The 71,460-nt window shown below is 34.1% G+C and overlaps 6 protein-coding genes, 3 non-coding genes and 1 pseudogene across 12 annotated transcripts in view; 5 read left to right on the top strand and 5 right to left on the bottom strand.

The window, feature by feature from the left end:
- Positions 1-4,446, top strand: part of LOC125871835 (homeobox protein LUMINIDEPENDENS-like) — a 12,039-nt gene extending 7,593 nt beyond the window's left edge. For both annotated transcript variants that reach the window (XM_049552517.1, XM_049552516.1), the window contains exons 13-14: positions 2,386-2,918; positions 3,360-4,446. In XM_049552517.1, the coding sequence (XP_049408474.1) occupies positions 2,386-2,918; positions 3,360-4,247 (1,421 nt within the window). In that variant the 3' untranslated portion in view covers positions 4,248-4,446. The remainder of the gene's footprint in view (positions 1-2,385; positions 2,919-3,359) is intronic.
- Positions 4,447-5,017: 571 nt separating this feature from the next.
- Positions 5,018-8,853, top strand: LOC125871837 (metal tolerance protein C1-like; annotated as a pseudogene).
- Positions 8,854-13,333: 4,480 nt separating this feature from the next.
- LOC125871834 (homeobox protein LUMINIDEPENDENS-like) lies at positions 13,334-26,106 on the top strand. The gene is made up of 13 exons (XM_049552515.1): positions 13,334-13,887; positions 16,014-16,041; positions 16,585-16,715; positions 17,409-17,758; positions 17,877-17,970; positions 18,063-18,156; positions 19,004-19,133; positions 19,208-19,259; positions 19,377-19,420; positions 19,492-19,577; positions 19,864-20,280; positions 23,718-24,250; positions 24,681-26,106. Exons 1-13 carry the CDS (start codon positions 13,726-13,728, stop codon positions 25,836-25,838), a joined length of 3,279 nt encoding a protein of 1,092 aa, XP_049408472.1. The 5' UTR covers positions 13,334-13,725; the 3' UTR covers positions 25,839-26,106.
- Positions 26,107-26,935: 829 nt separating this feature from the next.
- LOC125871836 (metal tolerance protein 2-like) lies at positions 26,936-35,930 on the top strand. Of its 2 annotated transcripts, XM_049552519.1 has the most exons (12): positions 26,936-27,491; positions 28,251-28,320; positions 29,086-29,183; positions 29,266-29,408; positions 29,733-29,848; positions 32,612-32,708; positions 33,400-33,484; positions 34,242-34,304; positions 34,410-34,515; positions 34,864-34,979; positions 35,194-35,285; positions 35,518-35,930. In XM_049552519.1, the coding sequence occupies exons 1-12, from the start codon at positions 27,123-27,125 to the stop codon at positions 35,672-35,674; spliced, it is 1,512 nt and encodes a 503-aa protein (XP_049408476.1). In that variant the 5' UTR covers positions 26,936-27,122; the 3' UTR covers positions 35,675-35,930. The 2 variants fall into 2 exon arrangements, with proteins under 2 accessions (XP_049408476.1, XP_049408477.1); XM_049552520.1 differs by lacking the exons at positions 35,194-35,285; positions 35,518-35,930 and adding an exon at positions 35,059-35,102.
- A 4,258-nt stretch (positions 35,931-40,188) lies between these two features.
- On the bottom strand, positions 40,189-40,269 carry LOC125871978 (small nucleolar RNA Z155). The gene has a single exon (XR_007447092.1). It is a non-coding gene; the product is annotated as a small nucleolar RNA Z155 (small nucleolar RNA).
- Positions 40,270-40,422: 153 nt separating this feature from the next.
- On the bottom strand, positions 40,423-40,503 carry LOC125871979 (small nucleolar RNA Z155). Its single transcript, XR_007447093.1, has one exon. It is a non-coding gene; the product is annotated as a small nucleolar RNA Z155 (small nucleolar RNA).
- Positions 40,504-40,589: 86 nt separating this feature from the next.
- Positions 40,590-40,686, bottom strand: LOC125871975 (small nucleolar RNA R41). The gene has a single exon (XR_007447089.1). It is a non-coding gene; the product is annotated as a small nucleolar RNA R41 (small nucleolar RNA).
- A 3,051-nt stretch (positions 40,687-43,737) lies between these two features.
- Positions 43,738-44,617, bottom strand: LOC125871127 (nuclear transcription factor Y subunit B-5-like). Its single transcript, XM_049551719.1, has one exon. The coding sequence runs from the start codon at positions 44,474-44,476 to the stop codon at positions 44,045-44,047; it is 432 nt and encodes a 143-aa protein (XP_049407676.1). The 5' UTR covers positions 44,477-44,617; the 3' UTR covers positions 43,738-44,044.
- An 11,773-nt stretch (positions 44,618-56,390) lies between these two features.
- LOC125870963 (zinc finger protein GAI-ASSOCIATED FACTOR 1-like) lies at positions 56,391-60,608 on the top strand. The gene is made up of 4 exons (XM_049551520.1): positions 56,391-56,771; positions 58,692-59,088; positions 59,531-59,808; positions 59,880-60,608. Exons 1-4 carry the CDS (start codon positions 56,591-56,593, stop codon positions 60,599-60,601), a joined length of 1,578 nt encoding a protein of 525 aa, XP_049407477.1. The 5' UTR covers positions 56,391-56,590; the 3' UTR covers positions 60,602-60,608.
- Positions 60,609-61,912: 1,304 nt separating this feature from the next.
- Positions 61,913-67,856, bottom strand: LOC125871816 (potassium transporter 5-like). 2 transcript variants are annotated; one of them, XM_049552493.1, is made up of 8 exons: positions 67,728-67,856; positions 64,579-64,804; positions 64,237-64,485; positions 64,090-64,143; positions 63,743-64,003; positions 63,491-63,658; positions 62,993-63,247; positions 61,913-62,852 (listed from the first exon to the last, which is right to left on the bottom strand). In XM_049552493.1, the coding sequence occupies exons 1-8, from the start codon at positions 67,854-67,856 to the stop codon at positions 61,915-61,917; spliced, it is 2,280 nt and encodes a 759-aa protein (XP_049408450.1). In that variant the 3' UTR covers positions 61,913-61,914. The 2 variants fall into 2 exon arrangements, with proteins under 2 accessions (XP_049408450.1, XP_049408451.1); XM_049552494.1 differs by lacking the exon at positions 67,728-67,856 and adding an exon at positions 64,882-64,941.
- Between the last annotated feature and the right edge of the window lie 3,604 nt (positions 67,857-71,460).

Here is a 71,460-nt window from a genome sequence, read left to right as displayed (position 1 = left end):
TTTTTAGGGTTCGTTTGTGTTAGTTATGTTGGGATTAGTTATGCCTCTATTAGTTATCTTGGTATAATTTCTTATTGACTGTTCAATTTTTTTGTATTACAAATAACATGCATTGCATAATTTTTAAGTTAATTGTTTACAAAAATACCCTTCAACTTATTAGTTGAAAAAGGGTTTGAGGGACCTCATGGGTATTTTTTTCCTTTTTTATCTCGGAATAACTGATTCCGGTACTGTTCCACCCTCCAGTAGGGATAATCTATTCCGGTACTAATTGCTAATTTCGGCATAACTTATCCCAAGACTAGTATCCAAACAAGGAATAAGGCACTACTAAATTTAACTCTGGACTATCTATGCTTGTTCAGTAGACTAGGCGATCCTTAGAGAATGTAATATTATTACAGGGTGTTATCATCTATCAGAATTTTAGTTTGGTCAAACACTGAAGCTAGTTTGGCACGACATGTTAATGAAGCCAAATGTGTGTTCCTATTTTAGTGTTGTTTTGGATTTGGATTTTTTTTTTGTTGATGAAAATGGTTAAGATATAGGTGTGTTTGACACTGATGGGAAAGATATTCGCAAAAAATGTTGTAGTCAAGGAAAATATTTTGTAGTGCTTAATTGCATTCAATCGTGGAAAATATCTTATGCCTAAAGGGTTTATTTTTCTTTACAAAATATTCTACCATTCAATCAACACTAAGTGTAGTTTGGTAGCTGGTTTTGAGGTGAGTTATGCACGTATAATTCTGCATAAGTAATACCATGTCCCAGCATTACTAATACACCATATTGATACTTTTCTTATTCTTAACCAAACGATCTGTCAGATATAATTTCAGTATCTAATTCTAAAAGATATCGTCAAAACACTAATAGCATACCTTGCAGTCTTGCACATCGCACGATTACTACGACTATCTATTATTATACCCACAAACATTGGAGATGATCTAAAAAATGGTGACCTGGCTTAAAGATGTTTTTCACAAAAAGTATTTTCATCTAAAACGTTTTTCTCTGTACAGAGAGCACCTTAGAAAAGAAAATGTCTTCTTTAAAGGCGGGAACAAGTAATTGCCTGCTCTTCCTATAGCTGCCTTACTGTCATCAATGACTGTTCCCTTTCATCAGCTCTTGCTGTTGAACTCTTCCTCACCTTCACCCAATCACAGAATGCATGAAGGAAAATTTTGGGTTGATGAAATTTTATGTAATTCATTGATAAGTTTCTTACCTTGTCTATCAAAAACAACTTTACCCTCCTTAGCTTTCATTTGTGGATTACATTGGGTTTGTTGTTGTACTTTTTATATACTGGTTAGATATCAAAAGATCATATTAGAGATTGGCGTGAGGGGTGGGTGGGTTCTTTGTCCAAAAAGAAAATTTGAAAGCAGGATGGATTTATGAGATTTGTTGATCTGCAGAGAATGACTAACCCCAACCACATTCCCCCGTGGGGTGGCATTCAACAGACTAATAACAATGGTTGCGGCAGATTATAAGATCTATCTTGTGGGTCTGAATTGTAGAGATAGGATATTTGCAGTGTCAGTTCCTTATCCCCCTCCCCGCGCACACCCCACAAACAATGTTAGCACATTGTAGCAAAGAAAAGGTGTAAATAAACTCATAAAAGCAACATGTAGGTGCTGCCTGTAGATGTACGTTTCTGAAGGCCAAATGCAATCTGTCTTCTGCATATGTAGGCAGCAATACTAACATCCAACAAACTTCTTCCATGCACATGATTCCAAGAGGCCAACTCCAAATTTGAAGCTTAACAAAATTGTAGTTTGATGTTGGATTGGTGTTTCTTGTTGAGCTCCAAAACTGTGGACAGGGAAAACAATCAAATGTTAATGGTGGTACGGACATGGTTATCCTTTTGATGTTGGATGTCGTGTGATTATTTTGTTTTATTATCTTTGCGGAGACAAAAATAGGGTTGACAAACAGCAGCTCTTTTATGTAGCTCAAGGGCTTGACCAGTTTACCGTGTGTTGTTGGGTCCGGTTATTCAACATTGATACTCATATAATTCTGGCCCTTCTACCGTCCCCTCCTCCTTTCAGTTCCTGGCTCGATGTGTAGAAAATCCAGGATGGAAAATTGCAGACATCATTTTTATTTTGAGGATAAAAAATAGCTGTGTAATCACCAGTTTTGTTACTTTTCAGTATGTCTTACTGTGACTGAAGTTGCAAATAACTTTTAAAAACAACATTTCTAAGTGGTAATTGTTGCCTTGTGGTTTAACAAATTTGAATAGTCCACAGCTGCTAGTATCTTGTTGGGAGATAATGTACGCATGCAAAAGTTTGAACTCTTGTCTGTCAATGGTCATCCTTATTCAACCTTTTCTGTTTGATGCAGAAATGCAGCCCAGCGATGCATGGAAGGTTTGTGCTGGGGGTGAGAGTAAAGAAGTCGACGTTCAGAATAAGAGAATCCGTCGAGAGAGGGAAATTATTTACAGGACAGTCCAGGAAATTCCATTGAATCCCAAGGAACCTTGGGACCGTGAAATGGACCCTGATGACACATTAACCACAGAACTCCCGCTTGAGCAATTACCAGATGCAGAAGGTGCTGAAACAGGTGTTTTGCCGCAGGAGGACAGAGAAACTGAAGCTGCTGCATTAGCCAGTACATCAAATGGCATTGCAACTACAGCAGAACCTGATGTAGAGTTGCTTGCTATACTGCTAAAACATCCAGAGCTGGTTTATGCTTTGACGTCTGGCCAAGGTGGAAACTTGTCCAGTGAGCAAATTGTAAAGCTGCTTGATTCGATCAAAGCCGATGGGAGGAATTCACTGAGCATTCAAACAAATTTAGCCAGAGACGCTGAGAAGAAAGTTGAAGTTTCTCTTCCATCCCCCACTCCTTCCAGTGATCCTGGAACGGTGCGTTATTTAGTCACATTTTGTACAGATTTTAACTATTATGGAATTTGGGCGGGGCTTTCTTCCTCAGTTGTCTCCTCTCCTCTCTTTCCCTTTTTTTTTTCTCCACTTCTCGTTTAGATTTTCCAGACAAATAGACGAGAAACAAATAAAACAAATAAATTTTTTTAATCATAAAAGCAAATGAAGCCTGCACTCTGAATCACGTTGGTAAATACAAGTTGTCTTCCTAGTTAGCACTGTACTTTGAGAATTTCCGCTTAGTTCGAGGTCCCCCTAACACAAACAAAGATGTTTCACATATTCATGAAAAGTAAAATAAAATACTTAACTAATATCGTGGGTTAATTGTTGTGCTATACTATCTTCTTGGCATCTTAGTACTTTTCTGAAACGGGCTCTAATTTTTTTCAACTTTTTTTTTTTGGGTCTTTCATGCAGAGTGGATTGTCGATGCAGAACTTTGCTAAAAACCCTTTCTCGCAGAGAAGTTCAATGGTGGTTCCAGAAGCAAATGGTGTACACCAACACGCTGCGTTGGTCCATTCGCAGGAAATGCTTCAAGCTAGCAGTTTGGTGCATCAGCAGGTCCCCCTTGCGCCACAGTTGGCCCAACAGTTGGCACTGCTTCAAGCAGCTGCAGGGTCTTATGGTAATGATCATCGACCATCTCCTCTAAATCCTAGTATAAACCAGACAGTCCTTACAAATCCTATGCATTCACAATTATCCGCCACCTCAGAACCAGCAGTAAATAGAAATAATTACTCTCCCTTTGGATTGATGGAATACAATCAACAGAGCGCCACTGCAACAGCAACAGCAAGAATCCAAGGTGAAACATATGGTAATATTCAATCTTCGCAAATTCCTATAGCTAATGTACAACAAAGAACTATTAGCCTACATGCACCTCAGATGACACCACAAAGGCCACAACTACAAACACAGGCGCAACTTGGATATGCACCTGAACATATGTGGGGGACTATACCGGGATCTGCTTTAAATCGGGGTTATCAAGAAAATGCCATTCCTACCCATTACAATCAACATGTTGCTGGACATGTAGAACCAGGATTACAACAGGCTGCATGGAGAGGAAACAGCAACTATTCCGAGGGAGCTGGGTTTGAATCTTGGAGTCCTGATAATAGTCCTGTTAGGCGTCAGGAACAGGTTGCAAGATGGAATTACACACAACCTCAGATGAATATGAGAGACAACTACAGACCTGATTGGTCTGCATCGCGTAATCCTGAGCATTATTCTGGTTATCGTGGTCCTGACGATGGTGGTAATAGGAGGTGGGGTGACAGGAGAAGATAACCTTCAAACGGCTGGCCATTTGATTCTTTTGACGAGTGATTCATTAGTGTTTACATTAGAGTAGAACGTTCTCAGAGGGGGTTGCATTTTTGCAACGTGAAATGGTTGTAAACTTGTAATGTCAGCATGTCACATCACTTTATTTTGTTTACCAATTGGTACCTGTCAACAGAAAAATAGAAAATAGGAATTCAGTTCACTTGGGAATTGGGATCATGCCAAGATTCTTTAGAAAAAAAAAGAAGAAATTTATCCTAGTCAAGGGATTGCTATGTCTTGGTTGTGTCCCTACTTAAAATGCTGGGAATAAGCTATTTCGAGATTAATTATTTTGGAATAAGTTATTCCATCATGTATATGGAATTACTTATGATAAATATTTTTAGGTCTGCCAAATATCTCTAATCAAGATAATCAAATCCTGCATTGTATTTGTGGGATTATTATACGTTATATATTACACGGGACGACTTTTTATGAACTTAAAATTAAAGAGTTGCTAAAAAATTAGTGTCATTCTTTTTTAAACACACTAAAAAGGAACGTATGTTAAACAAATTTTCGTATGTTAAACAAATTGAAATGTAGGCTAAAGGTAGTATTAATGCTAGTATTAATACTCATTCTGTACTAGTTTATGTGGCAAATTTATACTTTATTATTGGCGGATGAAAATGAAGTTCATGATTTTTTTAGAGTTATATTTGAATAAATTTTAGGGAACTTATTAGTTACAGTTCCTAGTATCTTCTATAGGCTATAACTGGCGAAGTATCTGATTCTCTCTTGGTCTGTTGCTCATGCTAACGACTAATTCTCAACGGCGAAAATCGGTACTTGACCAATTACAACTACTCGCCGGCGTTTCACATCATTTCTTCATCGGAAAACTTCAACAGTAGTCGGAGCAACTCTCCAATTTGATCCAGCTGAAGAATCTCTAAATATGGTAGCTAGATTCATCACAAGCAGTCTAAATCGAATACGAAAAACCTACTCAATATCACCAACTATCAGTAGGCACAATTACGATTTCACTCCTCTATATCACTATATGTATCTCCGAGTTTCTAATTCGGTGATGACGATTCAGCTACACGTGTTGTGAATCCGAGTTTCATGCTTCACAATAGATGGCAGACGGGCGATTCATATTCTCATCTTCATGTCCATCACGACGTCCGCTCCGGTATGACGGAGAGAGGATTTTCTGGCTTGGACTTGCTGCTGATATTGGCCTTGCCACCAGAAAAGCTTTTACAGATCAAGTATGTGAAAGCACCGCCATGATTGCTGATGCGGTTCATTCTATCTCCGATGTGGTATGTGTGACGTATCTATTGATGTTTATTGTTTATCTAACTTTAATCTATAAAAATGAACTCGAAATTTGTTCCGCTTGCATCTCTTGACCATTTGACAATAGAGGTTGTGAGTTTCCAGAAAATGAACAACATAAAATCTGGTTTTACTTTCTATTAAACAAGTCGAACATAAGTTTGATAGAACTTGATAAACCAGCAAAAAAGTTATTGATGAAAGCAAACTGGATACTTCATTATAAATTCTAGACTAATTAATAGAGTTCACAATCTCAACTGAAATAAATAAAAACAACTCCTAAGAATTAGGGATAAAACTGCTACACAGATTTCAGCGAACTTAGACTGTTGCAGTTTTTATGCATTTTTGTAACACTCTTTGCTTTAAGACCTGCAAACTCCAAGGTTTTGCATGAGAAGTTAAATTTGTTGCCTGGTAAAGGCTCGGTGAAGATATAAGCCTGCTGCTCCTCATTTTTACAATAGAGAAAACTCACATCACCATTTTTTCGCATTTCTCTTATGAAGAAAAGCTTGATATTGAAGTGTTTAGGTTTACCATGAAATACAGGATTGTGAGAAATTGCAATCGCAAATTGGTTGTCCACATATACTTCAGTTCCTTTTGTTTGATTCATATGCATATCAACCAATATTTTCCTCAACCACAACACTTGATTCACTGCTGCTATTGCAGCCACAAATTCTGCCTCTGTAGTGGATTGAGCCACAATGAGCTACTTCATTGATTATCATGAAAAAAATACCTAAACCACAACACTTGATTCACTGCTGCTATTGCAGCCACAAATTCTGCCTCTGTAGTGTTGAGCCACTATGAGCTACTTCTAATGCTTTGTTATGGCCTTTGCAGGTTCTGTGTGGTGTGTCATTGCTGTCCTTTCAAGCTGCAAGGGTTCCCAAGGACAAAGAACATCCATGTGGTCACTCTTAATTTGTATCTACACTTAAACTCTTTTGATCTTACATCACTTTCTGTACATGGCTTTATCTTTTGATTTTGTGCTTGTGTTTACTTGTGTAATAGGTGGATGTAATAGCTGCCAACCTAATTAGATTTAGTTAACTGAGGACTGTTCGTTCCCGTGGTTGATTTGATAAAATTAACCAATATATGATATTGTAATAGAGCAGATATGATATGAATGTTATATCATATCTTCTATATTTATCAATGAATACGAATCTTATCAACTTTACGTCTTAGTGGAAGGCAGACAGCCCTAGAAACATGTACTCTTTCCGTTTATATTTTGTTTGACACATTTGATTGGGGGCTAGGAGTTTGAAATATTGACTTATATAATATATTAGTTGTAGTAGAAGAAAACATCAAAGTGATGGTTCATAAGTTAGTTTGATAGATAAATCATTACAGCAAAGTTTATATCTATAGTAAATGAATTTCAATATTTTAAGGTTGTATAATATAATACACTTGTTAGTAAAATAGAGTCAAACAGTTTGAATTAGAAAGAATATCATATACGTTGGAAGGATGGAGTATTAATTGACGCACAAACTTCTTACATGACATAGTGGATCGTGCTTGAGTTAAAGACAGTCAAATGTAACAATTCTGCAGATCTACTGTTCAGATGCCTTTTTTCCTTTACCCTGTTGATTCTCTGTTTTCCTTACTCCTTTACCTGTGTGTTTCTTTCAAATCTAATTGCCTAGTGCTGTCCTATTGTAGCTTTGGTACCAACATCTGGATTACTTATTAAACCACTATGTTGTCTGATCAAATCATAATTCTGGTTTTGCATCTGACTTTACTTTTCATATGAACAGGTCATGGTAAATATGAGACTCTTTGAGCTCTTGGAATTTCTGGTGTGCTGTTGGCTACTGCTGGAGGCATAGGATGGCATGCTTTAGATGTTTTGCTGGTATGTATCTATGGCTAGTATTCATTATGTCTAGGAGTCTATATTCCCATTGTTTGAAATTTTTTGAGACATTTCTTGCAGGGATTGTGGTCTGCAGCCTCTGAAGTTGTTAATCAGTCAATGACTCCTCTGCACGTGCATGAGCAACATCATCATGGAATTGATATGGATCACCCTATCCTTGCTTTGAGTGTGACAATACTCTCTATAGCTGTCAAAGAAGGGTAAGATTCATTTTCACCTTCAATTTGAAAATTAAAAGAATTTGTTCCCTTTTCTTTATGTATCCATATACATATTACCTTCAAGCAATTTTATTTTTATGAAAGAGAGTTTCCTTTGTATTGATTTATTTTTTATGAAAGACAGTTTATTTGTACACCATCAACGAATTTCCATGACCATATTCCAGACACCATCAACTGTATTTTATGTTATGAAATGCAGATGCTTTATATTGATTACAAAAGCAAATAATGAAGCTGTAATACTTTCTCTCAGATGTGCGGTAGTATAGCAGCTTCATTAATGAAGCAAATAATGAATCTGTGAGTTTGTTCCTATATATATGTTCAATTTTTTTCTTGTAGATCATACTGGATAACAAAAAGAGAGGGAGAAAGGGTCGGCAGTGGGTTAATTGAAGCCAATGCCTGGCATCATCGTGCCGATGCAGTATCCTCCTTTGTTGGTCTCATAGGGGATGGTTGTTGAATATTGTTTGAGACGACGGGCACAATCGACTTCTAACAACTTGAATTTTATTATATCAAAGTAAGGACTCGCTTCGGTCTTACAATCTTGATCACACTTGTTGCTTGCTTTAGCAACACTCTTTATTTGAGCACACACATACACTTGTTTGCTCTCTTGCTTTCTTACTTACTTGCTTGCTTACTTGGTTTAATACTTACTTAGTTACAACTAAAATGGACCACCTCTATTTATAGGAGGTGATAGAAGAATCTAGAGATATACGTACTACTCTATACTAGAATATTTCTAGCTATTTTTTTCTAGAACTACCTTTTCTAGAACATTTTTAGACTATTCTCTCTAGAATACTCATTCTAGAGATCTTCCTTCAATTCTCTACAACTCCGAAATATTCTAGATTTCTTGATTTATCTTGAGTAAATAATTAAGTTGGTGATGAATTCTTAATACTCCCCCCCTAAACACCAACTTAATTTTTTCTTTGCGTTTGTTGTGAGCGGTTCCTGAAACCTTGCAAGCATCATGACGTCCATGCCCTTTGAGGATCTCCACTTTCGTCGGATTATTTTGATCCCTACTCTTTGAAGCTTCTTCAAAGGTAGTAGCCTTTTTGATGTTAACCACCTCATTAATGCTGCATCTATGTACTTGGTGTTTGGATGAGAAAATGATCAAAATGGTCCTTAATGTATGGGCTTTGATACCATTTGGTCCTTAATGTATGGACTTGATGGAAATGGTCCTTTATGTATCATAAATTGTGATCAATTTGGTCCTTAACCCTAAAATTTTAATGACAGCGATTATTTTAAAAAAAAATTAATTAAAATCGCTACACGTGGAGCGATTTCCCATTATTTTTTAAGCAGTCCTTGCCTTGAGAATTTTTAATAAAAAAAAATTAAAGCTTTTTTAAGAAAATGGTTGTTATAGCAGCTATTTCTATTTTTTATACGCTGTTGGGGCAGCATTGTAAAAAAAATAAAATCACAGCAGCGATTTTAAAGAAAAAAAGAAATTATTTTTTGAATCGGCAGCGATTTTTATGTTTTTTAAAGGAGTAACAACGTCAATTTTGTCAGAAGAAAATCGCTCCGTCAGGAGCGATTTTGCCCTTTTGGTTAAAAAAAAATTGATGTGCCATTTTGAAACTTTTGGAAACAGGGGAAGGAAAGTCTTGAACGGGCGCATCTTTTACATATTCCGTGTATTTTGACGGAAAAAAAAAAAATATTAATTTTAGGGTTAAGAACCAAATTGATCACAATTTATAATACATAAAGGACCATTTCCATCAAGTCCATACATTAAGGACCAAATGAAATNTGTATTTTGACGGAAAAAAAAATAAAATATTAATTTTAGGGTTAAGAACCAAATTGATCACAATTTATAATACATAAAGGACCATTTCCATCAAGTCCATACATTAAGGACCAAATGAAATCAAAGCCATACATTAAGGACCATTTTGATCATTTTCTCGTGTTTGGACGCTTCAGTCGAGTAGACCTCCTCAGTTGCCATTGTGACCCTTTTTGGACTTCTTCTTCTTGCAACTCGTCTGGTGTTTCACAAGCTCCAGTTTGCCATAAGCTTTTCTTTTCCTTTTGTGGAGATACCTCCTGGTTAGTTTCAATCTTGTTCCCTTGTTCTACTTCGTTGAGCTTATCTTGCAGCTTTTGCTCAAGAGCTATCGAGTCTGGCAGGGAGACTTCTTTGGACCACCAAGATGACGCTTCGTCAAATACCACATTTCTTGACACATATGTCCGATTTGTGGCAAGGTCACAACACTTCTATCCTTCTATTTGTTCGTCGTATCCAACAAAGATGCACCGAACAACTTTCTTATCAAATTTGCTGCGGAGATGATTTGGCACGAACACATAGCACACACAACCAAAAACTCAAAAGTGACTTACAATAGGGATCATTTTTTTAAGTTTTTCAAATGGTGAGATGAATCTCAATCTTTCCTGCTGCAGCCTGTTAGTGATGTGGACAATAGTTTTCATGCATTCTGTCCAAAACCTTGCTGGTACATTCATACTATGTAGCATACTTTTGCATATCTCTGCCAAATGTCTATTTTTTCTTTCAGCCACTCCATTTTGTTGTGGCGTATTTGGGCAAGTTAACTGTCGTCTTATCATCTACTTTTTAAGATAATCATTGAACTCTCGTGACGTGTATTCTCCCCCATTGTCCGTACGGAGACATTTGATTTTTCTTCCAGTATCATTCTCCACATTATATTGGAACTCTTTAAACTTCTCAAATACTTCTCATTTCTCTTTTAATTAGTAAATCCATACGTACCATGAGAAGTCATCAATGAATGCTACCATGTAACGGTAACCACTGATGGAGGACTGCTTCACTGGTCCAAACATGTCCGAGTGTACTAGCTCCAATTGCTTCTTTGCTTGATACTTCGATTCTTCATAGGGAAGTTAGGGAAGTTGATGTGCTTTCCCATATTGACATCCAACACATGTAGTGTCTCCTATAGTCTCAAGTTTGGGAAGACCTTTTAATTTTGATTGCTGCATCATGATTTTTAGTTTGTTGTAGCTCATGTGCCTAAGAAGTGTATGCCACAGATCAGTTGTTTCATTACTTCGAGTTTTCTCAACAGAAGTTGTCTCAGCTGACATGACGTAGATTGATTCTAATCTTCTTCCTTCCATGATTGGTGTGCTTGTAACTTTTAAGTTTCGATATACTTTTATGTCATTTGGCCCAAACAAGACATAATTACCAGAATCTGTTAGTTACGATACAGATAATAAGTTTTTCTTCATACCTGGAACATGGTAGATATTTTGAAGTTCCACTTGTCTCGAGCTATGATGAGACACAAACACCGTCTTGCCAATATGAGTTATTGACATTTTTGAATTATTTGCAGTTACCATTACTTAACCGTCTTTACATTCACTCATGTTAATGGGATTTTTCTCATCACCAGTCATGTGATTGGAATATCCTGAATCAACGATCCAATAATGTTCATAATCGACCAATTTCTCATTTACAATTGCAAGTGCAATCTCTTCTTCTTTGCTAGGGTGACATATGACAAGATCTTCTTGTTGATTAGTTTCTTCAACTGCATAAGAGGTCTCGAAATCCCAAATTTCTTCATCTTTCTTGTTTTGAGTAGAAGTATCTACATCACCTTCAGCTTTCCTGTACCAGCAGTCCTAGCATAGTGTCCTTTCTTTCCACAATTGTAGCATTTCTCCATTTTTCGGTTGTTGAAGCCTTTCACCTGCTTGTTTTGTCGTTGAGTTCTTTGATGTTGATTCTTTTTGTCTCTCCCTGGCCGCGGGCTTCTCTTTTTTTGATAGTCTTGCCTTTTGTTGAAAAGCGCCTTATCTTCGTCTTTTATAGTGAGACTTTAAATGGCTTCTCCAAATCTTCTTCACTTGCCAACAAATTTTCCAACTCAGATAAAGTTGGTTCTGTGGCCCATCCCCGTGTAGCTGTAATTATGCCTTTGTATTCCGGCCTTAGACTATGAACAATGATTCTCCTCATTCTTGTCTCTGTGATAGCATTCTCTGAATCTAATTTTGATATTTCATCAGATAAAGATTTTACCTTTGAGAAGTATTGACTGATCGACAAAAGTTCATTTTCAAGTCTTTGTAATCTCGCATCATTTTTCTTTGTAAAAATCGATGTCAAGGTTTCCCAATCTTTTTGGGGTGCCTTGGCATTCTTAATTTGTTGTAGGAACTCATCCTCGGTGGTTACAGTATACATGGCCTTTCCAGCTTTGACCTTCTACCTTTTTGCTGCTTTAACATCTGTTGGTGGTGTGGTGTTTGATCCACTAATGATAGCCCATAATTCCTGGCCGAGAAAGTAATATCGCATTCTCTGCTCCATGATCCGTAGTTGCTTGTGTTGAGCTTCTCAACGTTATTGAGAGTGCTTGCGAAATCTGCCATTGATAAGTGCCTCACGACTTGTAGCCTCTGACAATAGCTTCTAAGATCTTCTTTACTACCTCGCTCTTATCCACAAGGCTCTGATACCACTTGTTGAATATTGTTTGAGACGATGGGCACAATTGACTTCTCACAACTTGATTTTATTATATCAAAGTAAGGATCCACTTTAGTCTTACAATCTTGATCACACTTGTTGCTTGCTTCAACAACACTCTTTACTTGAGCACACACTTGTTTGCTCGTTTGCTTTCTTACTTACTTGCTTGCTTACTTGGTTACAACTCAAATGGACCACCTCTATTTATAGGAGGTGATGGAAGAATCTATAGAGATACATACTACTCTCTTCTAGAATATTTCTAGCTATCTTTTTCTAGAACTACCTTTTCTAAAACATTTTAAGACTATTCTCTCTAGAATACTCATTCTAGAGATCTTCCTTCCATTCTCTACAACTCCGAAATATTCTAGATTTTTCTTGATTTATCGTACTTAAATAATTAAGTTGGTGATGAATTCTTAACAATGGTAATGATCTTTATACTCAAATTTGACCTAATTATGTATCTTTTTCTTTTAGCGAACGAGTTTTCACCATTGATTTGTTTAATTGTATCATTGAGAACTAATCATAATGTGTGTACTGGTTTTACTTTAAGCATGAAATACTAATATGTACTGTGGAGTGTTGCTATTAATTTGGTCTAGAATAGTTTATGATTTTTTATATTCACAATATCATTTTTTATTAATAAAGTACATTTATGTATGTAATGTCTACAATAATTACAACATAGCCAGTGTAGTCGCACAAGTGGGGTCTGGGGAGGGTAGGATGTACGCGGACATCTTTGCAGGGCAGAGAGGTTCTTTTCAATACATCCTCAGCTCAAACGAGAAGGTAATCAAAGCAAGGTTGCAAGGAAATATGACAACAAAAATATCAGGATAGAAAGAAAGCAAATGAAGCAATAGATTGTAGAACACCTTGGAGAATAGGAAACTACGTGATTACTAGATACTACTACTAATAAGGCTATTGGGGGGGGGGGGGGNNNNGGGGATGTGGCTAGCGCTTGTCTCTCCCATCTAAAAATAGGGGACAACACTTAGCTATATACTAGCATTCTACCCTAATTCTTTTTTTTGTTTTGACAAAGATTCTACCCTAATTCTTGACTTCCACACCTTTCTATTTATGTCCTCAGTAATTTGGAATTATGTCATATCCTGTCTAATCACCTCCCCCATCCCAGATTTTCTTCAGCCTGCCTCTACCTCCTTTCTTCTCTCAATTTCTCAATTTGCCCGTCCCCTTGTCAAATCTTTTTCATCTACGGACGTCACGTCCCTCTTTGCCTTTTCATCAACAAGGTGGGGAACAAAACAATCCTCTTCTTCTTCTTCCCCCATTTACGTAGCTGCTGTGGAAACCCTAGAATTAATCCTGATGGAATTGAGCTTTCTTCCTCTTCTTCAATTGGTTGTTGAATCTGATGCGTGAATTGGTTCGATCTATTGCTTCGAGGTCGGTCAGAATTTTCGATTGGCGGAGTCTACAATGGAAAATCAATTACAATTGGCCTTGACCAGTCCTACGACGCCGTTCTTGAGCTTGTTCGACTCACAGAAGGAAATTCTCAATAGCCAGATTTATCAGCTCCAAAACATCGTTGTACAACAATGTAACCTCACTGGCGTCAATCCCCTCTCTCAAGAGATGGTTCGTTTTCTTAATCTTTGTTTTTTTCTGAAGTTTTTTTTATTTGAGTACTTGTTTCTCTTAAATTTCTGAATTTGCCTCTTGTACTTTGTTGGTAGTGATTGTTTTAGGAAATGTAGGAACTAGCATTGGTTAAGTTGATAGTTCATTAAGTTTTATGGTTAACTAGATTCACCTTTTACAGTACAGAAATGGTAATGAATTTATGTTTAAGTAAGTCATAAGTGTAACATACTATATATGTGGTTGTTCAATTGAAGGATTAAATTTTTAAAAAGAACTTTTTAAAGGCTTTCTGTCATTCTTGCTGTTATGCATAATTTCTTATTTCTTTTGTTCCATATGCTCCAAAAGAGACAAGAAAGTCCCATCTTCCATGCTTGCTCCTTTTTATTTCCAAGTGTCTCTAATTTCTAACACATGATTGCTTTCTTAGGTGTCCTTGGTTAATTAGAATACAAGATTTCACAGCTGTTAAAGCCAACCTGCATGCAACAATAAGTCGTTAGTATCTTGTCCAGATTCTTTGACATGTGCAACGCTAACTTACAAGTATCCTTGCCTCTTTCTTAAACAGTCCACACTTGAAGTAGCACCTCGTACTGGACATAAAAAGAGCAAGCTACTTTCTTCCCATCACTTAGTGGTCATAACATTTTCCACCCATCCCTCCCGTCTCCCAACCTAAAGGTCCAAATAAAAGTTTTTATCTATAAAGACCTTGCCCCTTCCTCCTTCATTTCATTTTATTTCACCCTTCCATGTATCATTACATACTCTATGAAAGAATTCCTTAACTTTCCAGTTTAATTTTTAATGGAAGAACTCCCTGACTGCATTCCTTTCCCAATCTTTAATGACCCTCCTAAAACTTATACTGATACCCTTAAAGGTCTCAGTCAAGTAATCAGTTATCAAAGTATCTTTCTCTTTACTAATCCATTTACATATGTACATGCATTCTCTATGGCTATCCCTTCAGACTATACATCCTTTCAAAACCTAACACTAGAGTCATCATTCATCCTAGAGCCAATACATCTATCCACTCAGTCCCTCACCAGAAATCATCCACCGCGTGCTCTTCTTTTTTAAGTAGATATGAAATTACCCGATACCTGTATAGACTTACTCGGTACTTGTGTTTGTGGGAGCTTGCAAGTACTAAGCTCCCCTAGACACCAGTGTCATAAAAAATTTAGAGCTTGAATGGGTTAATGGATTGAAAAGTAGCCGATAAGCATTGTGTGCTGAAATTGATTTTATAAATAAGTTGTAATGTATCATCTTTCTTCTCCTTAAAAAAGTAGTTATGTGATCGTGTAGAAGTGCTAAAATTGATAATAAGCAGTTGAAATGTTTGGTTAAAAAGTGTTGATAAATAATTTTTCCATTAAAATGACTAATATATCCTTAAAGTTATTTTCAAAATTATATATTAAAAAGTATGTACACAAGGAGAAGAACAAGCAACAGAATGTAATGGAAGCGATTTTAAGAGTCCTGTTTTGAGAGGAGAATTTTGAAAATTTAGATAGTTTTAGGCAAATTAGAAGTGCTGTTTGCCGAAAAGCGATAAGTTGGAGGTGACCAACTTGTGTCTTATGTTGATTTTGGCTTATAAGCAATTTATGTGTTTACCAAACATGTAGTTAGTAGATATAATATCTTTTGATGACACATTATCCTCTTGAGATTATCCCCATAATCATCTTCTTAGAAGTGCTGTATTGAAGGTGAATTATCTCTTTTCTCTTTTGATACAGAGAAATCCGTGTGGAGCCAACTCTTAGGACCAACCACAACTTTCGAAACTCGGGGATAATGAGCCCACACCCCTATCTCCTGATTCCTAACCTCTCTCTGTATCCTCTCTACCAAATTTCCCTTCCTTTCTTCCCTAGAAAATTTTTGATCAATTTCTCCAGTTTGTTTGCTCGTAAATACTACCACGATACATGATTTATAAGTTGGTCACAAAAATGAGATTCCTCTGCTGAATTAATTTTTCTATTCTTGGATTTGTACATACATAGGCTACAATTATCAAACCTCATCTCATTACATTGGGTGATTTGGAAACTTATTTCTGCTGATGGCTCATTCATTTTTCTTCCGTTGTGCAGGCTGCAGGATCTCTTTCAATAAAAATTGGTATGACTCCCTGGCCTAAATTAAAATCATGATGCTTGTGTAGTCGAGTAAAAAATTTAGTTGACTTGGATCCCTTCTGAGAATGAACACACAGGAGCTCATATTGACATATTCATTTGTTACTCTTCTATTATTTTTTGCACATTGATTATACTACGTGAAGCATGTTGCTTTTGTTGGGTGGTTCTTTCATTTTATTCTGTTTGATTTGCTTTTTACTTGTATATTTGTTTTTTATTTTATTTGCTTTTTACGTATCATCTTTTTAAAAAAATTATTTGCTTTAGTAGTAGGTTTTTTTTGTTGCCAAGTACAACATTGCTTTTATGTACCAGAATTACTTGTCTCGATGTTTAAGGTGAACTTGCTTAACAATCTAAGTTGCTACTGTCATCTTATTTTTACAAGCTGATGCTTTGATCCAAATTATATGTAACGCGTCTTTTAGTTATTAGCATAAATGACGCTCTTGACTTCTTCAATTTTTGTGCGAGCTACTCTGATTCCATTTGTATTCTGTTAGTTTAACATCATCTGTTGCAGGCAAAAGGCCAAGGGATCTCCTAAACCCCAAGGCAATCAAGTATATGCAATCTATTTTCTCTGTCAAAGACGCAATCAACAAGAAGGAAATGCGTGAAATTAGTGCTCTTTTTGGTGTCACAGTCACACAGGTGTGTTGCTTTTTCACAGTTTTTAGTAATTATTTTTCCATTCTATCTGGCTTGAGTTTTGTTTAAAACTTTCCTACATTAGTGAATGTCGATTATTTTAAATGTGATTGGATTCCTTGTCTAGAATTTGAGTTAAGATCATAGATCAAGAAGAGCAATTGTTTGACTGGTAAATCTCAGTATCTCTCATTTGTTTCATGAGCAATGGTTTGACTTGTAAATTTCAGTATCTCACATTTGTTTGATGCTATGAAGTGCAATAATCCTATGCTCATGAGTCGTCATTGTTCAAAAGAATTTTTCCGTGGAATGTCACTCTCAAAAACTATGAAAGGAGCATATGTTGGTGGTATTTGCATACTAGTTGCACCATCTTTCTGTAGTTCAGTTTTGCTATTTTGGATATTAGGAGCACACTAGTGCTTTCGAGAACAGGCTATTATGGAATTATGTACCTTTTTGTGTTTGATGATGTAGCTCCTTTGGTCCTTAGAAATACATTCCCCTTTCTCCTTCGCTTTTTTGGGTGGTTTAGGTATGGAAAGATTCCTTAATCCCTTCTGCATAGACATTCAGTAGCTTTCCCTGGTGCAATTTAAGCTGGAAGATGATATAAGATCTGTGCATTCTCCGATTTCATCTTCTCTGACAATTTTCACGTTGTTTGTTTGAATATCATCTTTGCATTTGCAGGTTCGGGGCTTCTTTACAGCTCAGCGCACAAGAGTTAGAAAGTTCCTAAGGTTGTCTAGAGAGAAGCCTATCATAACCAATATATCTATTGAAGGGCCTTGTCTGATCCCATTAAGTTCTGATCCTAGTTCACAAACAGAACCAGTTCCCCTAGAGAGTGCAGTTCCAACCTGTACAGAGGAGGGACCATCTTATTTGACACAAGATGAGGTCCTAACTGCCATAGAGGAGAGGGATAGGCATTTTGTTGATAATATCCTTACTTTAATGTGTAAGGAAGAAACCTTTTCTGGGAGGGTTAAGCTGATGGACTGGATCTTGGAAGTACAAAACCCCTCTGTGCTATATTGGTACGTAAGAGTTGTGGTCGTTGAATTTTCATTGTATTCTAGTTTACTCCTTTGTTTTCTTAATTGTTTTCTAGTTTAATTGCGAATATAATTTGTTTTTTTAATGACATATTTGTAGGTTTTTAACTAAAGGGGGTGTAATGATCTTATCTGCATGGTTGAGTGAAGCAGCTGGAGAAGAGCAAACCAGCGTTCTTCATCTCATCCTGAAGGTCCATATTGATCCTTTAATTTTAGATCATTGGCCCATAATGTCATTTTTTCTGCTAGAATATTGTTGTTCTAATTGTTACTTGGTTATCAGGTACTCTGCCATCTTCCTTTACACAAAGCATTTCCTGGACATATGTCTGCTATACTGCAGAGTGTTAACAGTCTGCGATTTTATCGGACTCCAGGTGTGTTGTCCTCGCATTCAACAACTCCTTATTTTATCTTTAGGTATCTTTCTGTTAAAAAGATATTAAAAAACTTAATGTGCTCATCTCCATGGCTTATACATTTCTGGTAGCTTGTCTGAAGCTCGAGTATTATTGATATTATGCCGCATTACAGAATTTCCTGAAACTTAGTTGGATATTTAGGAAACATGTCAATCAAAGTAAGCACAGCTTTTTATACTAGCAGTGGCATCTCTACTGAACTATTTACTCAGTGAATCACACATTACATAGTGCTGCTCTTAATAATTATGCGTATATGGCATGTCATATTAGGACATTACTTTCAGAAATCACTGTATTGGCAATGCAATCATTTTCAGTATTTCGTTATCTCAGACGATCTGTTGTGTTTTTGCTGTCAAATAGGACAGTGTTCTTGGAAACTATTTCACTGGCAATACATTCAACTATATCTTTCTTAACTTCAGATGAATTTTTGGACTTTCAATCTGTAAATTTTTTAATGATCCTGATTTGATACTTCAACTGATCATATTCTGAGAGACAATGGAAAGCATCATCGAATAAATATGTTTATTTCTAGACTGCATCAGTAATATAAAATTTGTTAGATAAGAAGACACTACTAAAATAGATGATGTTGCGTTTTCTTTTATTTATATCAGCCGGTCAGAGTAATTTGCTATTTCTGGGTGGTTTATACTGTATTTTCATGATAGCTGGCTTCTGTACTGCACTATATTTGTATTTTTTGGGATGGGGAGGGGGTGATGGGTGGTTGAGAAACCCTTCGTTAGCTCCATCAGTATTTTGGATCTCATTCATCTCATTTGAAGATCAGCTATCTCAGACAGGGCAAGTATTTTGCTTGCAAGATGGAGCAACATATTTGCAAAGAGCCAGGCTATGAAGAAACGTAATGGGGTTAAATCTGCTAGTGATATGCATGATGAGTTGTTATTGCAGCAGAGGTAAGCTTAGGTCGTGCCTCAAAAATACCTTTATGGCTTTTCTCAGTTATCAACACATTTGTTGCTGTTTGCAGCATTAGCGAAGTTGTGGGTAATGAAGTTTGGAACTCAAAAATTGAGGACGTTGTAAGTTTATTGCGAACTTAAATGTATTTGGTTTAGAAGATGCTGGTTTTTTTGAATAAAAAAGAAGAGCGGATTTTTATTCTTACTTGATCATTTTCCTTCTGTTTGGTATTCTAGGAAGAAGCTCGTGCAAACCTCTGTGGGACTTCAGAGAATTCAAGGTCTGGTGTGTTCTTACTACCTTGCTTTTTGTAATTGTTGATGAATTTCTAAGCACACACCTCTCTTTCAGGAATTTGGATTCTACACAGCCAGTTAAATTGCTTATGGCATCTTCAGATGACTCTAACAAGATGCTTAAAGGAGCTTTGGTGACTAGTATCCTTGTATTCCCCTATGGTTAATTCAATTTGTCAATAACTTGCAGTGTAAGGTCTTCATTTATCTCGATTGAATGATGGCTCCTCGTTCCGTGGACAATAAACTGTCGTTGGAAGAAATTTTGATTTCTCATTTGTTTCCATGCTTTGGAATCATTGGTATTCAGAAGTTTCCATATGACATACTCATCAAATAGATTTGAGCATGGTAGGGTAAATCGCTATGGTTTTTCCTCTCCTTTTCTGATTTCTTACACTTGCATAGAATGCCTTAACTACTTCAGAAACTCGAGAGCGCAGAAAAGTTCAGCTAATGGAACAACCAAGCCAAAGAACAACGGGAAGGAGCCTAGGAAGACCAGCACCTGCAACTCAAGGCCGCCCACTCTCAGCAGATGATATCCAAAAAGCAAAAATGCGTGAACAGTTTATGCAGAGTAAATATGGGAAAACTAATAATGATGACAGTTCTTGGGTGAAGCCTCGAGCTCCAAATGGAATTACCTCTTCACCAAATGGTATCTTGCTTGGAGCTCCAAAATTGCAAGATCGGCCTAAAGTTGAGGAATGTGAAAAGCTCAATAGTGTTGCCTCTGAAGGGCCCAGTCAGCTTGAAAATCATCTCAAGTTGAGTTTTGATGTAGAGGAACCTCCATCGAAAAGGTGCAAGAAAATGCAGATCCCTTGGCGGAAACCACCAGGTAAATTTGCTGTTGTTGTTGCTGAAAGACCGTTCTTGTTAATCTGTAGATTTCAGAAAAGGAAGAACATTAGTTTTTTTAATAGGTTGGAAAGGCAATCTCACCCATCTTGTCTAATATTATTGTTCAATTTTTTCTCCACAATTCCCTTCATTATTCTTTTTGCTTTCTCTGTCCCAATTTATGTGACACACTTTCCCTTTTAGTCTGTTTAAAAAAGAATGTTACCTTTCTATAATTAGAAACTATTTAACTTTAAAATTCCCCTTTTACCCTTTTGACATGATTTATAGCCACACAAATGGTCAAGGTTTAGACCACACATTTCAGAAGTTTTTGTTTCTTTCTTAAACTTTGTGCCAAGTGAAATGGTGCCACATAAATTGGGACGGGAGTGAGTAATACACAAGATTCAACTGTGAGAATTGTCTCTAGTAAAGTAGTTGGCAACTCAACCTTGGTCTCTAACTTGCCATAAAATATGGTTAGCATGGTCTTCAACTTGTCAGAAAAAAGAAAAGAAAAGGAAAATGATCTTTTTGAGCTTTCCTCTCTAATTTTATTTTCATGGTAGTCGAGTTAAAGACGATCAGGTTTCTGTTGTCTTCCATAAATTCATTATTCTAGGAACTATTTACTGGGGAAATATAGATGTTGCTTAGTAAAACTACTAGCTCAACTCTCGAACTATCTCTGAATTTAACAGTTAGTTTTTATTGTTAAACTATCAATTGAGCATCTTAGGAGTGAGGTCTTGATCTTTTAGTCAAAATAAGTAACTGTTTCCATTTGGTTTTTGATGTTGTATTTTAAAAATCTCTTGGAAATTATGGGTTTTCTGTGGAGCAGTTGATTGCCAAGTGTGCCTTCTCATTGTGAAGGAAATTCTACTTGCAAGTAAAGGGAAAATTTTCGCCTCACTTGGATGAAAACGTCCACATTTTGCCTAAAATCAATCAGACTGGAATAATCAGAAAAAGAATCTGTGAAGTAAAGGTTAATGCCTGTCTTGGGACGATATCAATCTATATTTTGGGAAGATATCAATCTATTTTTTAAGTTAACTGCTTATAGTGGGCTTACATAGATGATCAGTATGACAGGCCAGAACACGATAAATTAGGTTGGAATATACTGTACCTCATAGTCTTTTATACTTTTGACTCTTCGTAGCCATATGCTTTTTACGAAAGGAGTTCAGTAATTTCAGTAATTATTCAACAGTATGAAGTTCAGTAATTTTTTGTTTTCTCTGTTTTTGGTCTTTGGTTGTTTTTAAATTTGTGGACAATGGCTTACACTAAAAGGATAAAAACATGTCATTTTCTGCTGTGATACTCTTTCTATCATAAGAATTTTACTCTCTTCTAGTTTCACATCTACACACTATTATCATCCCTTACCATAGCTACCAGTTGTCCTGCAAAATTTTTAGGGGTCGTTTGTGTTAGTTACGTTGGGGTTAGTTATGCCTCTATTAGTTATCCTAGTATAATTTCTTTTTGACTGTTCATTTTTCTTGAATTAAATATTGTAACATGCATCGCAATATTGCATAATTTTTAAGTTAATTGTTTACAAAAATACCCTTCAACTTATTTAGTTGTAAAAGGGTTCGAGGGACCTCATGGGTATTTTTGTCATTTTCATTGTTTATCCCGGAATAACTAATTCCAGTACTATTCCACCCTCCAGTAGGGATAATCTATTTCTGTACTAATTACTAATTTTTGCATAACTTATCGTTGATTATTACCCAAACAAGGAATAAGGCACTATCTATGCTTGTTCAGTAGACTAGGCGATCCTTAGAGAATGTAATATTATTACAGGGTGTTATTATCTAGCAGAATTTTAGTTTGGTCAAACACTGAAGCTAGTTTGGGACGACATGTTGATGAAGCCAAATGTATGTTCCTATTTTCCCATTGTTTGGTGTTTGGATTTTATTTTTGTTTTTGACAAAAATGGCTAAGATATTGGTGTGTTTGGCCCTGATGGGAAAGATATTCGCAAAAAATGTTGTAGTCAAGGAAAATATTTTGTAGTGATCAGTTTATTTTTCTTTACAAATCTTCCACCCATTCAATCAACACTAAGGGTAGTTTGGTAGCTTATTTGAAGGCGAGTTATGCATGTATTAAAATTCTACATAAGTAATACCACCCAGCATTACTAATACACCATATTCAGTACTTTTCTTATAAAGACCAAACGATCCCTCAGATAATATTTCAGTATCTAATTCTAAAAGATATCGTCAAAACACTAATAGCATACCTTGCAGTCTTGCACATAGCACGTATCTATTTTTAACCCACAAAATTTGGAGATGATCTAAAAAATGGTGACCTGACCTGACTTAAAGACGCTTTTCACAAAAAGTATTTTCATCTAAAACGTTTTTCTCTGTACAAAGAGTACCTTAGAAAAGAAAATGTCTTCTTTAAATGCGTGAACAAGTAATTGCCTGCTCTTCCTATAGCTGACTAACCCAACCCACTTTGCCCAGTGGGGTGGCATTTTTTTTTTTTTTTGATAACCGAGAAATCCGTCTGTGACCCACCCTTTGGACCAATCACAGCCTTCTAAACTCGGTGGATAATGGGCCCGCCCCTCTACCCTTCTCCACTTAAATACCAGGCTTCGCTTTGCATGGTGTGGGGCTTGAACCTGCGACTAAGCCACAAATCCTCCACCTTTTGCCACTCAAGCTAGGGCTTGGGGGCCAGTGGGGTGGCATTTATCAGACTAAACAAGAGGAAACAACGGTTCCAAGAGGCCAACTCCAAATTTGAAGCTTAACACACTAAAAAAGTTGGTCAATTTGTAGTTTGATATGGGATTGGTTGATTCTTGTTGAGCTCCAACTCTGTGGACTGGGAAAACAAGCAAGTGTTTCAAATGTTAATGGTGGTACAGACATGGTTATCCTTTTGAAGTTGGACTGTCATGTGATTATTTTGTTTTATTCTCTTGGCGGAGACGAAAGTAGGGGTGACAAACAGCACTTTTTTTATGTAGCTCAAGGTCTTGATCTGTTTACGTGTGTTGTTGGATCCAATTATTCAATTTTGAAACTCATATAATTCTGGTCCTTCTACCCTCCCCCTCCTTCACGGCTCGATGTGTAGAAAATCCAGGATGTGGAAGTTGTAGACTCATCCTCTTCATATCAAGAATAAAAAATAGCCGATTCTGATCACCAAGTTGTTACTTTTCAGTATGTCTTACTGTGTCCGAAGTTGCAAATAACTTTTTAAAACAGCATTTCTAAGTGGTATATGTTGACTTCCGGTTTAACAAATTTGAATCATCCACAGCTGGTAGTATCTTGTTGGGAGATAATGTACGCATGCAAAAGTTGGAACTCTTGTCTGTTAATGGTCATCCTTATTATGCAGTTATCCTTTTTTAACCTCTCCTGTTTGATGCAGGGTTGCAGCTCAGCTATGCATGGAAGGTTTGTGCAGGGGGTGAGAGTAAAGAAGTCGACGTTCAGAATAGGAGAGTCCATCGAGAGACGGAAGCCATTTACAGGACAGTCCAGGAAATCCCATTGAACCCCAAGGAGCCTTGGGATCCTGAAATAGAGCCTGATGACACATTAACCACCGAACTCCCGCTTGTGCAATTACCAGATGCGGAAGATGCTGAAACAGGTGTTTCGCCGCAGGAGGACAGAAAAACTGAAGCTGCTGCATTGGCTAGTACGTCAAATGGCATTGCAACTACAGCAAAACCTGATTTAGAGTTGCTTGCTATACTGCTAAAACATCCAGGGATGGTTTATGATTTGACGTCTGGCCAAGGTGGAAACTTGCCCAGTGAGCAAATTGTAAAGCTGCTTGATTCGATCAAAGCCAATGAGAGGAATTCACTGAGCATTCAAACAAATTTAGCCAGAGACGCTGAGAAGAAAGTTGAAGTTCCTCTTCCATCCCTCACTCTTTCCAGTGATCCTGGAACGGTGCGTTATTTAGTCACATTTTGTACAGATTTTAACTATTATGGAATTTGGGCGGTGCTTTTGTTTCCTCAGTTGTCTCCTCTCCTCTCTCTTTCCCATTTTTTTCTCCACTTCTTCTCGTTTAGTTTTTCCAGACAAGTAAACTAGAAACAACTAAATAAAATAATCATAAAGCAAATGAAGCCTGCACTCTGAATCACGTTGGTAAATACAAGTTGTCTTCCTAGTTAGCACTGTACTTTGAGAATCTCCGCTTAGTTCGAGGTCCCCCTAATTCAAACAAGGATGTTTCACTTATTCATGAAAAATAAAACAAGATACTTAACTAATATCCTGGGTATATTGTTGTGCTATACTGTCTTCTTGACATCTTAGTTCTTTTCTGAAATGGGCTCTAATTCTTTTTTAACTTTTTTTGACTTTCATGCAGAGTGGATTGTCAATGCAGAACTTTGTTAAAAATCCTTTCTCACAGAGAAGTTCAATGGTGGTTCCAGAAGCAAATGATGTGCCCCAACACGCGGTGTTGGTCCATTCACAGGAAACTCATCAAGCTAGCAGTTTGGTGCATCAGCAGATGCCCCTTGTGCCACAATTGGCCCAACAGTTGGCACTGCTTCAAGCAGCTGCAGGGGCTTATGGTGTGCCCCAACACGCCCCGTTGGTCCATTCACAGGAAATTCATCAAGCTAGCAGTTTTGTGCATCAGCAGACGCCCCTTGTGCCACAACTGGCCCAACAGTCTGCACTGCTTCAGGAAGCTGCAGGGTCTTATGGTGTGCCCCAACACGCCCCGTTGGTCCATTCACAGGAAATTCATCAAGCTAGCAGTTTTGTGCATCAGCAGATGCCCCTTGCGCTACAATTGGCCCAACAGTCTGCACTGCTTCAGGAAGCTGCAGGGTCTTATGGAAATGATCATCGACCATCTCCACTAAATCCTAGTATAAACCAGACAGTCCTTGCAAATCCTATGCATTCACAATTATCCGCCGCCTCAGAACCAGCAGTAAATAGAAATAATTACTCCTTCTCTGGATTGACGGAATACAATCAACAGAGTGCCACTGCAGCAGCAAGAATCCAAGTTGTAACATATGGTAATATTCGATCTTTGCAAATGCCTATACCTAATATACAACAAAGAACTATCAGCCTACATGCACCTCAGATGTCACCACAAAGGCCACAACTACAAACACAGAGGCAACCTGGATATGCACCTGAACATATGTGGGGGACTATACCGGGATCTACTTTAAATCGGGGTTATCCAGAAAATGCCATTCCTAACCATTACAATCCACATGTTGCCGGGCATGTTCAACCAGGATTACAACAGGCTGCATGGAGAGGAAACAACAACTATGGCGAAGGAGCTGGGTTTGAATCTTGGAGTCTTGATAATAGACCTGTTAGGCGTCAGGAACAGGTAGCAAGATGGAACTACGCAGAACCCCAGATGAATATGAGAGACCGCTACAGACCTGATTGGTCTGCATCGCGTGATCCTGGGCATTATTCTGGTTATCGTGGTCGTGCCGATGGTGTGAGTAGGAGGCGGGGTGACAGGAGAAGGAGAAGATAACCGTCAAACGCCTGGCCATTTGATTCTTTTGACGAGAGATTCGTTAGTGTTTACATCAGAGTAGAACGTTCTCAGAGAGGGGGTTGCATTTTGCAACATGAAATGGTTGTGAACTTGTATTGTCAGCATGTCACATTACTTTATTTTGTTTCTCAATTGATACCTGTCAACAGCAAAATAGAAAATGGGAACTCAGTTCACTTGGGATCATGCCAAGAATCTTTTAGAAAAAAAAGAAGAAATTTATCCTAGTCAAGGGTTTACTATGTCTTGATTGAGTCCCTACTTGAAATGATGTGCAGCTTTCATTAGAATTCAGGGGTCGTTTGGTTGGAAATAAGTTATTTTGAGATCAATTATCTTGGGATAAATTATTCCACCATATATGGGATAACTTATTCCATTACTAAGGTATAAATTCTTAGGACTGTCTAATATCTCCCGTCAAACGCAGGATAAAATAACCTTTTATTTTATTCATGGGATTAGTAAACGTTATATCTCATATAAAATGACTTCTCTTAAAGATAATTAGTTACTTTCATGTTTCAATTTATTTGACCTATTTTAATTTGAAATGGAGTTTAAAAAACTAAAAAAGATTCTTATATGTCAAATATATCAAAATGACATTAATCTTGTGGTTTATTAAACACGTTACGTGAAAATTTGAAATTAAACTAAAAAATAAAAGAGTCATTCTTTTATAAATGCACGCTCCTAAATAGAAAATATGTCAAACAAATTGATATAGAGGGTGGAGGGAATATTACACTAGTATTAATATTTAATACTCCTTATGTATCAATTTATATGACGAATTTGAAATTTTGAATATCAAATTTTTTATATATAAGTTGAGACAGACAAAGTAATTATTATTGGCAGAAGAAAATGAAGTTCATGATCTCAGTTAGACTTAAAACCATTTGAATTAGCTGAATTTATGTACTTCGTCCGTTTCAAGTTTTGTGTCACATTGGGACCGACCGAGGAAGTAGTTTTTAAGCTAAAAGTAATACTTTTTCAAGCGCCAAAGCTTAATATATATATATATTGAATAAATTTTCTGAAACTTATCAGTTACAGGTTGTAGTACCTTTTATTTATAGGCGAGCTGGCGAAGTATCTGATTCTCTCTTGCACATACTAACGACTAACGGCGAAAATCGGTACTGAACCAATTACGACTCCTCGCCGGCGTTTAACATCATTTCTTCATCGGAAAACTTCAACAGTAGTCGGAGCGACTCTCCAATTTGATCCAGCTGAAGAATCTCTAACATGGTAGCTAGATTCATCACAAGCAATCTCAATCGAATACGAAAAGCCTACTCAGCATCAACAACTCTCAGTAGGCACAACTACGATTTCACTTCTCTATGTTCTTCTCCGTATTTGCAATTGGATGATGACGATTCAGCTACACGTGTTGTGAATCCGAGTTTCATGCTGCAGAAGAGATGGCATACGGGCGATTCACATTCTCATCATCATGATCATCACGATCTCCGCTCCGGTAAGGACGGCGAGAGGATTTTTCGGCTTGGACTTGCTGCTGACATTGGCCTCGCCGCTAGTAAAGCTTTTACAGGTTATGTATGTGGAAGCACCGCCATTATTGCTGATGCGGCTCATTCTATCTCCGATGTGGTATGTGTGATGTATCTAGTCATGTATATTGTTTAGCTAGATTTATTGTATAAAATGAACTCTCAGTTTGTTCTGCTTCTATCTGTTGACCATTTGACAATAGAGATTGTGAGTTTCCAGAAAATGAAGAACATAAAATCTGGTTTTACTTGCTATTAAACAAGCCGAACATAAGTTTGATAGAACTTGATAAACGAGCAAAAAAGCTATTGATGAAAGCAAACTGCATACTTCATTATAAATTGCAGACTAATTTATAGAGTTCACAATCTCAACTGAAATAAATAAAAAAAAAAAAAAAAAACTCCTAAGAATTAGGGATAAAACTGCTACACAGATTACAGCGAACTTAGACTGTTGCAGTTTTTATGCATTTTTGGAACACTCCTTGCCTTAAGAGCTGCAAACTTCAAGTTTTTGCCCAAGATGTTGAAATTTGTTGCTTGGTAAAGGCTTGGTGAAGATATCAGCTAGATGCTCCTCAGTCACATCACCTTTTTTTGCATTTCTCTCAAGAACAAAAGCTTGATGTTGAAGTGTTTAGTTTTACCATGAAATACAGGATTGTGAGAAATTATTATCACAAATTGGTTGTCCACGAATACTTCAGTTCCTTTTGTTTGATTCATATGCATATCAACAATATTTTCCTCAACCACAACACTTGATTCATTGCTGCTATTGCAGCCACAAATTCTGCCTCTGTAGTGGATTGAGCCACAGTGAACTACTTCTAATGCTTTGTTATGGCCTTTGCAGGTTCTGAGTGGTGTATCATTGCTGTCCTTTCAAGCTGCAAGGGTTCCCAAGGACAAAGAACATCCTTATGGTCACTCTTGATTTGTATTTACACTTTTAACTCTTTTGATCTTACATCACTTTGTCTACATGGCTTTACCTTTTGATTTTGTGCTTGTGTTTACTTGTGTAATAGGTGGACGTAATAGCTGCCAACCTAATTAGATTTAGTTAACTGAGGATTGTTCGTTCCCGTGGTTGATTTGATAAAATTAACCAATATATGATATTGTAAAAGAGCTGACATGATATGAAACTTATATCATATCTTCTATATTTATCAATGAATATGAATCTTATCACTGTCGGCTCCTTGAACTTTACAACTTAGTGGAAGGTAGTCAGCCCTAGAGACATGTACTCCTTCCGTTTATTATATTTTGTTTGACACAGTTGATTGGGGGAAAGGAGTTTGAAATGTTGACTTGTATATTATATTAGTTGTAGTAGAAAAAAAACGTCAAAGTAATGGTTCATAAGTTAGCAAAATAGAGTCTAACACTTTGAACACTTCCCCACCCCCAAATAGAAAGAAGACAGTGGATCTTGCTTGAGATAAAGACAGTCCAATGTAACATTTCTGCAGATATACTGTTCAGATGCCTTTTATCCTCTACCCTGTTGATTCTCTGTTTTCCTTACTCCTTTACCTGTGTGTCTCTTCCAAATATAATTGCCCAGTGCTGTCCTATGGTAGCTTTGGTACCAATATCTAGATTACTTATTAAAACCACTATGTTGTCTGATCAAATCATGCTTCTGGTTTTGCATCTGATTTTACTTTTTACATGAACAGGACATGGTAAATTTGAGACTCTTGGAGCTCTTGGAATTTCTGGTGTGCTATTGGCTACTGCTGGTGGCATAGGATGGCATGCTTTAGATGTTTTGCTGGTATGTATCTATCGCTGGTATTCATTATATCTAGGAGTCTATATTCCCTATTGTTTGAATTTTTTTGAAACATTTCTTGCAGGGATTGTGGTCTGCAGCGCCTGAAGTTTTTAATCAGTCAATGACTCATCAGCACGTGCATGAGCAACATCACCATGGAATTGATATGGATCACCCTATCCTTGCTTTGAGTGTGACGATACTCTCTATAGCTGTTAAAGAAGGGTAAGTCATTTTCACCTTCAATCAGAAAAATAGAAGAATTTGTTACCTTTTCTATATGTATCCGTATACATATTACCTTCAAGCCCGTTTTATTTTTAAGAAAGACAGTTTCTTTGTATTGATTTTACTTTTAATGAAAGACAGTTTCATTGTATTGATTTTGTTGTTATGAAATACAGTTGCTTTATATTGATTACAAAAGCAAACAATGAAGCTGTTATACTTTCTGTCAGATGCGCATGTAGTATAGCAGCTTCATTAATGAAGCCAATAATGAAAGCTGTGAGTTTGTTCCTATATTTATGTTCAACTTTTTTCTTGTAGATTATACTGGATAACAAAACGAGAGGGAGAAAGGGTTGGCAGTGGGCTAATGAAAGCCAATGCCTGGCATCATCGTGCCGATGCAGTATCTTCTTTTGTTGCTCTCATAGGGGTTGGTAATGATCTTTATACTCAAATTTGACCTAAATATGTCTCTTTTATTTTAGCAAACGAGTTTTCACCATTGATTTGTCTAATTGTATCATTGAGAACTAAACAAAATGTGTGTACTGGTTTTACTTTAAGCATGAAATGCTAATATGTACTGTGGAGTATTACTATTAGTTTGGTCTAGAATAGTTTATGATGTTTTATATTCACAATTTCATTTTTTTAATAAAGTACATTTATGTATGTAATGTCTACAATAGTAACAACATATCCAGTATAGTCCCACAAGTGGGGACTAGGGAGGTTAGGATGTACACATACCTTACTCCTACCTTTGCGGGGTAGAGAGGTTGTTTCTAATACATCCTCTGCTCGAACGAGAAGGTAATCGAAGCAGAGTTGCAAGGAAATATGACAACAAAAATATCAAGATAGAAAGAAAGCAAATGAAGCAATAGATTGTAGAACACCTTGGAGCATAGGAAACTACGTGATTACTAGATACTACTACTAATAAGGCTAGGGGGGGTGGGTGGGATGTGGCTTGCCCCTGTCTCTCCCATCAAATGAGTGACAACACTTGGCTATCTACTAACATTCTACCCTAATCCTCGATCTCCACACCTTTCTATCTATGGTCATGTACTCAGTAATTTGGAGTTATGTCATATGCTATCTAATCACCTCCCCCATCCCAGTTCTTCTCCGGTCTACCTCTACTTCCCCTAACTCCTGTTATAGCTAATCTCTCACACTTCCTTACTGGCGCATCTGCGTACCTTTTCTTCATATGGCCGAACCATCTCATTTTCGCTTCTCTCATCTTGTCAGCTTCAGGAGCCACTCCCACCATGCCCGTATAACTTCGTTCCTAATCACATCTCTCTTTCTAGTATGCTCACACATCCACCTAAGCATCTTCATCTCTGCAACACTCATCTTTTAAATGTGGGCATTCTTGATGGGCCAACACTCCACCCCATACAACAAGGTTGGTCTAACCATCACTCTGTGGAACTTACCCTTAAGCATTGGCAACACATTCTTATCGAACAGTACTTCGTATGTGAGCCTCCATTTCATCCACCTTGCTCCAATAAGATGAGTGACATCATCATCAATCTCCCAGTTTCCTTTGAATTATAGACTCAAGATATTTGACGCTTCTTCTTTTATTTTAGGTATGACTTGTGCATCGATATCTTTAGACTCAAGGGTCAGCCTCCAAACTTCCAACCTACCGTTAACTCCACCACGCGTCTCGTCATCAACACTATGTCATGTGCAAATAACATACACAACAGTACCTCCCCTTGAATATGTCGTGCCAATTCATCCATCACTAAGACAATCAAGAATGGGCTGAGGGTTGAGCCCTGGTGCAACCCCATCATGATAGGAAAGTGTTTCGATTCACCTCTCACTATTTTTAGGGTCTTGGCTCCATCGTACATGTCCTTAATTGCCTCAATGTAAAACATAGACACACCTCTAGCCTCCTAACACCTCCAGATGACCTCCCTAGACACTTCATCATGGGCCTTCGATGTTTGAGATATCTATCTTTAGTTGTTAGGGCATAAATATTATTTTCCTGTCGTACCTTTGAAATGCAATAATATAAAATCCTTCAGACTAAAAAGTATGTATAGTGATTACTATTATTTTGGTTAATCTAGAACAGATTATACTTTCATTGCTAGTATGATTGACAGATTGAACTTTAAGCTGGTGGTAAATTTTTCCCTTTTGTTCGGTGCCATTATGTTCATTTGTAGGAGGAATCTAGATCATGAACTTGGTCTACCGATTCATCTCATTAACCTTGTTGGCAATTTTTGCCCTTGTTAGTTCTTAATCTAAAAGTTTTGGTCTTGGGGAGGGGTGCAATGCTATTTTAAACTCTAACAATGGTACTTGTACCCAAATGTCAAGATATTGTATGTACAGTGTTGCTAGGCCTAGTTATCTTGATAAGATGTACTTGTGGGCAGTGGACAGGCGTCCAGTTGATTAGTCAAGGTACGGGCAAGCTTACCGTGCACCACCCATATTTAAAAATAATAAGAGATTATTATGTCCTCTGGATTTTACAAGGATCTAGTATGAATAAAAATTAGAGGATCATGATGGATGTCCTTTGTTGTATACTTTTAGTAATCCAGAGCTTCATATAATACCAACATATCTCTCTAGATTCTGCTTGCTTAAGGTGCTGACTGAGAAGATCACAAAAGGGGTTAAGAGCAAACTAACAATTGTACATAACCTGTGTCATTCGTCCTCAATTTAAGAGATATATGTCGAGACCTCTGTAGTTTACATACTAATCTAGAGAGAGTTCTGAGATCTTTCCAGAGCTCTCTTATAAGCGAACCAAGTACCTGTGTCTTACCCTTTCAAGGAAGGGGGAAAATGACATTATATATATAACATATTTAAATAGAACATAAAACGATAAAGGATCTCTCAGGACATAAGGGATAAAAGAAGCTTTAGTGTTTAGTCTATGCCTGAAAAGGGAAGAGAAGACCTCCATAACCTAAAGCTCAAGTGTAGTCAACGATATTTTATGAGCAGTTGAGTAAGATATTTCTTAAAATCGAATCCAAGTCAGTTGTTCAAAGTCAATTTATCTAAAAGTTCGTAGAAGTCAAACAAGCCTTTGAATTGAAATAAATCGGTATTAGCTTATGAACTCAATGAACTTTGGATATTGTTGATTAGAAGATGCATCACTTCTTAAGTTGAATTCTTCATGAAATTAGGTGGTTCTATCCTTGGAGTGAGGATCCTGGATCCACTTGCTGGGCTGGCTGTTGCAGGCATGATCATGAAGGCTGGACTTGAAACTGGATATCAGAGGCATGTCTTCCAATTGCTTAGCTATTTTGAATTTGCCTTCCTGGTCATCATCTTCTTTTGATAAACTTGTATAGAACTTAGCCTATGTTTGGGGACGGAAATGGATGGTAAACTGAATCCTTCATCTCCTCATTGTTGGTTGGGCACTTGAACAAAGAAGAATGAATCATTCATTCTTTACCCCTTTTGTTGGAGTAGTGTCTAAGGCTAAGGGTTGTTGTTGGGTGAGTGTGTGTAATGTGTCAAGTCTCTGGATCTGCTCTCAGTGAAAAGCATGTGTTTTCTTAAAAGAAAGTAGGATCAATCTCCTCTTGCACTTCAGTGGGCACTAAATTGTGGAAGTGGTTGTCCTTGAGTCGAGGATAAATTTGCACGTAATATTGGTTTTAGATGTCCCAGACCCCACTTGTGAGGCTACACTGGGTATTTATTGATATTCTAGATTTACTAGTTGTTTATCTTTTGGTCAGCTGGTCTTAATTTATTATGTACTAGACACTCTAGAAAGATTTTCAACTCACCATTTGCAAGTTTATGGATATCCTTAGTAAGTGGTCGATTAGTCGCCAATTGGTAAAATAGTGTTTCAAAGATTAATGTTAACCCATCTGCTTTATTTGGAGGTTACCGGTCTTTAACTTGACCATTGTCTCAATCCTTTTTTCATATTTTACTCATTTCTAAATTATAGTGTCTTGGAATTGGTTGATGCTGCTATTCCTTCGCATATCCTAGAGCCTTTCAAGCACACAATTCTACAAGTTGACGGAGTTGAGGCAAGTTATTCTTCCTGCCAGGAAGTCGATGTTATTTCTGTTCCTCGACTTTCATTCATGTAATACTTTATCAACTTAGTTTTGTGTCTTTTGATGTTGATACTGCTGTCAGCAATTCCTTTCTTGCATCTATTTGTCATCCTGTGCTACTTATTTACCCCTTAATAGTTTCTACCTCAATTATGGCATTCCGGTGCACAAAGCATCCCGCGTTCGTGAGGATGACATAGAAATATGTTAAACAATAGAGTTTTCAGGGTCAAATCAACCAATATGAGATTAATAAAGCCCTTATCTAAGTGCACCAAATTGTGTATTCCTAGTAGAAAAAAAATACTGTTCATTGTAGTTTCTTTTGTGAGCAAGCAACATTTTACCTGATTGATACTTATGTGAATTTATATTGTTATTAGAAAGAAACAATATTTGATTACAAGAACCTAATCATGTGTGCTTATGAGATATTTTAGAAATATTTGTTGAAGGTTTAGGTGGAATACTCCACTTCAATCCTTCACACACTGTTCCACAGTATGCAATTGACTAAATTTGTCATCTCCTCTATCACAATATTTCATGTGATTTACTCTTCTTTCTTGTACTCTATTAACGTTTGGGAAACTTAATATTTAACACAACATCTTATTGATTTTGTGCACTATGCACATGTTCCTCCGGCATATTTCTTTGTTGGTCAATGTTTTCTGTATATCTGAGAATGATATCAATGAATAAACATATTGTTTGACCTCTGCAGGGTTGTAGTCACCTGAGAGGAAGGAGGGCTGGTTCATATCTCTATCTTGATGTCATAGTTGAGGTAGTATGTATGTCATGTTAAGTAGTTCATCATAGGGATATTTCCCTATCAAATTATTTATTTGTGAGGATGTCAGGCAGATTTAAATGCACCTCCTATATGCAGGTTGATCCCTTTTCTAGTGTAAGTGCTGCGCATGAGATCGGGGAAAACGTCAGCCGCGAAATCCAGCGATTGCATCCCGAAATAGCTGAAGTCTTCATTCACATAGGTACTGTTGAGTCTACACACATCTACACATGTTAATGTAGGCTTAGAATTGCTTGTAGTAGTGTTACGAAATGCTAAACAAATGACAGCCTTAAAATAGAAAACAGAAAACGTTATTAAAACCCGGAATGCTGAACATGGTTGGTTTTTCCACTTCTTCTGGATGTTCAGTGGGGTAGTTGAGGAACCTGAAGATCAAGTTGTCAGCGTAGTTTACCATTATCTCGTGATCCACGGGCATATGCAATCTTGTCATTACGAAAAGATTTTGACAGCAATTTGCAGGGTCAACTTTTTCGTTATTGTTGATGCTTCCTTGCTAGCTAACATTGTTCATTCCAACTTGTAGAACCATCAACTATACACATTCCACCCGCTGTTGTGTCTCAACAGAGAACTGCTAACACAATGGATGCAGACATTGAAAATATAGTTCGCCACATTTTATCTACAAACTTTTCTCAGGTATCTATCTCTTTGTAGATTTTCTTTTTGTTCCTTTTCCCAAATAGAAGGTTTAGCATTTTCAATTTTGATAATATAGTGTGCACGTAGTTTCTCTTGGATCCCTTGATGCACTTCAGTTGTTGTAAGTCGCCTTCTTTTGTTACATATACAGTTTAGTGAGTTTCCATTCCGTCCTGCTTGTTGACATGAGGCACTTTTTATTGGTTTTCAGAAGATGATTGTTGAGCGTGTGACTCCACATCTACTGCAAGGACAGGTTTTACTTCAAGTGGAAGTTTCTATGCCTCCCGATCTCTTGATTAGGTAGAACCACTCAAAACCTAAGTAGCTCGGACTCTCTAAAAATGTTGCCGCACCCGTGTCGGATCCTTAAATAATACACTGTTTTTGGAGGATCCGACACACACCCGTCGACATTTTTGAAGAGTCCGAGCAACATAAGCTCAAAACACTTCACTTAATAGCAGTACACTTAACATGAAGTATCAGATGTCTGTGTCATTGATTTTACTTGGGCTACTTCTTAATTTTCTAGGGATGCGATAAAAGTTGCAGAAGAAGCAGAAAAATTAATCATAGAGGCAGCACCAAATATTGTTCATGTGTGTATCCAGCTGCGCCTAGGGCGATCCATGCCAGAGTCGTACCACAAATTGGTGGAGAGCACAAGTCGGGGACTTGTATACACTTAAAATGTGCATGTATACATCCACATTCTGTATAATCAATAAAGAAATTCCGACTCAAGAATAAATCAAAGCTACACAGAGTGTCCATTCTCTATTTTACTCTCCAAATATAGAAAATGAATAGTAAAATAGAGGTAGGTGGGTTGCCGAAGATAATGATTTTATAAGTATTTGAAATAATATATTTATGTTATAAAATATTATGGTGTGGATATCTACTATACCAAAAAGTTACTCTCACCAATTATCTCTCTTACTTCCCTCCACCTTTATGACCATCATTCTTGGAACTTTACACCTCTATAATCTCCTCATTTATATTCATGGTTAATGTCATGTTTATGTCAAACATTTTGTATGCCTCTATGTAACACTATAAATAGAGGCCTAAGACTTCATATTGGATACACTTGAATACTTGGAAGAATAAAAAAAGCTCGCAACTCTCGTCTCTTTATTTCTATTACTTTTATCTTCTATATTTCTTGTCTTATTTTTCTTTAGTTTTAAAATACGTTATCAACACGATTCTCCAATTTTTCAAATTTAGTTTCAACTTGATTTTTTCCACTCGTGATAGGTATGTAATTATATTGAAATTTTTCATGATGACTTTGGTAAGTGTACTCTACATTTTTTTGGTATATAGCACTCCAAAAAGTTGAATTCAGTTTCATTTCTCCTCCTGAAAAGTAAAGGTAAGGTAAGTAATTTTTCCAAATTAGTTGCTTACTCGAAAAAGATAAGGTATTGAGTTATGTGGCATATACATATTGATTGGATCATCATTATTGGTTACTTTTGTACCTCTTTATTTTTCATTATCTTAACATTTACTTGTTGAGTTATTAATATATTATTTGTACTGACAAAGTTTGTATTATGGTTATTTTAAAATGATTAGTAAATTATGTTAATCTTCGTAACAATATTGAGAAGGATTTTTTTTTTTGGAAATTAGTAATGTTGTATTCCTCAGCATTAAGGATATGTTGGTGACCTCCAAAAATTCGTACATAGAGGGGCTAGGAAGGCTAATTACAAAGATCCTAACATATCTACTAGTTGCTCTACCTCCTCTATACATTCCTATTTACACCACAAATACAAATATGCAATGTAATTTTCTTTGACTTTCTGTATGGAGTTTGATTTGTTCTCATAGCATCTTCCATTTCTTTCCTTTCATACTGACCACCATGCAAGCTGGAATAATTCTCCATCACTTTTTTTTTGCTTTTACTGTCTCCTCTCTTGATCCAACAACTCAACAGGTCAGCAGTATGTTCTGGCATCGTCCAGCTGTTACCAGTGAGCCTAAAAAACAGAGACCATAGTTGACCTGTGACTCTACAGTGTAGAAAAAGATGGTTGTTGGTCTCATTTGTCTCATTGTAGAAAAAGGTTTTAATTTATTTTAACTTGGGATTTTTATATGGTTCCAGCATGTTGTTCTAATTAATATTTTTTTTTCATTTTTCTTATGTTTTAAGTTTCAGATTATATTTATGATTTTTTATATATGTTTTTTTAGTAACACAATTGATTTATTAAGACATTGATTGAGGGTAAGACGGCGAATTCAAATATCACTGCATCAAGTGCGTAAGACATCGAGTTAAAGTCTTGGAGCGTCATGATAATAATATGTTGGGTTCAAGTCCCATTGATTTATGAGCTAAGGCTTCTTTATACAGATAAGACGTTGGGTTTAAGTCCTATTGCACCATAGTGATGATATGATGATGTGAAGGCAAAAAAATATATTTTTGACTAAAAGTCATGAAATCTACCCAATTGATTTGCTCTATTCTCTTATGTGAATATGGTAGCTAGCATAATATGTCTAAAAAATAACAAGTGGTTGAATGTATGAATATTAATGTGGTAAAATGTTAATGGTCATCATCGTGGTAATTAAAAGAAAGAACATTATGAGTTCTTAAGATGGTCCTTCAAATGTGAAGGTAATTTTTGGTCATTAAAGTGGTATGAGATGTTACTGGGCACATTGTTATTGGTGCAATCCAATTTGAAAAGTTTTATAAATCCTCCATCAAAATAAAAGAGTACAAAGTGGTAGTACATTTGACATTTTAAAGTGATGTTGAGGTGGTCACATAAATTTGATAATGCCAAAGCATGACAATAAGTTTCTAATAAAAACTTATGGAGCATTTGTACCACTTCTTAAAGAAAATATGACTTGTATTCGTATGGATAAGGACATGTTCATGTATGGTTGGATAAATGTCAATCTCATCTCTACGGGAGGTTTGAGAGGTTGAAATTTTTTTTTTTGACATAAATGATAATTTGGTCATATACTTTAATGGCTATACAAATATTGTGATATATTTTACTATGAACTATTGAAGGACAAAAGAAAGAAATAATTCTTTTCTATATAGTTTATGGTCATGATCAAAATAAATATTGTTGTGTGACAATACTAATTTGTCATTGGTTGTCAAAAAATAAGTCTTGCATGTAATAATTTAACCATGACAAGAATAATAGTTTTCTCCTTGAAGAAGATGGTCACCATAAGAATGGTGTTGTGAAATTTGTGGTAGTACAAAAATGAATTGAGAATTTCAAAAGGGCTAATTTGTTACTATCTAGATGAATTAAATTGTTCATAATATTGGGGTTGTAATAAGTCTCAAAAGAAACTTTTTTAAGTTAGGTGAGAAATTGAAAAGAATTTTTTTTTTATATTGAGACTATAAATTATGATTTAATATTTTCAATTACTACAATCAAAGTGGTTATAAATATTTATGTATAAGATTATCCATTTTTCCTCTTATTTGTTGTATACAAATATGAGCATGAGTGATGGAATCATATGCAAAAGTAAACTAGAAGTTTACTAGATATCCATTGGCATTTTGATTCAAATATTATGCGATAGAATTGAGAATTCATGTGGCTTATGTTGAAGATATGAAAAATTCTTTAAGAATTCTCTTTGTGTTGCTTGTTTTCATGATAAAATGATCATTATATCAGCTAAGGATTTGAATTGTATCCCCTGAAATTAATTGGAACTTATAAAAAGGTGAATATGAACTTATTCACCTACCATGTAGATCGCTTACTATTATGATTTAATAGATGACACTTATTATCAACTTACAAATTATTTTTTGTATGATTGTTTGAATTGTTAAATTAAGAACACAATTTCAAATCATAAAATTATATTGATAATGCTGGTTGGTTTAACAGAAATTCTATGTCTCCAATTATAATTAGTTCATTGATTATGAAAAAGAAAACTCTCAAATAAAATTTAGTATGAGATAAATTTATTTAAATGTACACATAGCTAACAAGGTTTTTCCATCACAATTGATTCAGTGTTAAGGAATCAAATAATTTTAATCTAAAAACTTGATGTGTGCATATATAATTTTATTGCTCTACTACACACAAAAACAAATCCCCAAATGAGATTGAAGGTAAATGTTAAATGTCCTAACTTTAAGGAGGTATGGCTATTAACTAAAAATTACATGTGGGTGAATTATCTAATCTAGATTCTCGTTAAAAAATGTGACATGAATTTTGTACCTCAAGGCATAAACACGGTTTCACAGAAGTCTGTGACATTATTAAATAAAAATATATTCTCAGGATGCAATGAGACCTACTTCATTCAGACAATAAATAAAATACTTAAATATATAAAATGAATGATTATTATATCTAACTGAAAAGCTTAAGTTTTATAAAAATCTTTAATAAATTTAAGGAAAATTCTTTTGGTCAGAAAAGATGGTCAAAATTTGATCAGAATAATATTTTACTTATGATATCTTACCTTTTTGAATATTTTTATTTTTTTAACTTTAATACTTTTTAATTAAAAAATAAAAAAATCAACTTATTTAAAAATAAAATAAATATTATACACTTTTAAAATTTTCTAATTATTTAATATTATCCTAAATTTAAAAGGTCTTGAAGCAATTTCATTGTGTACTGCAAAGAATCTTTCCAATTTCATGAAAATGAATAAAAGTATTAGTACAATTGATGCACGTATTAGTACAATTGATGCACTTACATATTATTGATTATATAAATGTAAGAAGATTATTTAATCTATATAAATAAGTAACGTGAAGAAATTGTCATATTATCATTTCATTGATTTCAGCTTAAAATTTGAATCATAGAATTTTATTAACATTTGATTTTATATAGCCTGATGTCTATTTTCCTATATCAAAATTAGATACAATTGTTATAGTTTTCAAACTATTAACATTGATTAGCAAAAACTTATTAGTCCTGTTATGACTTTGAACAAAAACTAAATTTTGGTTTTTCACATTCCTATAATTTAACTTGCATCTGCAAGTTGAACCATATTTGATATCTACTTTCATTCCAAAATTGTTGCATATCATGGTATATCAAAGAGAAAAAATGCAGTAATAATTAATATTATTATTTTCTTGAAATCATAATAAAAGAAACAAACAAAGTTACAAAATAAGGTGAACCATTGATCAGATAATTGTAGTCTGAATGATTTTTTGGGTCGACATATAAACTTTCCTGAATCGGATATCATCCCTTCAATGATTCATAACATAAACAAGAAATTTTAACAAAAATATTCAACATTTTTTACCTAAATTAAGTCCTTTATCAGAAAAAATAATAAAATTTCATCAAATCTTAGATCTAAAACATGTAAAATGAATTATAAAAAAAAAATAAAAAATGAACTGAACCATTGATCAGATAATTGTAGTCTGAATGATTTTTTAGGTCGACATATAAACTTTCCTGAATCGGATTTCATCACTTCAATGGTTCAGAACAACCATCCAACCTTAAAAATAAACTTTGAAAAAACTAGAAATCGATAAAAGAAACCAAATAATTTCGAAAAAATATGAGTAGGCTCAGAAGGATCCATTGGTTAAATGTATAATCACAGACGGAGAAAATCTCCTTTCAGCAAATAGGTAGATTTTGAGCATCATAGCCTACTCATTCATAAACAGAAAAAAAATCAAAGGAATCTAAAGAAAAAATCAACCAAAAATCACAAGCAACTCAGCATAAACACAATTGGAGAAGAGAATGAAGATGATGAAGTTATTGAAAGGTATATATAAGTGTTTGCCTCAACAATTAGGGTTAGGGTTTAAGGCCCTGTTCCTAATTCGCTAAAGCCCTCTGGGCTTAGGGTAGAAACGGCTCGTTTTTAGTTAGATAATGGGCTTAGATGATTAGGCCTATCTGGAGTTTGGGCCACTTTTCTCTTTAAATAAGAAGCCCAAATGACAATCAATTTTGAGTTTTGGGCTAAAATTAGGAGGAATTTTCGCAAATAGTCATTACAATAAACTTAATTATGATCTATAGCTATAGTTTGCATATTTACAGGTTGGAGCTACGATTTAAGTTGTTTCATTTGTATAATTCACGAGTTTGTATAATTCGTGGGTGAGTTTGTATAATTTGCGGGTATGTTTGTATAATTGAGTTATTTTTGTATAAACTCGAAATAACGAATTTATATAACACAAACATCTGAACTTTCAACAGTTATACAAATTACTTTATACAAAATTAAACAAATTATTTTATACAGATTCTGAATTATACTAACTCGAAATTCCAGCCCACGTAATCATCACTAAATGTTAGTTACGAATGGTAGTTAACTAAAACTATAGTTAGGATAACTAATTAACTGATATATACTTACTTAACCACGTAATTTTCTCCTTTCTAATCCCCTTTAACTTTGCTAAAGTGAAACACTTTAGACTATCAGAAGTCATATTCCTGATATTTGACATTTGCATTTCAAGGTTTATTTGCTAAGATTCTCACCTTGAATTGCTATCATGAGAAATCACTATATTTAAGGCAAGAGGAGGAGTAAGGTTGGATATAAAATATCGAAAATTGAATTATCGAATCAAATTGAATTTTTTAATAATTTGATATTTGGTAATTCGATATTTAATATGATATTTGGGAGTAATATTTTAGAATTATGGTATTTCGGTTTGGGTTTGGATGAGACATTAGAATCATTTGGTATTCGATATTTTTCGAATACCGAATTATTTACTTAATAAAGGTCATATATCAATATGTTCATAACTAATTAGTATAAGTTCAAAGAGAAAGTTAAATGCTAAACATAAACAACCTAAATATATGTCTTTTAGTTGTGTCAATTTATTTTTCTTTATTCTTCTTAGTTTCTGATCTTCTATTATATCGTGAATCTACATAGAAAAATAAAAATAATTGGAGCAATAATATTAACTTTGTAATACAATCGGCTACAAATTCAATATGATATTACCAAATACCATACCAAATCGAAGTTTGATTCACTGATTATCGAATTATCGAATCAAAATTTAAAAATTTAATATTTGATATCAACTTTTGACTATTAATTACCGAATTATTAAATTCAAAATTTAGAAATCTCAAACCAAATATCAGACACCCACCCCTAAGCATGAGGGTTCTTTGAGGTCAATTTTTTTGGTCCATGGTTGTTTTTTAAGGTTGTATTGTCGCACCTTAATACCATTTTGTTACTGTTTTTAAGGAAATATATTTACTATTTTTGAGTGGGGCATATTGTTGTGTTTTAAAGTAATATATGATATAAATTGCTAGTAAGGCAAGGAGAAATAAATTCATGTTCATCAATCAAAGAAAGAGATAGGACTGTCAGTTGAAATTCGCAACGTTGGAAAATAAAATAATTGAATTAAATTGAACTAATTTAATTTTTCAATTTTTTAGTTCTGTTTTGATAAAAAAAAATTTAAAAAGTTTGAGTTTTTAATTTGGTGTTTAGTGTAAGAGGGTCTCAGAATTTTGGTGCATCGCAGAATCAAATTTTTATTTTAAAAAAGTCAACAAACAATTCAACTATTTATGAACAAATCAAAGTAGCAACAAATTTACAATTCAGACAATTAATTTCAATATTAATTCACCAGAAAGGAGTCCAAATGTATTTTTGTCAATATTCGTCATGTAAAGAAACCTATCTTCATCCTTGTTTTTCTTGAACAATAGTTGGAGACACAATGTTCTTGACAAAGATAAAAATAGTCTTTTCAGCACAATAAGTATTGTTTCACGGTGAGATATACCTCATCACTTAACATGATTTTAAGTGTCTTAGATTTTGTCCTCAATTTATTTTTCATTTGCATCGAAAAAACCGTTTTAAAAATATCAAACCAAATCGAATCGAAGTTGAACAAACCAAACCAAACCAAATTGAATTATTTCTATTTGATATTTGATGCACACTTTTTCAAAACCAAAAATAAAAAAAGTTGAACGCCGACCACTACTAATCAATGATTTATTTCTAATAAAATAGACTTATTTTAAAAGAGAATCAAGCAACTTTTAGAGTTCATCACGAAACAATTTTTTTTAAGAAAAGAAATTAAATTACAATTTTAACTATATTATCCAGCACACACAGTATAGACTATACGTGGTAGGGGTCTATGCCAAACCCTCCGCCACTTAGGGAGCTCATATGGTGGGAGTTGGAAAGAAAATACAGTATTATAAACTATAAGGCATTTCAGTACCATTTCCAAGTATTAATACGAATGTATTAAAATTATAACATTAATTAGTTACTTACATCAATCAAAATATTGTTTAGTTGCCAATAAATGACAGATTTGGCTCCTCTCCGTTACCCTCCTTCCCTCTATTTCGTCAAGTACACGTCTAGATAAGAGACATGTGTTTTAAAATTTTAAAAGTCAAGATTATATCATATTAACAATATCACAACCATAGTTAAAACAACCAATTTTAGAAAACTAATCTTCCAATTTGGTAAGAACAAGAAATACCCTACAAATTCTGATATTCATTAATATCATTAATTTCACGTGCAAATGAAGAAAGAAATGGTAATTAGGGAAGGAATTTGTGCTAACCTCCATTAGAGTCTCTAATTAGTATTGGAGTAAATTATTATTGTTCAACACTGAACCAAGAACCATGCCAATCTAGCCAAATGAGAACATAATCACAAAGTTAATTAATTTTTCAAAACCATATCCCACAAATTAATTACCTTACAAATTATTTAGAAGATACAATATGATCACTAGTACGAAAGCACGATTTATTTTTTTCTTCATAAAATGAAAACAAGAGTAGAAAGAATTTGAAAATCAAAGCTTATTACGTATAGAGGTGGACATAGTTTGGGTCAACCTAAAAACCAAATTGAAATTCGAACTTTTTGGATTTTTGGATTATGAATTGAACTGTCTGAACGGTCACCCCTACTTGATTAAAAAAAAGTTGTCATTTATGCTCCGGACTTTCTTAAGGACCATACAATCTTCTAAGGAGAAACTCATTTTTCTCCCTTTCTTCATTCTTGTTGCCAATATCAACCTTATTTTGGTTAGCTTTTTCACCTTCTAACTCTCTATATCTATGCAAATACCTCTTCAATGGCTCAACATAATCATCAAACCCTAAATTTCCCAAAGCCCAACAAACATCATCTCCGTTCAACGTCTTCCTCTTCTCCTTGTGACATTTCTCCGATGCTTCTCCAGTAACAAAGCTTATGAACTCAGACACACATTCTTGCATTGTTTCTTTCCCCTCTTTTGAAATCTTCGCGTTTTGAGGAAGAATATGCTTCATTATTCGTCCCACGTTAGCTATTGGCAACAACCTATCGTGCTCCTTAAACCCTCCTTCTTCACTTGAGTCAAATGATCCTAATATATTGTTGCTATCAACCATTTTGGGAAACCTAAAAACTCGATCCTGATGATCTCTCAACCATTATTTGCAGCCTCTTTATTATAAGCAGAAGTTCGTCTGTATTACGCTAACTTATAATTAATCAAGTGTTAATATTCTATCGTGATATCGTCAGAGATTCTACAATATATATAAAAGTATTCAGTATTAGTGTGGAGACATAATGTCAAACAAAATTTGTATATAGATGGTACAAAGTTAGGTCATATTTTATTAAAAGCACTTTGCTTTAATGAATTATGGATCAAATGGTCCCCTTCCATCTCCCTTGCTACTTGTTAATGTTTAATCCTTTTCACAAGCTTTAGTTACCACATGTCTTAAACAATGTTCCATTTGCTCTTTATAATTATGGACTATTACTAGTCCAACCAAGTGTAATCAATTGTTGAGGGCATAAAAAGATCATCCAACTAGTGTGATATTATATTAAAAAATATGTCTTAAACAATGCTTGAAAGTTGAAATATTGAAATTTGTGGACTAACTAACTATATATATCTACATATAATGTACCTATTTTTTTGTTTACCATAAAGCTTACTACAAGACAACACCTAAAAAGAGCCGTTTGAACATAAATATGAGTCCTAGTTGTTGGAGATAATGTTAATTCAGTCTTTAATTCTATGTTTTAATATAGTAAAATTATCATTTTATTTACTACCCCTAAAGCAATACTGGATAAGTAAAAATGAACGGAAAGAGTAGTACATATTATAGGTAACTTCAAAGTTGCTTATTTGTCGAAATCACCCATATTATACATTTGTGTTTTCCTTGTCCCTTTTACAAGTAATAAGGCATCTCATATATATCTGCATATATATTAGACAATTTTCTATTTCCTTGATGAATCTAGCTCCAAAAAGGCGCAATGACCGATCACCGAGTCCGGCATCAATACGGATATTTTTTAAACTCGAAACACTAAAATGGACCCTCTCTACACCGAAACTTATAGTTCGCCCATAATTAACAACACTTAACCCCACCATCCCTGTTAACTCCCAATTCAACACCAACTTTAAATTCAGTTCACCCACAAATGGGCGAACTACAATTCCTTTTATTTCTTTCTCGTGTGAATTTATATCTCTTTCTTCCTCATGTGAACTATATCTCTTTCTTCGTCACGTGAACTATATCTCTTTCTTCCTCACGTGAACTATATCTCTTTCTTTCTCACATAAATTTATATTTCTTTCTTCTTCACGTAAATTTATATTTCTTTCTTCTTCACGTAAATTTATATTTCTTTCTTCCTCACGTGAACTATATCTCTTTCTTCAATAATAAATATGAGTTATTCACACCCTAAACCTCATGATTTCGAAAGTGAATAGTGATAATGCTATATATGCTTTGGTGGGATGACTGGTCAAGCCTCGTCCCTCTAGTCCTATTACATTAGATTTTTGTGTATGATTAATATTCAAATCAAATCAAATCGAAACATATAACAATAAAATCGATAAATCAATACAAGTATAATCCAATCAGGGTTGATGTTTTTTCTTGGAAAAAGTAGTCAATCAAGAACCATGACCAATTAACCGAAAGGTGAAACCAATGTACAATTCACAATGAGGGTAGTCCACGAGACACCTTAATTTAATTTGATTCCTTTACCTGTAATTAACATAAATCTGGACCAATAATTTGTGTCTTATTTTCATTAATTTATACAACATTTTTGCCTGCCACATACATCAACTTTGTCGTACACTTCCACTAAATTTATTTATTTATATTTTTGTTAGCTGCCTAAAATAAAGCAAGATTCATATCCTCGTATGTAGTGTCCCTGAGTTTGTGGAATATTGGACAACGACAATTCTCCACTAAAAAATAGTTTGATGTTTAATTTAGGAAAAACGTTTGAAATATATTCGAATTTTAATCGAAATTGTTGTAACAATCACAAACTTTGGGCAGAATCTATTACCGCACTATTTAATCGTGTATTTTAAAGATATATAAGTGTCCAATTGGACAAGTTACTTATTTATAATGATGCAATATTTGTGATATCCACATGGGTACCTATATATCTTTAAAATATACTATTAAATAGTATAGGAATAACCAAAATTTGAGATTGTTACAATAATTCGATCAAAGTTAAGATATATTTCGAACCTTTTTCCCTTTAATTTATGAAATAGTACTTTTATTTATATAACAAAAAATATGACCTATAGCTAGTTTTGTACCACCTATACAAATTTGCCAAATTTGCCTAATTGTCATTGTGTTTTCACAATTATTCTGAATACCTTTATATATATATATATATATATCGTAGAATTTTTGGTGATATCACACTATATTATGAACTCGTAATTACCATAAGTTAGTGTAATACATACACATTTATGCTTATTAAGGAGCAAGATAGGGATTAGTAGGTCCTTATCCAACAATTTAGGGTTTCAACTTTCAACTCATGGGTTATTATTTTCCAATTCAACTTTCAACTAATTGTGGATAGGATTAAACATTAACGAGTAGGAAGGGAGAGGGAGAGGGGACCATTTGATCCATAATCCATCAAAGCAAAGTGCTTTAAATAAAGGCTAATATATACTTTTATAAAACAAAAAAAAATGACCTAACTTTGTACTATCAATAAAATTTTGCCTAATGACATTATGTCTCCACACTAATACAAAATACTTTTATATATATCATAGAATCTCTGACGATATATCAAAAAATAATATTAACACTTGTTTAATTATAAGTTAGCTTAATACAGATAAATTTGTGCTTATAATAAAGAAGCAAATAATGGTTGAGAGATCAGGTTCGAGTTTTAGGGTTTCCCAAAATGGTTGATAATAATAACATCAACATATTAGATAGAGAAGGCCCTAACTCAAGTAAAGAAATGGAGAAAGATGAACTCCCAAAATTAGTCCGACAATAATTTTCCAGCTTGGTACGTACTTGATTAATAAGCTTGGATTTTCATCGACTTCTTTTAATTTTGAAGAAAAAATTCTAGTTTAATTTGCTAATAATTAAGAATTATTCTAGTATGTGAGAATGTTCACTGTGTTGGTGATTATTGTATCTTTGATTAGAAGTATTATTTTTTAAATGCAACTACCTCTTAAAGAAAAGGCAAATTAAATAACACTAATTTCACTAGTTTAAAGCTTAATTACATGTTTTTACTTTAGTTTTCGAAATTATCTTTCTTACCACATTTACTTCGCCAAATATTAGATACATTAGATACATGCGAATCATATTATGTGTAATTTGTTCAAGATACACTGTATCTAATGATTCACATGTATCTGAGATCATTAACTCTCTCACCTCTCTCTTATTTCTCTCCCCTCTCTCACTTTCTCACGTGTCTCTCTCCTTATGTATCTATATTTTAGAATGTATATATTTGATATAAAAGATATATGTATTTAACTTAAAATGTGGTATATAATTATTAATTAGTAAGTATGTAATTATTTCAAACTATAAAATAAATTAATATATATGTTTAGAATCGTGATTAGCTTCTCTATTAAGAGTGTTGAATCTTGCATTTGCCCTGTTCAATTAGTAATTTATTGGTCTCTTGTAAGTTGTATCGTGTCATACATCTGCCACTTTCCCACTAACATATTCAAAACCAAAAGAGAGACATCACTTTCCAGTTAATGATAGTCTTACCTTGGAATAGAACTTAAATAAGGGGTGTATTTAAGTTCAGTTAGTCAAGTGAAGAGGTATTTTTAAGACTGTTAATAGTTCGGAAATGAAATTTATTTCACACCAAATTCAAAGGGGTATTTTTAACACTTTCTCTTCATGGGACGTTTCTCTTTCAAGATCCACCACATGAGGAATAACCCCCATATCATCATATCATGTATGATATGAGCAAAAGATGTTCATGTAGTGCTTTATTTGTTTTTGTATTTTACTATTTTGCTGTCTATTTTCTTATAATCCTATATTGGATACCTTTCTTTTGAGTTACGGTTTATTCAAAACACCTTCTCTACCTTATAAATATAGGAATAAGATATACATACATCAGATCCTTTCCAGACCCACTTATGGAGTATGTTCTTGTTTTGTTATAAGTGTCTCCGCTAGTGAATTTCTGATCAACTGGTTACTCTAAGTTAATGAAACGATGAAATTAAATAACTTTGCTTTATTTTATTTTATATTAATAAAGTCACTCAATTTAACTATTTTTGAATTGCGAAGTAAGATTTGCCGAATTGTTTTCATTGACATTTTAAATTTTAATTTATATTCCATAGTTTACATTAAAATTGTCAATTATTGTGGTAGATATTTTTTGTTGAGAAATATACAAACAAATATCATATAGTCTATAGAATCGTGTATACCCCATTATCACCAATGTTGTCCGTTTTATCAAATCATTCAAAGACTATATTAATACAAAACAAAGCAAAATAACTTTGTTTCGTAATTTCTTTAACTTGAGTGATCATTTAATAAAAAAAATATTCAATAATTCATGTAACTCGATCTGCGTTTAATTAAAATGTATTAGAACTTTCTTTTTAGGGAATACATACACCATTTTTGAGGATTAAATGATCCATTAAGTATCTAATTAGAAAAAAATAGCAGTTTTATCATCTCAAAAGGGAAAAAAAAATATAGAAATAATTCATGAGGGGGCAATGTAAATTACAACATATAAGGATACATATAGGATTGCAGGTCTGCACAATTATGGGAAAATTACGCGTATAAGCAAATATATACTAGTTAATTAGTTAACATAACTATAATTTGTCTTAATTACAATTCGCGACCCACTTTTAGTTATAATTACGTGACTCAGCTTTTTGGTTTTGTATAATTCACACGTTTGTATAATTCAGAATTTGTATAATATAATTTGTATAACTTTTGTAATATTCGGAAGTTGTATAATATAATTTGTATAATTGTTTACATTTCTGATGTTTGTAATTGTATAAATTCGTTATTTCGAGTTTATACAAAAATAACTGAATTATACAAATGTACCCGCGAGTTATACAAACCTGCGAATTATACAAATGAAGCAGCTTAAACTATAGCTACAACTCGTAAATATGCAAACTATAACTATGAAGCATAATTAAGTTTATTATAGCGGCTATTTGCGAAAGTTCCCAATTATGATTTTGGATCTATGGCCCAACTCTTGCATGCAGGCCTTAAGTGAAAGGCTTGTGCTAGGTTCTAGTGGGCCGAAGTATACACTCTATTTTGAGATCACAATTTAAGTCGTATTCATAGTAGGTAAAAATGTACAAATCTATTTATTTTGAAATAACTTCTAATATGAATGTCTGAAGCTAAGTAATTGACAAAGCACAATTTCAGACATCACAGGTCTAACGTTGCTCCAAAGTGGATAGACAAGGAAATTTTTTTACAAGACGGGTACAAGTTAAATGATAGTGTCCAAATAAAGGGCCTCATGAAATGTAATACAGTTCTAATGGTTACAAAATTAGTTCATAAAAATATGATCTGCTATTATCCCGAGTATGATTGAATTAATGACACGATCATTTTAATGACTCAATTCATTTTAACTAGTTCAAATTCATGAGTTCATCTAAGAGTTGAACTTATTTGATCTACTATGTAATCCAAATTAATTTATCCATGAAAAAACTTTTATTATATGATATATATTTATAATTACAACAATTTTTTTTTGTTTAATAATCAAACAAATTATAAGAAAATATATAAAAAAGAAGCAGAATTGGATGAGTTATACTATACCCATCTTTGCATCAATAGTCCAATTACTCGGCCTGGTCCTTACATAAATTTTGTGAGGGAACTTACATAAATCTTACTAGGAGCTAATTACGTATCTTATTAAATTTTGGTGTCTCTAAATATGTCTAAATACATGTATTTCGGATACATTGGGTCAAATTTAGGTGTAATTTGTTCTAGATATGTATTGTATCCAAGTAGATCTACATGTATGTGAGATACATAACAAATCTCGCTCGCCTCCCTAGGTGAGATCCCATCTCGCTCGCCACTATCCTATCTATATGGTATCCCAGATACATGCAAATCACTCCATATACATATAGATACATGTATCTAGTATATATCTAGTATGATTTACATGTATCTACGATATATACGAATCTCGCTCGCCATACTCCTTGTTTTGTGTATATGGTAACAAAAATGCATGTATCTAAGTGTAAGATACGTAGACAATTCTTAATTAGTTGTAAGATACATAATATTTTGAAAGTATAAGTAATAATAGTATATATGGTAATGAAGTATGTCTAATTATGTAGTTTTTTCATATTTTTTTTGGAAAACCCCTGGAAACCCATAATCTTTGCCACAGTCTGCCTTCGGGTGAGCACTTTGTGGTAAACCTGGTCACTGTGCAATAGCTCGCAAATCACACAGGAAATGTAAGCCACATTAGGTAAGCTATACAACGAGCTCAGGACTAAGTAGCAGATAGAGGCTAGATTTAATCTCAGGTCTCCCACATAGGTGACCCACCTCCCAACCACTCAACCATGCCCTTGCGGTCCTGTCCTTACATATTTTCTAAACTCACATACTAGTTTTTTTTAGTATTTGAGAAATTGGGATGTTTGCCAAGTAATGACAAGTTGCAGAGTCAAACACTATTTCTCAAATTGTTTTCCAAATATATTTAAGAATATTTGTGGCCAAACGGCAACCAACCATTAATTTCAGCCCAACATATTTACAACTCTAACTCTAATATTTCATATTTGAACATTAATGATATAGGAGTGCGGAAGCTAAATAACAAAAATACAAATTATAGGACACAAGAGATAAGATATTTAATAGAGAACTAGTAATTACCAATTGAAAGAACATCTAATTTGAATCAAGCACACATATCATATCAATTTTAAACTCAATATTTGATCCAAAACTATAGGAACAACCCTCAAGGGAATGTAATTTCTCAAAAATTCACTTTAACAAATTTAAAACACTTTTACTTATCATTATCATGTAATGATAAACAACTCATTTCATTGTAGTCTTCTCATAAACTCAAAAAAATCTTCTATTGCTCCACTTTCGCAGGGGCATATAACTCATCTTGTCTCGACTGCGCTAGCAATAGCTTTGAAGAAGTCGAAATAGGAGAACACTCATCTCAGGACGGAAAAGTCAAATTACAAGCCTCAATTGGAAGCTTTGCAAGAATTGTCAATATTTGCAATCATATAACTCCAATGGACCTTGATCCTTGACCTCTTGTTACTCTTTAATGCCTAAATTTTTCTTATAAATGAATCACACATTGTGTCCTAGATCGTGATGTATCAATTAATAAGGTCAACTTATTCAATTTATGACTTAAAACAAATATAACAAACCGCATTTGTTGACAAAACCTATAGTTTCAAATGTAAAAACAGAAAATAGTGTCTTTTTTCTTGGTGATCCGTTTGTTTTTATTAAAATTAAAATGTCTAAATTCCAATATTATGATTTGTGTGAATATTTGTTATTTTCTCAAGAGTTTTTTTTTTTTTTTTACCCTTCCTAGGAGCTCCCACCCCTTTTGCTCTCTTGGTGACTCGAACTCGCAATCTTCGGGTTGGAAGTGAGGGGTGCTTACCATCCGAGCAACTCCCTCTCGTCAATTATAAAGAGTTGAGAATCAAACTTCCAAATAATAATAAAAAAATTCTTTTTTCTTTAAACCAACAAAAATAAAGAGTGTCGTATTAAATGAAACATATAGAGTAGCTCTTTAGGATTTATCTGAATAAAATTCGGAGAGAATCAAAATTCCACCTTAAATACTTCTTGTAATGTGAAAAGAAGGTAATTAATACGTCGAAATGGTCTAAAGAATCATTTTTAGTTAAGTAATTATATACCGGGAACGTCTTAATCAAACTAGATTGATTTAACGTTTACAATTACACATAATTAAACATAACTAATTATGCTAATCCAAAACCTCATTTTCACAATTGGGTCCATATTTATTAAATTTATATAATGTGAAAGAATACAAAGTTGGGGTTGGCCGTCGTTTTGGATGATTCTATCAAAATGTTGCTTTCTTTATGTCTATAAGCTATTGGCTTGACTTCATTTTTGAAATATATGAGCTAATTAATTATTAATTAATTATTTTCTAATCAAATAAAATTATAGAAACTAATTAATTAACAGAATGTGTCTGTCATTACTTCTATGTTCTTGTACTAATTAGTTTCCTAAAAAACATCGATATTGTTCATCGATGAAATCCAAGTTAATGTTTTGTCCATTGACAAGAGCACTTTTAGTAGAGGCAAATAATAGGATTTTAATTTTGGGATTACTAAGTAATACAAAAATTTACTTTCGTTTTATTTCCTGCGTCTCATAAATATTATTTGATCACTGACTAAATCATGATATAATTAATTAATTTTTTTTCATTTTATCTCTAGGATTAATATGGTTTTAAAAGTTTAAGTAAATTTTGAAGATCCAATAATTTCTTTTTCAAAGGGCTAATTGATATGAGAAAAGGGCAAAATAGTAAAGCTGATCTCTATTAATGATTTTTAATCATCAACTCACCGTGTAATGTAGAGGGACTTCTTGTTTACAATGGACTTTGCACCTCCTTTGAGAAATAATAGATATAGTATTTTTTACTATAATACGCATGACTATTTACATTTTAAAAAATCTTGAAAAATGATTTTGGGAATTAATAGTAAATGTTAAAGGTAAAACATGTAAAAAAAAAAGAAGACCATTTTTATCTTGGTATGTTAAAGTGAGCAAGTAATCGTGAATTTGTTTTAATATAATGGACAAATAAAAATAAATGGAGGGAGTATTTCATTGCAAATTTGCAATTTTCTTGACCAAGAAATTTATAAGAAATTAGGACAACTGCTTTTAATCCTAATTTGTGTCCTCTAGTTGCTTCAATTTTTCAGCCGAACTACTTGTTTCATATTTAGTAAAAATCAACAGAAGTATTTTAATTTGTACCCTCAAAAATGGCATTAGCATTTAACTTGATTCTTGGATTATATATTATATTATATTATAGGGAAAAGGATCAAATATGCCCTTAAACTATGTGAAAATGTCTAGATATACCCTCCGTTTGAAGTTTGGCTCATTTGTGCCCTCGCCGTCCAACTTTTCACCCATATATGCCCTCGTAGACGTTAGTTGCTTTGCTGGAAATAACCAACTCTTTTCTTTTCTGTAAATAACAAATGAAATTGCCACAACCCCTTTTAATTACCACATGTCATTTATTTATATTAAAAAATGAATACACCTCTTTTAAATAGAATATCTGACCTGTAAATCGTATCTGACCCAAATTTCTTTGGTGGATATTTCACATAAGCCGATAAATCATATTTGACCCAAATCACTTTGGTTGGAGAAACGCCATCTCCATCTCCAACCAAACCCATCGCTTTCTCCTAAAAGAAAAACGCCATTAAAGGTGAGCTTCGAGCTCTAACCATGAACAAACAATAGAGCTCTAATGAGCTCATTGATTCGCACAACCTCGGACAAACAACCACCAAATAGCTCCGACCACCACGAGCTCCAGAACACCACCCCCAAGGTAGTGGACAAAACACCAACCCACACACCTCACTGGTCTGGCAAGACATCTAGCAAACGACCCCAAAATAGTTGTATTTCAGATGTCAAATGTTATCTCATTTTAGATCTGGTTGGAGGAATTGAAACTCCGGTCACCTTAGGTCGAATATGATTTACGGGTCGAATATCCTATTTAAAAGAGGTATATTCATTTTTTAAATATAAATAAATGTCACGTGGTAATTAAAAGAGGATGTGACAATTCCATTTGTTATTTAAAGAAAAGAAAAATGAGTTGGTTATTTCCAGCAAAGCAACTAACGTCTACAAGGACATATATGGGCGAAAAGTTGGACGACGAGGGCACAGATGAGCCAAACTTCAAACGGAGGGTATATCTAGATATTTTCACATAGTTTAGGGGCATTTTTTACCCTTTTCCCTATATTATATAAAAAACAATAAGATTGCGAGTTGCGACAAAGAAGGAAGCTCGAAACTAACTTGTTTGATTAAGTTTTTGGAAAGTTAAAAGTGTTTATTTTCTTTTAAAAAATATATTTATTTTTAAAAAATTAAAGTGTTAAGCCAAACTTGTAGAAGAAATATGTGATTTTGGGAATTAGCCGAAACTGTTTTTTCAGAACTTAAAATGTAGATTTCTCCTAAAAATACTAGTTTAAAAAGTACTTTTAGAAGAAAAAAAATTTAGAAGCAATTTTAAGAGTTTAGTCAAATATAACTCGAAAATGCTTTTTAATTTGATTAGCTGAATACAAATTGAATTTCCACCAATAGTACTTCAATTTACATTAGGATTTTTATAATCTTTCGAACATTTTAATCTTATAAGGTTTATCTTTTAACTAAAAATCTTAAAAATCAAATTCATAAATTTTAAATATAAAGAAAAATATCGAACATCATGTTTTAATGATTTCGAGTGAAAATTAGGAAAGAAGTGGCACATTATGTTTTAATTGTTTTAAATTCAATAATTGTGATATTTTGTCATATTATTGGCAGGGTCACATCAAGAGGAACTGGCCCCTAATAGGATAATAATTTATTTTGATTATTTGTTCTAGTGTGTGTTTCACATTACGAACTGATCCAATTTTTTGTTTTTACTTTTATGTACTATTTTTGGTGTTTTCTTCTAAACCTTTTTTTCCCTCTTTGCCTTATTCTTTCTATACTAGACACAGGTGCCTCTGTTAGCACGGATTCAATATTTAAATATTTTTATTTTAATTTATGTAATATAGATAGAATTTAGAAAGTTGATTAAATTTTAATACGATTTTTAGATATTTAAGTTTTTAATTACTTTTTATTTGCGCAAATTTATTAGGAAGAGGTCCAGTAAGATGTCCATAATCAAAGTATTTTTCGTCATCGATCGTTAATTTTTTACTCAAAGTAGTTACAAGATATAAGCAAATATTACCTACATTCAAAATAATAAAGCAATAACTAAAGAGTATTAATTTAAAACTAAAAGTCATAACTAAAATGGAGTCCATAATTTTGAAAAAATTATACACTACTTAAATTAAAGTAGACCAAAAAAAATTCCAAAATACGTTGAAGTAGGCATGTCGACGAAGACGTGTCTGCTTCAGCGCGAACTCTCTCTTATATAATAAGAGAATATGTGTGTAAATAATCAAGTTTTTCTTGTTCTTTTGCACCAACTATTAGAATCCTTACATGGAATAACTAATCTCGAAATGATTAATTTAAGAAAACCTTGTTGTCTTGTTCCCAACCAAATAAGCCATTAGTAAATATAAACTTCATTTTTTTTTGTTGAACCCCATATGATAGCAAACTGAATATATGAGTTATTACACTATGTGAATCTGAATTAAACGACTAGTAAAACTAAGATACCAAATAGTTATATAAAAAAAAAGGCTAATGAATAATAGGTGTAGTAAAACGAAATTGTACAAAGTTAGGGGCCTTTCCACATGAATTATTGCCTATATATCCCTACTTTATGGGGTCGTTTGGTTGGTAAGATAAGATAGACAAAGATATCTCATGAAATTATTTTATTTCATTTTTCGTATAAGATAACTTATCCCACGATTTATACTAAAAATGTGTGATAAAATAATCATAGGACTAAATAATACTCATTACCAAACGCATGATTAAATAATTTCATATAAAATATCTCAAGATTATTATCCTTATCCCATCAGCCAAAACGACCACTATATATATATTAGTATAAGCCAAATAAGGAAGGCCACAATTCCAAAGTTATTAATGTGCCATCAAGAGAGGGAATAGAGGAGAGAGTTCCCTGCTTGTTTTGTCTTCCTCTACTCATAGCATATTCCTAGTTTTAAGTAAATATCCAATTCAACCCTTTTTGCACAAACAAAAAGTGGTAAACAACAAATTGCAAAGTTTCTAAAATCTTATACTATAACTATTTCACCCCTTTATTATCAAAAAAATATGTCAAATATTTCTGGTGAAGAAGGGAGTTTTTCTTCAGGAGAAGAAGCTCATTTGCACACTTCAAATAATAATATTTCTTCTATTACTACTAGCAATGGTTCCACCTCACAATCCCAACAACAACAGAATAAGCAACAACCACTTGCTAAGAAGAAAAGAAATCTTCCTGGAAATCCTGGTAAAACACTATTCTATTTATATCTAATATATATATTCTTTTTGAATTTCGTGATAAGAGTTTATAAGTTTCATACATCGTCAGTGTAAGCAGTTTCATAGGTCATCCAAAGGATATCTACAATTTGGAATTTGAAATCTTGAAAAAAAAGTCATACGTTACTAAAAATAAAGATGATATGATAGTGTAAAAATTATTTATACTGATGATGTATATTACTTAAACAATTCATGACGATATCATATGTTAAAATCGGAAATTGTACTAGTGATCATATTATTGCTCTAGCTTAATTATATAGTTCAATTTGAATAGTTGTGTGTTTAATTTAACATGAAGTGTGTTTTGATTCTTGATGATATTATTGCTTTAGCTTATTACATAATTGTATTATTGGTTTTATTTGATCTAATGTGAACGTATTTCTATTTTATAGAAGAGTCGTAATCAAGGGCGAAAAAGTAATTTTATTTCTTTATAAAAAAATTATGTTTATGAGGATATAATTTAGGTAGGAGGTTATAAAGGATACATTGTAACAACTTGTTTCTGTCGTTATAGAAAAGCCAACGGAGGAAAATTGGGGGCGGAAAAACTTTTTCATAGTATTTGGATTTTCCTAATCTTATCCAGATTTGGACGAAATCAGAGTCTTTGAGGTGTAGGGAAATCTGGTAACAATCGGGTGAAGTATTTGTGATTTTGATTACATGAGTGGTTAGATAACTCGTTAAAGAATCTGTACAACTTTACGGAATTGAATTTGGGTGAGTAGAACTCCCGAAATCGATCTTGGCTTAAGGGGTATTTTTTGAGCGTCGTTGGGTAGAGGTATGTTGTGAAATGAGAATTTTGAAATTCTTGAATTAGCTCTCTGTCTTGCGAAACCCGCACTGGCGCCGCTTTTTGCCGCTTTGGCGGGGCCGCTACAGCGGGGTGACGGCCGCTGTGGCGGGCTCGACACGAATTAAAGTCGTTAATAAACCCTCAAATGACCTCATTATGCACTTTTCGACTTTTAGAGCTAAGGAACGAACCCCAGGCGACTCCTACTCGTATAAGTAGAAACGTCACATGTTTATTACTACAATGGAAAATTTAGCATGTTTTATGTTCTATGATGGTGGAATCTTTGACTTTAACCTTTTCAAAAGGGTCAATAATTGCTTGCAATTGTGATGAAATACACTTTTTTCATTTTCCTTTTTCGTGACCCACACACCACTTTTATGTCTATGAATAGTACATGACTTCTAATCACTCGAGAAATTTACTCCGCATGGAATGTTCGTGAATATTTGAATTGATTGTTTTCCGTTTAGAAATTTTAGAATTCAGTATTTTATTATCGTGAATATCTAAGCTAGTTGTTTGGTGTTTGAAGTTACTAGAATCTAATATTATTTGGTCGTGTATATTTGAATTGGTCATTTGATATTAAAAAAGTTGTTTAATTTAGAACTTTTTAATCTTAAATATCTAAGCTATTTTTTTAATGTTCGAAGTTTGTAGAATCTTAAACTTTGTGATCGTGAATATCTGAACTGATCATTTGTTGTTCAAGAATTGTTGAATTTAGAATTTTTTGATTGTGAATATCTAAGCTAGTTGTTTGAAGTTTCTAGAATCTATGTAATACTTTTTGATTGTGAATATCTTAACCAATTATTTGATGTTTGAAGTTTCTAGAATCTACGTAATACTTTTTGATCGTGAATATCTGAACTGGTCATTAACTATTCAAGAATTGTTGAATTTAGAACTTCTTGATAGTGAATATCTAAGCTGGTTGGTTTGCTATTCAAACTTCCTCAACTCTAGTACTTTTTGATAGTGAATCCCTAATAGTTTGTTGTTCAAATTTTTTTATTTATCGCGTGTTTGATTGATCGATTGATTCTCTTCTCGAAATTGGTGTAGATCCCAATGCAGAAGTCGTTGCCCTATCACCAACCACCCTCATGGCAACGAATCGATTCGTGTGTGAGATTTGCAACAAGGGATTTCAAAGGGACCAAAATTTGCAGTTACATAGGAGGGGACACAATCTTCCTTGGAAGCTTAGGCAAAGAACAACAACGGAAGTGAGAAAGCGCGTTTATATATGTCCAGAGCCAACTTGCGTGCACCACAATCGTGCTCGTGCATTAGGTGATCTTACGGGTATTAAAAAACATTATAGTCGTAAACATGGAGAAAAAAAATGGAAATGTGATAAATGTTCAAAAAAATATGCTGTGCAATCTGATTGGAAGGCTCACCAAAAGACTTGTGGAACAAGAGAATACAAATGTGACTGTGGTACCATTTTCTCTAGGTTAGTTTTTTTTCCCTCATAATTCTTTTAATCATTTTTAAAAAATTATAAAGATTGTACGCATGCAAAATAAAAGAGTTTGACTCTTGAAATTCAAGCTATATCATATAAAGAAGAATACATTTATTCATGTATATATATTATATTAAAAAAAGAATTGCTTAATGATCTTAAGATCTTATATAATAATTTCAAAAGCATTAGATTTGAAAGTTCAATAATGGAAAAGTTTTTTTATACTATTATATCACTTTATGATAGTTGTTTCTTTAATTTGTTTATTGTAGGGCATAAGTGGGACCTAGTTACCTGAAATATAAGACAAACAATTTAACATAACATATTAAATTAAAATGACAATGTATAATACTATTATTTTTGGTTATTAGTATTGTCAGTATATAAAAGTTAAATTCTCATATGAAAATTGATGTGCATGCAGGAGGGACAGCTTTATCACACATAGAGCTTTTTGTGATGCATTGGCTGAAGAAAACAACAAAGTGAACCAAGGTTTAATGAACAACAGTATGGAACACAATATGCATAGTGGCCAAATGCATGAACTCATGTCATCCAATGCCTCTTTAGGTTTATCTGAATTCAATAACTTTGATCCCAAAAATTCACTAAAATCACTCCCTCAAGAACTTCTCCCCATTCCATTCAAGTCCATGACCAATAATATGGCTCCAGGTGGCATGTTCTCGACCACTTCAGGTAATTGAACTATCTGATTGTCTCATTCAAAATCTTAACTAGTCAGAACGTTAATTATATTTTCAACACAGGTAACCTATTTGGTAATAGTCCAAGAAGTGTAGCTTCATCATCTTCCGGACTTCAACTTAGCTCGAATATCCCATCGAATTTCAATTATCTACAAGATAACGGTAAAAATGGGGTGGCTCAAGGGCAAGGCCAATTATCATCAGTTCCAATGTCAGCTACCGCGCTTCTGCAAAAAGCGGCCCAAATGGGGGCCACGGCTAGTAGTAGCATAAATTCCCCAATGATGCAAAAGAGTTTTGTAACAAGTGCTATGGCTGGTCCTGATATTACCATAACAAGGCCATCACCTAATTATGAGAATTTCCAAATGCAACAAGACAACAATCATCAGAATCAGAATCAGAATCATCAGTCGAATTTAGCAGCAGTGATGAATGACATGGGAATTTATAGCGGGATACTAATGAGTAATGATCAAAACAACGATGCTGGATACATCAAAAACGTTACAGAAGTACTTGATCGCGATAATCATAATCATAGTACAAATGACGGAGTTAGGAACCAGACTATGTTGGTGCAAAACGGATCAAATGACATGTTGACAGTTGATTTTTTAGGTATTGGAGGAGCTTCAAGGACACCAATTAGTAATTTGCAGGAACAACGAAGATTCGAAGCAGCTATAAATCAACAGAGGTTGCAAACTACTTCTTTGTTTCATCATCAACAAAATATTAATAATAATTCGGGTATGGAAAAGCCCATATGGGATGTTTGATGGATACTCATCATTCATCAACAATGGAAAAAACTTCCTGGGATATGGTGTTAGCATCAAATCAATGATCTCAAGATACGCTTTATATATCATTTAACCATAAGGTTAAATTATACGTAAAGTTAGGTATAAATACGGAGTGGGGATAAGTTTTTAATTTCCATAGGTTAATTTGTCCGTGTATTTTTCTTATCATGACTAATTAAAGAACTTGTATGCATGGTAGAATTTAAACAAAACCTTATGGGTTCGACACTCTATTTTTAAATCACTTTATTACTTGTACGACTATATATCATTTGTGTGTGACCCTCTTATTGATATATACACTATATATATGGTGACATATGGAAAGAAATGATATTTTAGATACACTAGTAAACCTTACAATTCTTTTTTTTTTTAAATATTATTTTTGAATTTAATTTTTATTCACATGTATATTATTCATGGTCAATGGATGGACCTCGTTGGTGCTAAACATTAATGGACTTTGACCAACCTATATTCTATATAACGGGTCGGTGCCTATCTTCCTTATTGATTTTGATTGCTTGACAAACATGTATCGTATGAAAAAAATTATCGCTTAATTATTCGTAGTGGCGGAATCAGAAATTTTATTAAGGGTGTCCAAGAATAGTGGTGTGTGACTGTTAAAATAAAACAATTTGATATTCATAGTGGCGGAATTAGAAATTTTATCAAGAGTGTCCAAGAATAATGGTGTGTGACTTTCAAAATATACAAAAGAATAATGTGCTACAGTAAAACCTCTCTAAATTAATATAGGCGGAACCATGAAATATTATTATTTTGTAGAGGTATTATTTAATCGATAAATTAATATTTATTAATTTAAAGTGAGTCGACACCGAAAAATTGTTCAGGGATAAAATCTCAAAGAATTTAAAAGAATCCATTTGTGAAAACATCATTTATGAACTTGAGGTCATGATTAATGATTACTGATGTTGACTTCAATAAACAAGAATCCAGGACCGCAAATTCAGTATTCTAAAATTGCTTGTGTATATATTCATGAGAAAGATTTCACAGCAAGAAAATTTTGTTGAAGAGATAATCTGTCATAAAAAATGTGACAAATGTTTAAGACAGTGTACAAATTAGAACAAAATGTTCTGTTTCTTGCTAGCTAAAAAGCTATATATTACTTAATAAGTTTAGGTTGCTGGAACTCTTTAAAAATGTTAATAGGCGCGTGACCGTCCTTCAAAACTAATGTAGTTTTGGAGAACACAACACGAATGTGATAATATTTTTAGAGAATTCGAACAAAGTAACTACTATTGCTAAAGCTCATATATCATTCCTACTTTTAACATACGTTTGTGTGGTATGTCAAATACTTTGCTACTTTGCCTCAAATTTCTCTTCAAGAAATTATAAACATAATTTATCACAACTCTCTTTGCAATACCAGACCCTTTGCCTGCAATCACATCTTGTTCACCTACAAAATGAACAACCCCAACACTATAAGCTCTCTCCACCACTTCTATATCTCTCTCCCTCGAAAACATAACGTCTTCTTGTATATCACAATCAATCTCCAATTCCATGTTGCTACTTCGTTCTGTTGATACTCTGTTACTCTTTGCTGCATTCATCGAAAGCATGGAATCGTATCGTATATATTCCTTCAGCCTCTCAGCCAATAATCTCTCGAACGACTCTTCCTCGTTGTGCACATCATTGTATCCATATCTCACCACACATCGAAACACGTAGAGATCACATGGCTTCACTCTCCGGAAGAGGAACCGTTCTTCTACAGGAACTTTGCTTATAGGAAGTGATTTAACAGAAACAAACACGAGGACTGAGTGTAACGCGGGCACATTCTCCACGTAATGCTTGAAGATTGGTGGAATTCCATGGACAAGTTCAGAATAGAAAATTGCAAGGCCAGGTAGGCGATGATAATTTGTTTCATCCACTGCTTCTTTAACTTTCAAGGGAGAGATCTTGTGTTCTAGCTCGAAATGGTACTTCTTTCGATACACATAGTTCCATACGTACATGATAAACATTAGGAACATAGAGAAAGCCAGTGGAAGGTAACCACCTTGATCGAACTTGTAAAGAACTGAACTTAGGTAGATGAGTTCAACCGTGCCAATGATTAGAACATAGATGATTACAAAAAGAATGCTTGTTTTCCAAATCATGATCATAACGAGCACGAGGAAGCATGATGTTAGTACCATCACAAACACCACAGCTATTCCTGTAAGCAAATGATTTTGTCGCGTGTTAGACATCTGCTTCACATTGACACTAAAAAAGATTCCAGTTATATACACATACATGTAAGAATATCAACTTTATATATATATGAGAAGAGAGGGAACTCTTGGAAATCCTTACCATACGCGTTGCTAATCTTTTCAGTAGTCCTGAATGTAAGAGTGACAATGACACAAGACAACATGAGAAGGTTATTGATTTCAGGAATGTAGACTTGTCCGTGATGTTTGGTTGATGTATGCACAACTTTAACACGAGGAAAGCATCCTAACGCCAGAGATTGCTGGATTATAGAGAAAGTTCCCGAAATCAAGGCTTGACTTGCAATGATGGCAGCTAACACTGCCACGATAAATACTGGCCAATATAAACTATCTGCACTTGTCAAGGAGAAAACATAACATGAGTTTTTTTGTTAAACCGCGAAAAATTACCACAGACAAAGCATCATTTACACCTAAAGAGCATTCTAAGAGATCTAAACAACCTTCTCTTACGAGGTATTATAGAGAAGTTACTAAATACAGATTATAGAGATTTGCCATTACTTCGATTTGGATATAGTTTTTAAATCATCAATGCATAGAACTTAAACTCGGGAACAAATGTTTTACTTACGAGGTATGGACTTGTAGAAAGTATCAGCAACATCATCAATGTTCTTCATTAAAAAGGCAGCCTGACCGAGATAGGCTAATATGAGGGCTGGGTATGTCACACAACACATACTTATCTGTATAGATAGAACACTAAAATGACCAACATCTGCAAATAGTGCTTCGCCTCCTGCAATTAATTATTCAATTATTTTACCCCTAGTAATTATAAGTTTCTCGGTACATTTAAAAGTTGTTGTAAGGAAATGAATACCTGTTATGGACATAACTACGCCGCCAAGAGAAATCCAAGCATTCTTTTTGTTTCTCTTGAAGTAATCTATGATGTATTTAGGATTAAGAGCTCTTATAATAGTTGGATCGTACTTCACGATGTTGTAAATGCCAATACCAGCAATGAAAATGAACCACAAACTAAGTACAGACGCAAAAGTGTTGCCAACATTTTCAGTTCCAAATCTTTGAAACATAAACAACAATATCAAGATGGCTACTGCAATCCAAATAAGTCTTTCTGCATCCAACATTTTAGGCATGTTACTTCCTGTGGAAAAGCAACATGAAAATTTAAGAAAAATAAAATAAAATGCAAGAATTTACCTTCGGTCAAGACGGAGGGAGCTGCTGCTTTGAGTCCTCCAACAGCAGACAAAACTGACCAAATTAAATGAAAAAATCAAATTAGTATCATACTCCCTTTGTTTCAAAATAAGTGGATATTTTCTCGAATTAAGCTAGGCGACGTGCCTGCAATGCAGGGAGTGAGGATGCCATCCCCAATAACCATGGAAGTACCAAGCATTGTGGCAATTAGCATAAAGAACTTTGCAAAATTGCTGCTTTCTAGCTTTGACTTAAGCTTTGAAGCTCGACGTGTACGTCTATCTGGCAAATCAAGTTTAAAAGTCGACACATCTTTGTCTTCAGGTTGTTGACTCGGAATTAATCCCACCTTAGAATAACGACATATCAATGAATATAAAGCAAATGTACCTCCTGCAATAAAAATTACTATGTTTTAAAAGGACTACTTTCAATATTCTATCAAAGATAAAAGACATTTTTATCATTTTCCCTAAATAAAGTTACCATCTCCGTTGTCATTAGCTCGAAGAACAATGAAGACATATTTGATGAGAGGGATCAAGGTGATAGTGTAAAAGATAAGGGATAATGCTCCAAGTATATCTTCTTCCAATTTTACACCATTTGGGAAAACGGTTGCAAACACGAACAATGGTGACGTTCCAATATCTCCATACACCACCCCTATGCTCTGAAACGCCAATTTCAGTATCACTGACCACTCTAATGCCTGGTCAAAAGAAAAAGTAAATTAATTGTATATTGTCAATTTTTCAAAAATAGAAATTCATCCACCCAAGCATTCACCTTCCATGATGGTGGGAGGTTTGACATCGACCCCTACCTTGTATATTATTTGGCAAAAGAATAATTAAGATCACGGGGACAACAAAAGGAGATCAAAGGGGCAAAAAAGGCGGTGTCGAGTACAGACATTGGCAAAAGCCAAAGCTAAGAATTGTACTAAGTACATGAAAGGAGGATATTGGATCAGCTAAATCTAATATCCTATAATATGCTAAGACTTACGGGAAGATCATAGTTCCATCACGTATGTTTCTTTGCTTTCCTCCTAAAGTTTGGGAGTTGAAGTTAGTTCATCTTTACGGGGTGTCTTTCCTCCGTTGGGAGACCTCTTTCTCTGAAAAAACATTTTTTGTCCGTGAATGTTAGTGTCATATTCAGCAAGAGCATCCGCTACTTCATTTAATTTCTTCTCTGAAGCAATGGTTGACAATGATCACGTTTCTCTCTCTTCGATGCTACATATCATGTTTTCATGTTTCCAAGTTGGTTTGATCATCTTCACCTCAAGGCCTTGAAAATTTTGATCACAACACCAGTTGATGCCAATGAGAACAATTTGGACTTCACGAAATTGTTAGTGTAGAATTGGGAATTATGGGTAAAAGTCATTATCAAATCTCCATTTCTATTCCTTCCTATCCATGACCATTACTCTAGGACGAATGATCCTAAGGGGAAGATATTGTAACACCTCATATTCCAGGCTATCTTCAAAGTCAGAGTATAAGCCATGCAAGTTGACTTGGATCAAGTTTGAGGGTACATGATCATTGCTGAGAAGATGATGACATTTTATAGTAGTTTGTTGCCTGCTCGTAGATATTATATCGCACTCCATGTTGTCTCACCAAAAAGATCAAATCTTGTTGTGTGAGTTAGAAACTACATGTTCATATCCATGAATTCTTTTGAAAGTATCAATATAAGAGTTGTCCAAAAATGGTTCCTCGAGAGCCACAAACTCAATGTTATGAAGTTCGAGTAGTTGAATTAGTCTTTCTAAAAGTCCTTTCGATCCCATCCCCCTAATATTCCATATAATGAACTTAATCGATAAAATCTCGTATCACTTGAATCTTCTAGATGTTCACCCTCATTAATCGTTATCCCAAATTCTTGTTACTGATTCATCAATATTTTGTTAGCCTAAATCAGGATTCAGGATCATGTTTCACCTGCATAATAAGTAGTAGAGTTCCCAAATCCAGAACCAATTCAACTCCCTTGAAATCCCTACAAGCTGTGTTAGCCGTGGCCAGTTTGTTGGATGCTATTCTTCGAGCTTTTTCATTTCTTCGTTGTTTGGTGTTGACTATATTCTCTACCTCTTGAATATTGCAAGAAAGTTCTTTCTCCTCCTCAATGCGAATTTTGCCAAGGGCCTTATCTTTGATCCCAGGTCGCGGAGCTTATACCAGCGGACCAAGCACACTTCTATGCCCTTTATGGGTGCACTTTTACTTATACTTCAATTTCTGTTAGTTTTTCAAGATATACATACTTATATATACACATGATTTTTTCCAAAGTTAATGACTGTGCACCCCACCTATACATGTGTGTCCGTCTCTAATTGTCAATGACATGTTTGTCGGATCATATAGTGGCATGCTCTTGTAGCAAAGGGCGGAGGCACATGCAAGTCAAGGTGTCCAATTCTTTGTCGGAAAAAAATATCATATATACAAGTAAAATGATACACAAAGTGATTAAATAACATATTTTGGACACTCTTGATATACAAATTGTTGTAGCCCAGTGATTTCAGATGTCTTTAATGGGTTTCAAACACCTTGAATGAGCCAGTGCTTGCGTGTCAGCTTGCCAGTCTTGAAAAAAGCCGGGATCCCTCATACTCGAGCTTTCATTCATACCCTTTAAAACCAGGTCCCAAACCTTAATTCCAACCCAACCCATACAGATTTCAGCAAAGGTTTAGACAAATCGACTTCTACCCTTAATTTTTCCATATTAAGTCTAGATTTTCCAATGGTAGATACATCCAATTTGTTTGAGATACTGCCAATTAAAGAGATGGAATTTGAGTTCAAAGAGAAGAACCCACATGGGTGGCAAATGTTCTCATTTGTGTTGCTTAAACATTCGCATAATCAATCCAAAAATACCCATAAATCTCTTGAAATAGACAGAAATTAAAATCAACTATGTAAGTAAAATCAATAAATACTTGCTTGTAGTCGAAAGCCCCAATATTGACCTTGCCCTGTAATGGAGTCTGCTCCATAAAATTCGATATGATTTCTTTAATACCAGGTCTTTCGTAAATGAATTTTCCAACTAAAATTAATTTGCACTCATCCGCCATCACCCCGTAGTAGTTTCACAGGCAGACTGATGGAAGCAGCAATACTGAGGTCTGCGAGTGAAACCACAAAACCTCAAATCCCGCAAACGCTACAAGCCAAGTGGCCTTCATCTCCCATTGTAGTCGCCATCTTCATATGACAAGCAGGGATAGCACTATCCGTGCTTGCCATATGCACTATATTGTCTGACCGAATTTGATGTTTCAAAGAAGTCAGTAGAGACGGGTGGGGTTCAGTTGGCCCCCAAAAGGTCACAAATGACGGTTATTTTCAGAGAGGGAAATATTTTTTGAATGGAGCGGTTTTTCGCGGACTTATTTCATTTCATCATCAATATCAAATAACATAAAATTTTCATTACTAGAGGTTGTGATGGGGTGTAAGTACCCGAAAATGAAGTCATAAATATTGACAGTGTTTAATCCGTCAATATGAAACTTTTAGGTATAAATCCGGATTAGTTTGGTTCAAAGACGTAAAAATAGAATATATAATTCTGATAATGGGCTAAGTTATTACCTTTTTGGCCACGGGGACCTTGCTAGATTCCAACTCTAAAGAGTCATGTCGTTTTAACGTTTTACCAGAAAGTTTCTTTCCTTTGATTTGGTGTTGAAGAATGTCTTGATTTTGCTCATTGCCTGACATATCTTTAATCTATAAAAAATAAATTATATTAATTTCCCTTTCTTTTGGAGAAAGTTGATTATTTTTTTTTTACAATTTGAGTAATCAAAAGTGGGAATTTCCTCAACATTTTGTATGGAAGAAAATGATGTTCCTTCAATAATCTCACACGTAAATGGTTACATAGATATATTAACAACAAACATGTCAATAGACTGCCGCAACTCACGCTTCTATGTGTATCTCGATGATCCATTTAGTTAAATTTGGAAATATATACATTATTTCTATTAATGGAGTAAAAAATAGATGATCCATTTAGTTAAATTTGGAAATAAATAGATTATTTCTATTAATGGAATAAAAAATAGATTGAATTATTTTTGCATTTAGTAAACAAATGTAGTTTTATGTGGAAATAAAGGCGGATTCAAGATTAGGAGCGTGGCATGGGGTTCTAAATTTTAGGATAGAAGAGAAAAATATTGCAAAATATGCTCTTAAACTTTTGTTGATATAGTGGGGTTCAAACCCATAACACTAGCGTGGAAAGCATTTCACAACCCCTTTCTTACGAAAAGTATAGGACCCATAATTTTTTATTGAGCAACTTTCACATATAACAAACATATAAATCATATTTGTATGTTATAGTTATAGTTTGCATAATTGCGATCCAAAATTTGTTATGGAGCTTTTGATTTGTATAATTCGTTAGATACATCCAATTTTATAAAAATTATTCAGTTTTGTATAAATTCATTTATACATTGTAATTTGTATAATAAGATCTGTATTTGTATAATTATAAGTGTATATAGGACGAAAATATATGTATTTGTATTTGTATATACATTTTTCTCTCGTTTTATACAAACACAAACGTATTTTATACATTTTATACATTTGTATAGCGAATGAGTAATTGTATACCAAAAATGGCTAATTGTATATCGAATCAGATGGCAAAAAAATGGGATGTTTGCTGCGAATCACAAATAAAATAAACTATGGCTATAACATTTAGTTTGAATTAATAATTTGCTATTTCATACAATTTTCCCTTTTTTATTCATAAAATTAAGACACGAGAGAGAAACAACAATATTGAATAGGAAAGGTGGGACCTACACATTTTTTTATTCAAAAATAATCTCTCACATACCAAGTCATACTTCGCATCTCCCAGCGGAAAAAATTTCTACACATATAAGTTCACATGAATTTTGTTGGCAGTAGTAGAGGTTTGAGTCTTTTGACTCCATTAAGATTCGTAAGGTCAGGTCTAATCTCCCTTATTTATATTTATATTTTTATATTAATAAAATTGTCATTCGGATAAATATTCGCTTAAGAAATCTCCCTTATTTATATTTATATTTTTTATATTAATAAAATTATCATTCGGATAAATACTTGAATGGCTCAATATTCGCTTAAGAAAATAACAGGGTAAAAATAAATAAATAAATAAATAGAGAGAATGTATTAAGAAATAGGTCACTCTTATCTAGATACTAATTTGGGCTTTAGAAAATATTGGATATCAATTTAAGTACTATTTATATGAGGATTATTCGAAATGTTATACTATCATCTCTATTATAAATAAAAAAGTTTACAATATATGCTATTAACTTTTTAAGAAAGTAATCTCATAACTACAACTAAACAAAATCCAGACGATAACTCTCTACATATTCCTAAGACATTAATACTGAAATTGTTCATGAGACATTAATACTGAAGCAAAAATAAACACGAAATGGAGAAAGCAAAGATAAGAATGGAAAAATTTGGACAAAAATATTATATTGGTTTAGTACTCATCTGTGTATAAATATGTTCCTAATATTAATTTTTGTGCTATTTGTAGAATTATGTGATAATTTTTGCATGGTTATAAGTATCACTTAATGTGTTCAGTCATCCTCCATATTAGGGCAATTCCACCTCCCTTCACCGTCTCTACCTCCTTTCACCACTTTCGGTCAATCAAAAGGCCATTTCCGGTCAATAAGAAGAAATCCATCATTTAAAAGTAGATAAGTTTGTAAATGGGCAACTCCACCTCCCTTCACCGTCTCCACCTCCTTTCACCACTTTCGGTCAATCAAAAGGCCACTTCCGGTCAATAAGAAGAATTCCATCATTTAAAAGTAGATAAGTTTGTATTTACAGCTGATATGTGGTATTCAATTGTGAAATCGAGGTTGAAATTTGGTAGGCTATTCTTAGCTACCGAAAAGGCTTTAGTTGATGAAAGGGATAGACTTGAAATTAGGTTAAAGTCCGATGTTGAAATTCACCATATACAAACAGAAGTCGAAAAAAAATATTATTTTAGAATTCACCGAGTATTATTAATTTGTTATATTTTTAGTGAAGACTTTTATAAGGCAAAATATTACTATTTTATTTTAGGATTTTCTATAACTTATAAATAATTAGAATTTTAGTTGATTTCAAAGTCCTAAATATTATAAAAGTAATTAAATAATAATTTGAGAATAATAATAATGACATTTTTGTCTATTGTGGAGCGTCTTAATGAAGGAGAAAAAGTTAAATCAATATTTTTAATGGAGTATTTAACGAAGGAGAAAAAGTTCAATCAATATTTTTAAGGAAAAAACTTACCTACATTAGGTGTATACACCAAATTAATGCAATTTTTAGTATTATATGATTTAATGAAGTAAAACACATGTTAATTAATTAAGGTTAAGTAAAATGAACTATAAATTTAAACACATGGCATGCATGTATTGAATTGGTGTATAAATCTGGTGCGGGTAAGTTTTACCCATATTTTAATCCTTGTATGTAGTCCGAGGTTTGTGAAGTGGCCAATTTTGCTCTTCATACTAACCGGTTTATGGAGTCGGTTTAGTCTGGAACCTACGTGTCTATGACTTTGTTTCTTAGGAAATTCTACAGCGAAAGATCCCGAATTTGAGACTTTCTATACCAAAAGTACTCTTCTAAATAAAGGTATTCACGCTTGGATGGCGGCTCAATATAAGCCTCATGAAAATCTTATATTCCCTGAAATGGTTTTACCACGTGGAAAGGCTCTTTAATGAACTTTAGCCATAGTTCATACATTGACAATGTTAAATTTTTAATAATGTTTGCAAAAGACAATTTTGCACTTCATACACTCATATTGTGGTAATAAGCAAGCTTTATGGTACAAGCACAAGTGCATTATATATAGTTTATTTTAATCTTTCAAGCATTGTTTAAAGACATGTGGTTGCTAAAGCTTGTGGAAGGCGATTAAACATTTACAAGTAGCAAGGGAGAGGGGAGGGAACCATTTGATCCATATATGTAACATCCGGAAATTTGAAATAACTATGAAAATGCTTGGAAATTGGAAATAATCATTTTTGGAAAAATTCAAAATCTGGAAAATTTGGCTAAGTGTGGAAATCAGTGAGTTTTGGCCAACTTTGAGCAGTCGTAACTCCTAGCTCAGGATGATTTAGGAGTATTTACAGTTATGGTTGTGAAGCTTGTGGAATGATCTTTCCAACGCCACCGAGTTTGATCGATTCCGAGTTCGTATGAGCGAGTTATGCCCTTTGAAAGTTGGGCAGTTGGCAGGGAGTCCGTCCGG

This window comes from Solanum stenotomum, chromosome 7 (genome assembly GCF_019186545.1).
Source record: "Solanum stenotomum isolate F172 chromosome 7, ASM1918654v1, whole genome shotgun sequence".
Classification (NCBI taxonomy): domain Eukaryota; kingdom Viridiplantae; phylum Streptophyta; class Magnoliopsida; order Solanales; family Solanaceae; genus Solanum; species Solanum stenotomum.
The sequence above is the reverse complement of the archived record's forward strand: the minus strand, read 5'-3'. Positions and strand labels throughout refer to the sequence as shown.

Excerpts from the sequence above, each read along its gene's own strand:
- LOC125871834 (XM_049552515.1), top strand. The coding sequence starts at position 13,726 with ATGGAAAATCAATTACAATTGGCCTTGACCAGTCCTACGACGCCGTTC. Across the intron at positions 16,716-17,408 it reads TTGGTGTCACAGTCACACAG|GTTCGGGGCTTCTTTACAGC; the intron begins GTGTGTTGCTTT and ends TTGCATTTGCAG. Across the intron at positions 17,759-17,876 it reads AACCCCTCTGTGCTATATTG|GTTTTTAACTAAAGGGGGTG; the intron begins GTACGTAAGAGT and ends ACATATTTGTAG.
- LOC125871836 (XM_049552519.1), top strand. The coding sequence starts at position 27,123 with ATGGTAGCTAGATTCATCACAAGCAATCTCAATCGAATACGAAAAGCC. Across the intron at positions 29,409-29,732 it reads TCTATAGCTGTTAAAGAAGG|ATTATACTGGATAACAAAAC; the intron begins GTAAGTCATTTT and ends TTTTTCTTGTAG. Across the intron at positions 29,849-32,611 it reads TGTTGCTCTCATAGGGGTTG|GTGGTTCTATCCTTGGAGTG; the intron begins GTAATGATCTTT and ends TCATGAAATTAG.
- LOC125871127 (XM_049551719.1), bottom strand. The coding sequence starts at position 44,476 with ATGGTTGATAGCAACAATATATTAGGATCATTTGACTCAAGTGAAGAA.
- LOC125870963 (XM_049551520.1), top strand. The coding sequence starts at position 56,591 with ATGTCAAATATTTCTGGTGAAGAAGGGAGTTTTTCTTCAGGAGAAGAA. Across the intron at positions 59,089-59,530 it reads TGTGGTACCATTTTCTCTAG|GAGGGACAGCTTTATCACAC; the intron begins GTTAGTTTTTTT and ends ATGTGCATGCAG. Across the intron at positions 59,809-59,879 it reads CATGTTCTCGACCACTTCAG|GTAACCTATTTGGTAATAGT; the intron begins GTAATTGAACTA and ends TTTTCAACACAG.
- LOC125871816 (XM_049552493.1), bottom strand. The coding sequence starts at position 67,856 with ATGTCAGGCAATGAGCAAAATCAAGACATTCTTCAACACCAAATCAAA. Across the intron at positions 64,144-64,236 it reads CCTCACTCCCTGCATTGCAG|TTTTGTCTGCTGTTGGAGGA; the intron begins GCACGTCGCCTA and ends TAATTTGGTCAG. Across the intron at positions 64,004-64,089 it reads TCCCTCCGTCTTGACCGAAG|AAAGACTTATTTGGATTGCA; the intron begins GTAAATTCTTGC and ends TGTTGGATGCAG.